The sequence below is a fragment of the Macaca fascicularis genome, chromosome 4 (assembly GCF_037993035.2).
Source record: "Macaca fascicularis isolate 582-1 chromosome 4, T2T-MFA8v1.1".
In the NCBI taxonomy this organism is placed as follows: domain Eukaryota; kingdom Metazoa; phylum Chordata; class Mammalia; order Primates; family Cercopithecidae; genus Macaca; species Macaca fascicularis.
The window spans coordinates 87143780-87215868 of NC_088378.1; the positions used below are offsets into that span (position 1 = coordinate 87143780).

Sequence of the window (72089 nt, forward strand, 5' to 3'; positions counted from 1 at the left end):
TGGTGGCAAGAGAGGCAGCGTGTGAAGGAGGAACTGTCAAACACTTATAAAACCATTAGATCTTGTGAGAACTCACTATCAGAAGAACAGCATGGGGGAACGATCCCCATGATCCAATCACCTCCCACCAAGCCCCTCCCTCAACACATGGGAATTATGGGGATTACAATCTGAGATGAGATTTGGGTGGGGTCACAAGGCCAAACCATATCAGTAGGGTAATTCTTCACTAAACTGACCTAACAAGATTCTTCTGAAGGCAGGCCAGGGTGATTAGATGTCACCTGGGACATGGTGGGGGGTGGGTACAGGTAATTTGATCAGATATGGAGGATGGAAGATTCTGGCTAAATTGACTTGAACGGATTATTGCCCAAACTGGACTCTGCTGCAAGGATGGAGACAGAAGCCCAAGGTGGGTCTAGTCAAGCAGAGGGCTCAGAGGAGCCTTACTAAAGTTTCGTCAAGGAGAAAATTTTTGTTAGTCAATACAAGATATGCCTTTTAATGTAGAACTATTGAAGAACTCCTTATGCTTTCTGCATTTGAATAAACACATTTAAAAAGAGGTTTTTGACAAGGTATTTCCTCAGTAATTTCATCCAAATTTCTGGGAAACTAAACAGTTAGTTAGCTGCACTATTTCTCTTACCATGATAAAGCATAGAAATGAAAGGAGGTGAAAAAGTGGAGACAGAGTTAGTATGGCCAACTGGCTGACGAATCTTTGAGAATATGATTCTGATGTGGATGAGGATATGCTGTCCCCAAATATGGCACCTTGGTGTTTGAGAAAACTGCAGAAGCAGAAAGGGCTCTCTCTGACCTTTTCCCACCCTTCTCCCCTGAAGCAGGCTATTAGTTCTAGAAAAGGAGTTTCTGACCTTCGCCTGAATAGGCCATAAGAACTTCATGTGAGCTCTGACGACCCAGAGAACAAACAGGCTTTGCTAAGTTCCTCCTGGCTTACTATCATTAGACCACACTTCTTTTACTCAGTCATACTTTTCCACAACGATCCATTTCTTCATCAAACTCAGAAATGAAAATACACAGGTTTCTCTGCCTTTTTGGATCTTCATTTCTGAAGGCTACTGTGTCATGCAAGACTTCTATTAAATAAGTTTGTCTGCTTTTCTCTTGTTAATCTGTATCTGTCTTTTGTTATAGAAGCCTCAGCTATGAACCTAGCAATGGATAAGAAATCTTATCTCCTCTACAGTTCTCATTGACAAGGATGACACAGGCATTAATATTAAGTTTATTAGTGACACTTTGAATATCCCCAAACATAACAGCAAAGTTCTGAGGAGGAAAACAGATGATCCACGGGTCAAGTGCAGCACACCAAATCAAAGCTCTTTCCAGCAGGCAAGTGGGAAGATAGGATGCATCACAGCAACCACACTTCCCAATGGTGCTTTGAACAAAGTTCTCATCAAGGGCTTCTTTAATTCTTTAAGTCTCTACCTGCTTCCCTCTGGGACTGCCCAGTCAAAAGCATGGGTCTGAATACATTTTACTTGTTTTTGTGTCCCAGTGCCAGCTCCATAACGGATGATCAGTAGATACTTCCTAAATGCATATGTGACATCAGTTCCCTGTGAACATTTTCTTAAGACTTTCAGTTGTTAGGTTATTTTAATTAACTCTCGTATCATGGTTGCTCAATACTTACCGGGTGCCAACCTGATGGTGCATATCACTGATCCCTCTTCCTGGATTTCTCCTGAGGTGCTGTGCCTGATTAACATCTACTCATCCTTCAGTCTCAACTAAGACCCCACTTCCTTCCAAGATCTCCCTAATCATGCTGAACCAGGTTCTTCCCTTCCAAGGTATACCTGTAGCACCCTGTGCTTCCACTTTCATCACCATGTGAAGAGACCAACAGCTCATCAAACTGCTATGGAGATACTTCAAAGTAAAGACATCTGAACTGCAGAAGATTCAGAAAGAAATCTTTGAATTTCCTTCATCTGACAGTGCTTTATGAGAGTCAGCTGCCCCTAAAGCCCCTTTGGGGAGGTGTCCATTCAGGAAGGTAGTGACCTTGCACACCAGGACAATCCAAAAAAATGGTGTGAATGAGCCCCATCAGAACCTTCCAACCTTTGAAACTCTTTCTGCCCTTCTTATTAGAGACTAATAGACTGTCTTATTAGACTGCTAGACTAATACTCTAAGAGACTCTAACTGTTCCGGGAGCTACTCCCTATATAAGGTACTCCTGCATGCCTAATACCTTTTTCTCCTACTTATCTGTTTATTGTCAGTTAATTCACAGGCCCCCAACCAGTAGGACCTGAGTTGGGAGAGGAGAAGTTTTTCCTCCCAGCACATGACACTGCTCATTACAAATTAATTTTAACATGAATATAAGCTCAGAGAGCAGAGACTGAGTTTGTCTTATATTCATTGAATCCTCTAGAAGGTTCCCTAAGCCCTTGCTTATCCTGGATGATTTTTTTACTTCATTCACACATGAACAACAAATTAATGTACTAGAGTATTTTTGAATATGGAATCCATGTACTATAGTATTTTTTTCCAAAGCTAACTATTTCTCAATTGAACTAGTTATTTGATCCTTGATAAATATACTACTTATTCTCCTTACTCAAGTCCTCACCGCACCCTCTAAATTCATTCAATATTTCTCTATCCTGCTGTGACCACTAGAAGGCTCACAGCTGTTTTCTGCCTCTGTTGGCCCCCTTGCCTGCTGGCTCTGGACTGGGTTCAGGCAATGGAAAGTACCAGCAGGTGATCAAAAGGCAGGAGGGGAGAGAGAGGTCAGAACTTACCTTTTCCCCATTTCCCCTTTCTCAGTGGAGAATCTCTTACAGCAGCTGTGTTCCTTTGTAATTTTAGAACACGTACAGGTACCCTGCTCTGCTAACTTTACTTCCTCTTCTTGTTTCTTTAGCCCAAGAGACATCAACAGGTTGTTGCTAGTCTCTGGGTGCCTCACCTCTCTGTTTGCTCTTTTAATCCTTTCTGTAAGTAGTGCCTTTATTAAAGTCTCTTCATGAAGCCATCTGAGATGGTTGTTGTTTCCTACAGGAATCCTAACAGACACAGTAGATAACTTGTTGGGTTGTTGTTGGTGTTATTTTATGTGTGTTGCAGGTGGTGAGGGCAGGAGTAGGGGGACAGGGTGGTGAAAATGTCTAGGATTTTTGCATTCTCTTAATGGTTGAGCATTGTCATTGTTTTGTTATGACAAAACAATGTGAATGGGAATGTTATTCATACTTTCAATGTCTAGATGTCTAGATTCAAACTCTAGACTGAGTTTCTCTGGATCATTTCTTACCTTAACACTTTGATCTTTGTTTCTGGCCCATCAATTCAGTTGTATCTTTTGGGAATCTATATTCCTTGATTGAATCTCCATGGCCTTTTCTCCATATTTTTAAATCTCACTCATCACCTCAATCTTTTGCCCATTTCTTCTGTGTTCTGGGAGAGTTTTGCAAATTCTTTTGTACTTCACTAACTGATTTTCTTTTATTGGCTGCTTCCATCTCTGTTTTAAATTTGGCAGTCATGATTTTCAAATTCAGGCAATCCTTAATTATTTTAGATGTTTATTCAAGTTATATAAATGCAATTCTCTCTTGAATCTTAATAAGAAGACAAATCAGTTATTTTTTCAAAACAGTCTACTGAAAATGGCTGTTCTCTGAGTTGGATCATCACTCTCATCCCCCACATTTTTTTGGTTTAAAAATACATTTATAGGCAATATGATTTTTCTGTTTACCTATTGTTCAAAGAATGCTATATGCTTGCCAGTTTTGCTTATAGTTAAGTAAAACTTGAGTTGGTTCTATCAAAATGATTGATATATTTGTACAAATTCTTTCCGAAGGGCATTAGGGGAGAAGCCTTCAGAAGATAGTCAGTTCTTGGATCCAGCATGGAGGCCATCAGAAATGACCTGGAGCTTGAGTTCCTGCCAGAAACCATGTTTTATTCCTTTTTGTATCTCTAGCACAATATCTGATAACAAAGGTTTGATGGATAAACGAATGAATGAGTTCAAAGTTCAAGAGTTTTAAAAGTAGTCACTGGAATAATTTTTCCATATTAAGAAAAATTAAACCTTTAAATATTCATCATTTTAGCACACTGTCAACTGAAAAAAATTATAGGTTTAAAGAAAAGATTAATTTAATGTTTTTAAGGTCCAAAGTGTCATTTTTATTAAAATGCCATTGTTTTCTAAGTTCTGAACCAGTATTCTTCGTCTCTGTACATAGACAGAACAAATATGCAGATGAGTCATCCAACTTGCAAAGAGGCCATGGGAGTCACAATGAGGTCAAGAAAAGAGCAAACTGGCTTAGTGAGACGGAGACCAAAGTTCCACTGCCATCTTCCAGCTGTATGACTTGCATATGCCATTTAAATGAAGTCTGGGTTTTTTTTAATCTGAAAATTTTGCCTTATCTACCTCAAAAGAAGGGGATGAAAGTGCATCTTAACCATGAAGTGCTATGTAAATCTTAGTTGTGGTTATTACTATAATCTCATGTATTGATTTTAAACAAAACGTACTTTGAGTTGAAAGGTAAAAAATATGAAAGACTCTAAGAATGGGGGTGGGGGGAACCAAAGGATCTGTGGCTGCACTGAAGGTAGAAAAAAAGGAAGTGAATTTGAACTAAAGAAGCAGAAGTTGAGAAAGTACCAAAGTCTTTGACTTTCAGAGTGACCGAACACCAGCATAGTTCACCAGAGAAGATCAGGGATGCTGTCTCTTCCTAAAGGGTACCAAAAAGAGAGTAAACAGATCATTCTATATTGATCAAGGAGTGGCAAACTGACATCCGCAGAACAAATCTGATTCCCAGATGAGCTCTATTTGTTCAACAAAGATGTCGTTGTTGTTACTTTTTTTATTGAATTTGAGTGCTTTGCGGCACCTAGTCTTTCTGCCACTCTAGGTCCCACGACTTTCTGTTGCCTTATACTCAGCCCTTTAATTATTCAAGATACCTGCAAAGCCCTAAAGGCCTTTGAGGTTATCACTTCTACTGAAGGCCAATGCCCCGCTATCTCTCCTCCTAAGTTTTCCTAAATGTGTTCTAATGGTCACTATGCCTGCAGCCTGTCCTCTCTCTACTCCATCTAGCATATGATAAGTCCTTGAGTCTAAACTTCTCAGCCCAATATATAATATCCTTTAAGAAAAGTTTTCAAACTTCCACTTTCAGTCTCATCTCCTGACTTATTTCCACACTTTTCCCTTTAAGTCCTCCAAACTTTCCATTTGCTAGAGACACCATCCTTATTTCTACTCTCAGCCTTACATGTGGTGCTTTCTATGACTTGAATGCTTTTTATTATTCAGAGCCAAGGTCAGATCTCATTCCTATGAGGCCTTTCCTAATTTTCTTCCACTACCCAAACACTCACGTTAGGAAGAATTAGTTACTCTTTTTTCTATGTCTCCACATTAATCTATCCAATTCAAGGACTTCTTTGCATGTAAATCTCTATATCCATATTTCCCTACCACATTGTAAAATCTTCAAGGCCAAGGACTGCATCATATTTATTTTTGCATCTATCTCAGGTCCTAATACAATGGTTATACTATGATTGTAACTGAGTAAGAGTTATGGTGGATACACAAATTTCAGCAGATGTCCACAAAGGTAGATAAATGAAGAAACATAGGAAGAGTGCCTGTTGTTTTCTGTTTCTTTTATGATCAGTTAATACTTTTATATAGACCTTTGATTGGGAAGTGATATTTTGTGGGGTACACTGCCTACCACAGGAATGGAGAACCAGTCTTTTTTTTTTTTTTTTTTTTTTGAGATGAAGTCTCGCTCTGTAGCCCAGTCTGGAGTGCAGTGGCATGATCTTGGCTCACTGCAAGGTCCACCTCCCGGGTTCAAGAGATTCTCCTGCCTCAGCCTCCACAGTAGCCGGGATTACAGGCACGTGCCATTGCACTTGGCTAATTTTTCATATTTTTAGTAGAGACAGAGTTTTATCATGTTGGCCAGGCTGGTCTTAAACTCCTGACCTCAGGTAATCTGCCTTCCTTGGCCTTCCAAAGTGCTAGGATTACAGACGTGAGCCACCGCACCTGGCCAGACAACCAGTCTTTCAAACATGTACCTTTGATGACACAGAGCAGTCCGGGAACGATGCTAAGTCATTGCCCCCTTCTTTTGAGGTAGATAAGGCGGATTTTTCAGATTGCTACTTGCAATCTTCTTCCATACCTAAAACTGCGAAAACTACCGGTTATAGCACAGACTGAAGGAAAATTGCCTGGCACACTCCAGGGCACACCAACTTTCAGCACATATGTGCTCAAAGCTTGGTGACCTATACCCCCAGAACACTGTGATTCTATCTTAACAATGTCAATAAGCAGGACACTTGATTTTTCACATTGCTTTAAAAAAGAAAGAGTGATAGATTTGATTTGCAAAAGAAATACTGAAAAGGAAAACAAAAACACAAACAACACACAGTTTCAAGAATGAAATGCCCTAAGAGGCATTTCATGATTTCTAGATGATACCCATTATATGTAAGTCTGTGCGATATTCCTATGTTACAGTGATCCAGCACAATACTGGTTCTTCATGACATTGGAATAAATTAGGAGATTAGGGTTAAGCAAGGTTGTACAAAAAGATTTGACCTTTGAAGTTTGGAAGTACAGTTGCATGGGGAAATAAGAGGAGTATTTGTCACATCTCTGTAACTTAAAAAAAATGGAAAGGGTTCTTTACACAACATCTGAATTTCTTAATTCAATCAGTATCATTGAGAACATATTAGGTACTGTTCTACATGCTGGGACTAGAATGATGAACAAAACACGAAGAACCCTACACTAATAGAACTTGCATTCTTGTGGATGAGGCTGACATTTTAGTGATGGATTCAGATTTCTTCTTTTTAAAATTTCAGAGTCTTGTAATTCCATAGGAAGTCAATATTTTGGTGAAAGGATTTTTACAGTATGTAAAACAAAGCTCAAACAACAGTAATAAATCATTTTAGAAGAATAAGAGGGAGACTGAGAAATATCCTGAAATGAAACTAAATAATCTCTTACACTTGCACTCTCTCCTTCCATACCTACAACTGCAAAAAGCACTAGTTAGCACAGGCAGGGAGCGAGTATCTTCTCGTTTTCACTCCTCTCAGGTGTGCTTCATGGTCACTAGGTTGGTCAACTTGCTTTCTCCTAGGAGCTGAGAGGAACTCTTCTGCCAACAAGTTGCCTGTTTCTTTGGAGTGAACAAGGCAGAATGGACCTGTCTGGGTCTGGGTCATGTTCTCTGAGACTGTGGTGTAAGCTTGGAGTAACTCTTAACCTGTGGGTTCTGGGGCATGGAGAAGGAGGTGAGCACCTCAGGAGACAGCCAAGTGGAATCAGAGAACCAGAGACCACATGAGCCAGCAGAGCACATCTGAACCAGGAAATGTGACTGCTCTCTGGTGCAATGGGTTTCAACCTTGTCAGACACAGCATTTTTGGTTTTTTTGAGATGGAATTTTGCTCTTGTTGCCAGGCTAGAATGCAATGGCGTGATCTCAGCTCACTGCAACCTCCACGCTGCCAGGTTCAAGGGATTCTCCTGCCTCAGTCTCCAGAGTAGCTGGGATTACAGGTGCATGCCAGCACATCTGGCTAATTTTTGTATTTTTAGAAGAGAAGGGGTTTCGCCACTTTGGCCAGACTGGTCTCGAACTCCTGACCTCAGGTAATCCACCAGCCTCCGCCTCCCAAAGTGCTAGGATTATAGGTGTGAGCCACTGTGCCCAGCCTGACACAGCTCCTTTTATAACAAATATTTTCGTAGTGTACCTTAAGTGAAATAAATAATATAATTTACTCCACACATTTTTTTTAAAAAGTCAGTATAATGCTGTAAATCTATAAGCTTAGGCATAGTGGTGGCTTAGTCAGATTATGCATAGAATCCCTGTGAATCCCTAGTAGTGAACGTAGACTGATAAAGATATGTTGGTCTATGGCTTAAATGCCACAGTGAAGCAATTTTCCATAATGTTTTAACTCTCAATTTACATGGTGGTTACATTATATTCCTAAAAAATTCAATGTATATTAAAACCATGAACAACAATAACAGCAAAAACCAACTTTGAATTTATATGTAAAATGTAGTTAGGCTCTGGGCCCAGAATAATAAGGAGGTTCTTCACCAATATGAATGCCCACCAAAATATTTGTAAATTGTGTGGGACACAGGACAACATATGATTGTGTGAAACTGCCCTGTGCACTGCATCAAGCCTAATATCCCAGTCCCTTATTTTAATCTCCCAGTCATGGTGACAACAGAATACCTCTCCTCCTACAAATTTCCAAAGCCCTTCGGGTGTGGAGTGCTACTGTCCCCTGGTCTACCATATGTGAGCTAGCCCAATGCTGTCCTAGAGAGGGGGTCAGATGGGGTTTTCACTTGTATTCAACCATGTGCTTAAATGAGTTGATCAAACCCATTTAAAGGGCTTGGTATGCAATTGGCATTTTATTTCAACATTTGAAATGCACAAAACTTTGATTGGAATATTCTACTTCTAGGGATTTGTCCTCTAACTCATCCAACCAATTATATATACAAACAATGGCTTAAAGACTATATATCACACTTAACAGCAAATTTCTCTGGGTAAGGAATTGAGAGATGGGAGTATGGGGTGGAGACTTTCACTTAAACTTTCTATTACACAGTCTTTCTTTATAATGAGTAAGTTTCAGTATTTATTAAAACAGTATCTTTAAATGCTATTTTTACTCAAAAATAATAAAGGGCTAAAAATTAGATGATGAAGTTGAGTACTGAACCCATGACTTGACTCAGTGACCCAATCAATTGAGTACATTAGTCCCAACATATTATGGCCACGTCACCTAACAATGTCAGATCAATGTCTTCATCCACTTGGGCTACTATAGCAAAAACCTGTAGAATTACTTGGTAATTTTAAAATAACAGAAATCTATTTCTCACAGTTCTGGAGGCTGGGAAGTTCAAGACCAAGCTGTGATTAAAGAGATGAATGCTGTGTCTTCTCATGGTGAAAGAGGCAAGGTAGCTCCCTTCAACCCATTTTATAAGAGCACTAATCCCATTCATGAGAGTGGAGCCCTTATAACCTAATCCCCTCCCAAAACTTCCCACCTCTTAGTACTATCACATTGGGGGTTAAGTTTCAACATGAATTTTGGAAGGACGCCAACATTTAGACCACGGCAATCAGTCAATTTGCAGCTTAAAGATCATCGTGCCATGAACTAAAATTGCTTTCAATATATATAATCATCCTTTACATTCATCTAGTATTCTGGCTTAAGAGACTTTAACTTGGTTATTAACACATTACATCCTCTTTTATGAGCCTTCAATACAAAAATCATTGCTGTCAAAGCTCTAAGATTCACAATGTATTTATTGTTCTTTCTTGAAATGAGAATAATAATTAAAATATTCTATGTAATTTGATACAACTAAGAAATTAGTGGACCATTAAATCAAATAAATTATTGATAATTGTTTGAATTTTTCTTGAAGCTCTACCAATGTATTTCTACCTTTAATTATCTTATTAGATATTCACAAAGACTGTATAAAGGAAGTTAGAGAGGTTAGTGTGTTATTCCCATCACACAGAATAGAAAAATGAGACCTAGAAATGGTGCATGATAGCCTGGGCCATCAGCACCAGAGCTGGGGGTAAAATCTATATCCCCAAATGTTCTCAAATCTCCACTACAGCCTGTCTAAATTAATGGTTCTTTAAACAAAACAAAACAAAAAATTCAAAAACAATCTGATTCTTTTAATTCTTCAATAAGGCCTAAGCTGTACCTGTTTCTTTAACAATGTTTTAGATACAACAAGCCAGACAAGGAATCCAAAGACCAACCACACACTCCATTGGCTTTTGCCATTTCTCATTTTTACTGGCAGCTGCATTTCAAGGAAAAGCTGGTGAACTGCCGGGAGCAGATAATGGGGGCTTCTCAAGGTATCAGTACATCCAGACCACTGTGCAAAGCAGATAATCTACGGCATCTGTTTAGAATGAGAGAGACAGCAAAGAAGTCACAGCTGAGCCCCAAGAAACCCTCAAAATGTGAGCACTTTGTTTATGAATCAGCTGCCCGCTCTATGGCTTGAGAATTAAAGAGCCTCAGCCATGCTGTGGTCCTCTCCATACGCTTAACACAGATGCAGCTACAGTGTAGCAGAAGTTGTGGGAGAAATAAAAACAGCAATCATTGATTGAGAGTCTAACTTCCAGGTACCAGGCTGGTTGTTTTATGTATATTGTTTCATTTAATCCTCATAGACCAAGAGAGATGGTCATTTCTTTTTCTTTTTCAAGTTTCTCCCTGAAGTTGAAATAAAACACCAAGAAGAGGGTTTACTCGGAAGGCCAAGTGATTAAGAAGTACCTATGTTTTAGTAGTATGTTTCTATCCTTTGCCGTATTTTAGCATTATAATACTGCTGCTTGCCCTGTTTTTTAAAAGTGAAATATTTAGACATATAATATTTATAGCCTTTTAATTGGAAAGTTGTGATGACTCGTTTGTAAGAGTTTAATCAAAGGGGAACAAAAGCTTTATTAACCTGCCTCCTCACCCCCCTTCTTTGCGTGATGTTCTTGTTTATTATCTGTTGGAACATACTCCTCATATGGTTTGAAATGAAAGGATGATCCATCTCCTCATTACCGATCCTCTGCTTGGTGATGAAAAACAAAACAAAACATATGAACAAAGGAAAATGCCTTCCTGTCATTTCTCAGCCTTCCCCGCACTGCTCAGCCGGATGTTAAAGACCTGGACTTAATGAAAGAAGGTGAGAAGGTGAACAACAACAAAAAAAGCCCTAATGAGCGTGTATTTAGTTATACGGGAAGATCACTGAGAAGTGGCAGTAATTTACTTTGTACCTAATACAACGCAGTATCTCCCAAGGTCAAAGAGGCCCATGGCCCTTCCTTCCTTACCCATTCATTGCCTACCCTGGCAACCCACTTCTCCACCTACAGCAGGTCTCGCAAAGTTTAATTTCTGACGGTGAAGTGAAAAAGAATCTCTTTTCCAACACCAACTTGTAGTTCTTGAGAAGCGCGCAGAAGTGGTGCAGGAGTTTCTTTCAGTTGCTTGCATCGCAGGTGGAGCATCTCAGGAGCAGGCGTTTCAGACCTTACGCTGTGGATGGCAGAGCCCCAGCCCAGTCTGCAGGCTTACTGACACTTACCCTTTAGACGGGGAGTGAAGAAGCAGATTCCCATCTAGCAATGCAGAGCCACTGAAAAACAAAACGCTTCAAAGGAGAGCCAATAACAGCTGTCGAAACTCTAAAGCAATGCTCCGAATTAGAATGAAATCGTGTAGTCATAATACCATTCCTAAAATGTCCTTAATCAGTGAGCGTTCCAGCCCTGTAGTGTGAGCATCACACTGAAAATACCAAAGAAAACGTGAGGACCAAACTTGGACCGAACCCCCAAAACTCTAAAAGAGAGTGATGTTGCTTTCCAAACCAGGAAATCATGACTCATCATCCCCAACAGACCACCCATTTGGGGAGTGGGAGAGAAGCACGACAAACCATGACAAAAAAAATAAAATAAAACCAAAAACATCTTGAAGTAGAGCTCCTTTTGGATCCACAGCTATCTCACCAAAGCAGACATGTTTCCTTGATGCTCCATGGCCAGTAGAACTCTTAACACTTTGGCAGGCATAAATTGAGATCTTTCTTTGAAGTTGAAATATGCAGCCTTAACTGTGCTCTCATCCTCTACATTTCACTGAGTGAATAACCTAAATTACACAGAACGGCAGTAAATTGGCTCATCATAGCCCTGTTCTAATTTTAAAAGGATAAGGATCTGAAAAACCAGGCAGCCTAGTACTGAAGGGACTAGTGAAGCCTGTTAAGGGGCTGCCAGGGCCTTTCCTCAGAAGGTAATGGATTCAAATTCAACCTGGGTTTGTGATGACCAAGAGCCATTCAGCACTTCATGTTAAATTTATGTGTACTCTCAACATAATGTTCCTAATAGGGAGGCTGACAGCTTGCATTTGTCATTCTTGCTGACTGTCTCAGGAGTACAGTGGATGGCCAACCACATGTGGAAACTAAATCATTTCCTCCCACATAAAGGTGATCCTTGCAAAATGTGAACTCCAAGGTACTGAAGAGCATCTTTCCTTCACGCCGTCTACTGTCTGATCTCTGACCCTCTTCCAGTTGCCCCACTCCAAGGGAAAAGTACAGCAGCTCTCTTGACTGTCAGTCTGATACCTTGACGAAAATTTAAAGATGCACATGAATGCCCACAAGAACGGTATTTGCCAAGCAACATAACTTTCTTGATTTGGACACAGCATTCACTTGTGGTGATAAAATGCCAGGTCATAAGTCAAATTTTGACTCCATTACTGAGCATTATCCTTGAGCTCTAAGTGGAAAGTCAGTACAATTCAGCTGCCAGTCTCCAGTTTTCCCCCAACCCTGAACAACAACAGAATAACAAACTAAACAGTTATCTCGGCTGGAGTCACTACTAGATGAGATTCTGAGTGATTGGCTCTGGCCACAGGTCACACTGGCCCATCAACGATCTTAGATTTCTGCTTGGAATTTCGTAGAATTCAGTGAAGAAACCCACCATCAATCAAAAAATATTTGGGATGACTTAGAGACACAATAATCAGATTGTTTCTCTTTATGAAAAAGCAAAAGCTGGTGTAGCTGAATTGAGATACAAGATGTCCATGGAGTACCTTTCACAGGTTGATACTGACCACCACGCAGGTATAGATAAACATGTGGGAGAGTGCTCCTTACAGACGGGGCACCACCAGGGTGTGTCAGTGTTGTTTAGCTGAGTGATGTTGAACAGCTCTGCCACTCCAACAGCACAGGCTCTCCAGCTACAGGGGAAGGTGGCAGCATCCAGGTGAAATCCTGTGGCCTGAAAGCATTCTAGGAGTCCAGCTCCCCCAGGTTTCTTGTGACTAAAGACGTCCTTATCGCAGTCAGAGGAAGCGCTGCCTTGATTCTTTCTTTTAATTACTAGCAATACTTTGAACCTGAGCTGCCAGGTGGAGGACAGACTTTGAAGTTGTCATCTGGCCTCTTGGGAAATCAGAGTCTGGGCGGTCATAAGGAGAGAACATTTTTGCAAATATTTCCTACTGCCAGGGGTGTGAGGTAAAGGGAAAATCTAACAACCACGACCCCTAAAAGAAAAAGGCAACAGATGTTGAAGCCTCCTCCCCCTCCCTGTGAACCTTGCTCTGGAGCTGTCTCTGCCATGAAGGTGGGCTAAAAATACCTGTGAGTAGAGCCTGTCCCAAGCAGCAGGGTTAAGGCTCAGCACTAATCCCACATCTACTATCTATCTCCCAGTCATTCTTCCATCTATCGATGGGTCCATCAGACCTTTATTGATAACCTTTGCTAACCACCTACCTAGTAGGACTTAATCATTTCAGCGATGGACTCTCTCAATGGAGTCAAATGGTCATTTGCTTGACGGAAATACTTCTAAAGCAGTCTAGGGGGATTTTCAAAAATTGCACTAGTGCTCTGCGGGAAGCCTTTGTACGATTTGGCCTGACGTTTCCAAAACGGGTTTACAGCTTTCCCTCCTCCAGGACCCTGAACTCAACAATCTTCCTTCTTTCCCTGGGATGAGAGGTTCGCTTTCCCGGATTCTCACCACGTAGTTCAAATATGGGGTCCAGATATATTACGGTTGCTGTTGGGGTCTGATCAGGGGCGGGAAGACCGTGGAGGTCGGTAAAACAGAGCGGTGCGGGATGATGTCTGGGAACACCCGCAAGGCGTCATAAAATGAACGCCAAGGCGGCCACAAGAGGAGGGCCGGGAACCGAACCCAGTGCCCAGCGCGGGGCCCTTGTGGCCGATGTGACGTGGCTCCGTCAAGTGGAAACCGTGCGATCCTCTCCCGACCCAACTCACGAGAGATAAAGATGTCTAAATAACCACGACCGCCGCCGCACACCCTGCCTGGCCCCAGGGACAGGGGGGAGGGGAGCGCCTCCTCGGCAGAAGCGGCGGCCCGGGCTTGTTTGGAGGTTCGCAATTCACCATGATAAATGTAAAGACCAATTAAGGTTTGATCCGTGCACACGGGAGGCAGACGGCGGCTGATAGTGGAACCAATTAACGAGCATGTCCCCTAATTCCTGCCGCGGTCGCCGAGCACACCGCGGCTCCCCAAGCGCCTGCCGCGGCTGCCCCCGAGTCCCAGAGCCCCCAGCCCGGCCCTGGAGTGGGGTGTCCTCCTCCAGCGAAAAGGTGCGAGGAGTGGGGCCCCGGGTGGCCGGGGAGGGGGCGCGCCGGGCCGGGAGGCGCGGAGCCAGCCGCCTACGGAGCCCAACTGTTTGCATCGGGGACCGGCGGGCGGGGCGCGCCCGAGTGGTCGCGCCGGGCAGGGGCGGTGGGCTCTGGAGAAGGCGCCCAGAGTGAAGCTGGGCGGCGCCCCGAGGGCAGAGGACAGGTGGCCGCGCGGCCGCAGCCAGGTAGCGAACGGCTCGGGGGCTGCGCAGCGCGGTCCCAAAGCTCAGCCCGGCCCCGGCTCGCTGCCACGGCCTTGGGCGGAGGGAGGGGGCGCGAGACCGCACCCCCAGGCCCGGCACGCCTCGGCCTCTGGGCTCCCGCTCCCCTTCCCCTTCCGGCTCAGCCCGTTGCCCCAGACGTGACCCCCGCGCAAGATGTTGGCGCTGCGCGTTGTCCGGGCGCGCGTGATTAATGGCCCCCAGGTCGTGGGCGGCGCAGGCACGAGCCCCTACATGGCCTGGCCAGGGTGTGAGGGTATCCCGGAGCACAGCGGGGTCATGGCAGCGGGGCCTCCGGGAGCGCGGCGGCGGCGGCGGAGGAGGAGGAGGAAGAGGAGAAGTAGGTGACGCGGGCCGGAGAGGTTTGTCCCCTCTGGCCCCAGGGCTGGCGTCGCGGCGGGTCCCCCGTGCCAAGCAAAGTTTGGAGCCGCGGGCGCCGCGCGCAGGTCCCTCCCCGCGCAGTTCTCTCGGCGGGGTCTGTGCCGCCGCCGCCGCCGCTGCCAGGGCAGGACAAAGGCTCATTAACACGTGATGGGACCGCGCTTCATAAATGGGACTGGAGCGAGAGGGAGCCAGAGACAGCGCGAGCGGAGGGAGAGGCAGGGACCGCGCAAGCGGGACGAGGCGACGGGCGCCCGGGCTGGTGGAGACGGGCGGCCCCACGCCGGGCCAGGCGGGGCTCCCGGGAGGACCCGGTGAAGAGCTGGGGAAGGGGCGAGGCTCGCCGGCGGTGGGAGCAGCGGGGCGCCAGTCCCGGTCGCTGTCGCGGGCGGGCGCTGGAGACTGGGACGCCGGCGCGCGGACCGACTGACTTGCTGACCGCCCGCCGGAGGCACACCCCGCTCCACCCCACCCCGCCTCGCCAGCAGCCCGGCGCCGGCGCCGCCTCCCGCACGCTACTCCCTCTGCCATCCCTTGCTTCTCCACTTCTTTTCCGCCTCCGCCTCTTCTTGCCTCCCGCGGCGCCAGCGCCTTCCCTTGGCCCGGGCGGGGGCCTCGGCTCCCTGCAGAGCTCTCCGTAGTCAGTGGGGGACATTTCGTTCTAGCGGACAACCAGTCCCTGAGCTGGGCCAGAGGTGCCAAGGGAGCTTCTGTCCCAAGGACCAGGGGATGCGAAGGGTAAGACCTGGCAGAGTTGCGTTTGGAAATACTTTTTCCGCCTCCCGCCCCCTCGGGTATGACCAGTGTGGTCCCCAAGTGTCCTTCGTGGAGTTCTCATTCCGTGTGAGCGAATCGTGCGTCGGTGTTTACTTAGCTGTATGGCCCCAGCCTGTTAACTGTGATCTGTGCTACTTCTGGAGATTTCTACCATTTACTATTTATTGAATGTGTGTGCACCTGGCTCTGTATGCACTGATGTCTGTTTGTAGAAAATGTGTAATTGTGCATGTTTGAAAAACGGGCGCTTGAGTTGTGCTGAATGCCTATAAACCATATTATCTACTAAGTCTTTCCAGGGAAATACATCGATCTCTGCTGCAAACCTAGAAACTGACTAATGTAAAATAGTAAATGTCATATAAAGAGATGTATGTCAAATAATAAACTTTTGATAAAGAAAAAGCTACAGGAACCACTGCTCTGAGGAAAAACAAATGTCCATGTAACTAATACCTAAAATTGAGTGTTGATGGAGCCATTTAACTCAGAACTAGCCGTTAGATGACTAAAGTTAATGTTGCATTTTTAAAAGACATTTCTTGTTAAGGCTTACAAATCATAAACGGATCACCTCTCAAATACAAATATGTTTGCTGTAATAGACGTGAGAAACTGTCATTTGGTCATTTGAAAGTTTAAAAGCAACATGCATGTTTCTAATTTTAATAGATTGTCTCTCAGAGATTTAAAATTGAACAGATGAGAAAAACAAAAAAAATGTTTAGTAACGTGTTAATCATTTTGCCTCCCATCTTTTTTTATTTTCCTCCAAATAAGTGCTGTTCTTGCTTTTGTTGTTGATTTCTTGATATATTAAGCCTCCTCGGGCATGTAATCCAATAAGAGATTAGAACAGATTTACTGGTTTTAAAGGTGTTGAAATATATCTCTATGGGGCCCATAACTTCTCCTCATTTTTATTACCAAGTTAATATCTTTCGAACAAAGGGGGAAATGCAATTTCTTAGAGGAAACTCAGTGGACACTGAGTATTAGTGGGGTCACCATTGACACCAATCTATTTTGCAGAATATTGAGAAGCTCAGAGCAACCAACCTTTAAGGTTCCCGTAGGACTTTATCTGATTTAAAGTGTTGCTTTTCTAATCCTACCCTACTGACAGTTTGCAAGGGAAGATAGACTGATTGATTTTTCTCTGTCCCTTCTTTCCCTGGTTCTCCTCCCCCTCCCCCGCTCTCTAACTCAGTTAAGAGCAATTTTATAAAAATAAAAGGCCATGTAGAGTTTCTTAAGTGAGACAAATTATTTTCTGATTACATCCATACATGAGCAGAAGATATGCCCCTCCAGAATTTTAAACATTGCATACTACAGGCACTTATTTGTAAGCACAATGACAGTTACCATAGTGGGGCAATAGGCTTGATGTTGGACATGGTCTTATAAAACTAATCCATTTTAGCTTATCAGGAGAACTTACTGTAAACCGACTCTTTTTGTTTCAAAGATGTCTCCCACTCCAGGCGAGGAGCGCTCTTGGCTGAGGTATGTATCAAGTGTCTGATGGGGAGAGGTCTCATTGTATTTCTAAGTGTCCATGGGGATAAAATGATGCCACAAGGTGGAAATGCTCAATTCCGGCCTTTCAAGAATAAAATGACTGTGCTTGCATACTCGTTGTTAGGAAAGCAAATTAGATATTCATGCCCCTGAATTTTAATAGCATTAATATATGTGTATGTAAAAAGAATGTTATGACTAGAACCTTAAATAAGCCATAAGTGATTATTATTTAGTGTGTAAAGTTTTAAATTCTGATGAAAAGCAGATCTCACATTGAAGTAGTGCTTGGCTTTGTTTGTTATCCACTGTTTTCTGTCTTTTTCTGTTACCCATTTCCCAGTGGACCATGTTCCTCTCTGTCTTGCCTGTGAGACTGCTCTTCTCTAATAAGCCTAGCTGCAGGATCAGTGTGTTCTTTTTGGCATTTCAAAATGGTAAAATAGTGAAATTGTTAAATGTTACCAAGATGAAACTGCTGGGAATGAAATTCTTCAAAAGAACCACTATATTTGTGGCCTATTTCAGCCTCTTCCAAAAGAAAACTCTTTGATTCGGTTTACCTATTTTCCAAAGAAGGAAGCAGCCCCATTGATTGTGTTGATAAGTGTTTAGTATGCAGTGTCAGCTTATTAATTACTAAGGTAAAGCCTGAAAAACTGTTTCAAAACAGTCATATAACACTGTTCTTTGCTTTGACTCAAAATTAACATTAACCACCGGGAAATTTAGACAGGCTCCTTGATTGTCTTGCATATTAGTGTTTGGAATTAGAATTCAAATACTTTGCTGTGTAAGAATAAACTATTATGAGATGGAACTTATAATAGCAGTTTATAGTTCACCACGCTTACCAAATGTTTCTTACCAGAAAACAGTTGGCCTAATAAGGGATTATTTCCCATAACTAGCTATCCAGGAATGCTGCAAAAACAAGAGTAACAAATTGAATTTGAAAATACCTAATGACATATAATTCACAAAATGAAAGATTTAGTTATAGCTTCTTGAATTTATAAGAATTGTGAGTGACAGTTATTGTTTCTTTTATCCCAGGAAATATTTTGGAGAAATCTGAATTGATCTATATTATAAAGTTAATCCAGTCTAATCTAAGAATATACAGTGAATTAAATGCTAATTAAAGCAATGAAAGCATGATAACAGGCAGTAACCTAAAGGACAGGCTCCATCTTACTTACCAAATTCCATGTTAGCTCAGTTGCATAAAGAACATAGATAAGACCTTTCATTCCCTGCTGCAAAGGGTGTCATGCCTCCACCAGTGTAAGTCTGTTTCTTCTATCTTTGTATTTATCATTTTCTAATTGAACTGACAAATAGTTTGAGTGAAACCAGGCTTTGGGTTTAAATGAGTTATAATTCTGCTATTGGCTCTGAAACAACCTGGACTCAACATTGTTTGAAAGACTGTGCTAGGGCCAGGTTTACATATTGCATATCTATATTTTGAGAGGCAGCCTTCTTTGCTGATTTTTCTCTTATATACTGAAGACTGGTAGAGAACTCAAAGAATAAGAGGAAATCAAAATCAGTTTATATACTTGTGTTGCCAACCTTTTAACTTCATGTTTCCTTCCCTGACTCTCCAGTTCTTTCCTAATCCTATTCTCAGAGAAATGGTAACTTTATATTATAGCTGCCTGAATGCATTTTTGGAGACTTGGGAGATTCAGCTCTTTGCCATTGAATTGCTATTTAATGCTTTGATAAGCATTTAATTCACTGCATTTTCTTAGATTAGATTGGATTGACTTTATAAATTCAGATTTTTCCAAAATGTTTCCTGGATTAAAAGAAGCAATAACTTCATGCAGAATATATGTATAATATCAAAGTATATATTGCATAATTTTGGACAAGTGGACATATAAACACACTTTTATTTACATGTATAAACATTTTTGTAGATGTAAATCATGACTGAAATAAAAAATTAAATATGTTGCCTTTACACATTTGAACATATAATTCTGATTTTAAATAAATACTACAAATTTGGGGAAACGTCTGCATTCACGCAGCTGTGCAGAGGGACACTGAAGAGTTAAAGCAGATAGATATCCACCTTGAATGGAAACAAGGCCGTTCTTGTTTTCTAGGATAGGTGGAAATCCGTGCCAGTGCCATGTGTTCTAAGAATCTTGCAAATATACCAGGATGAGCATCACCACATTTGACTATAATTTTATCATGAACACTGATGGGTTTAAGACAGTTTTTTTTAGCCAATCCTTTTAGTTGTTTATTTTTTTTTTGGAAATTAGGGCTATACAAGTTGGAGGAAAATACAGAAGGTTATTACTACATCTCAGAATGCATATTAAGATAGTTATATTTTTTATATAACATTACAGTGTTACCACAAGTGAGTTAAAACTATAGGAAATTTGTAAGGGGGGCAGGTTTGTAAGGTGGGTGATTTTTAGTGGACCCTGTCACCTCTCTTGCTACTTTTGAAATTGTTTGGTGTTAGAGCAACTTCCATCTCAAACTTCCTCACATGGATAAGAGGTATGTAGGTATGTTTAATATATATTGGTAATAAGAGGTCAAAGTCATGACATAAAGTAGTGTAATTACTTTATCAAAATATTTTTTAAAAGCTTTCCTGGGTTATATTTCTTGATTAAACAAGGTGCCTCATAATGAAAAAAAGTACATTTTTAATAATAGTTTAGAGGACAGTTAGTTGCATGTGTAAATATAGTCTTGATCTGGTTTCCATTGATATTTTCCATATATTTGAAGTATTTTCCATATAGACTAGTTAATAATGGATAACCACTAATTTAAAAGTTTCACTTGGACAGGTTAAGCTAATAACTTAATCACCATGGAATTCTTGAGATTCCCCTGTAGTTTGCATGGGTTTTTGAGGGAAGAATTGTTTACTCCCAAAACCTGAGCAAATGGGCATGGCAGAGTCATCGCAGTTGTTCTGGGAATACTATGAATTCTATTTTAGCCCCAGCTGGAGAAATGTTCACACCTGCACTTTAGGAAAGCATTCAAAGTTTTGCTTTCTTTGCTTTATTTTCTTTTGTTTTTGAATATGTAGAGACTGGTTAGATGGAAACCATTGTTTTTGAGCAAACTCTTTTTTAACCCATTGTGCTACTGCATAATATTCTATATTTTTTAATGTTTCCAAAAGTACATTTCGCATTTTTTGAATGCAAGAATTTAATTTGCGTTTTCTCTCAACACAAATGGCAAATAATTTTTCCCTAAAATACAATATTTTGCTACTTAATGTCTTATTTTTCCACTCTTATTTGAATTAATTATTTATGAAATTATGTTTTTCAAAATTTATGTTTAAATGAGAGGGTCCCCTTCTTTCCTTCACCATTTCTTTACTCATTCTTTTTTTTTCTTTTTATTTATTTTTTATCATACTTTAAGTTCTAGGGTACATGTGCATAACGTGCAGGTTTGTTACATATGTATACTTGTGCCATGTTGGTGTGCTGCACCCATCAACTCATCAGCACCCATCAACTCGTCCTTTATTCATTCTTTTAAATCATAACTTTAGAGAAGAAAATTGGAATCAATATGAGTCCCGAAAATTGAGTGAAGTTTTAAGGAGTATTACATTCAAGTTGGTGATAAATTCTAACATGCTTTTGAAAAACCAAATTCTAGTCCAGGCAAGGTAGCTCACACCTGTAATCCCAGCCCTTTGGGAGGCCGAGGCGGGTGGATCACTTGAGGTCAGGAGTTCGAGACCAGCCTGGCCAACGTGGTGAAACCCTGTGTCTACTAAAAACACAAAAATTAGCCGGGCATGGTGGCATGTCCCTGTAATCCCAGCTACTCAGGAGGTTGAAGTGGGAGAATTGCTTGAACCCAGGGGACAGAGGATGCAGTGAACCAAGATCACGTCACAGCACTCCAGCCTGGGTGACAGAGTGAGACTTTGCCTCAAAAAACAAAAAAAAAAAAGAAAAAAGAAAAAAAACCTTTTTAAAGTTTGTTTTAAATAAATTTCTACTTATACGGACACTTGTACTAGGTAATTCATAACATTGATTTCTTTGGGTCAAGAAGCTAAAAGTGATGTTTTTATTTATTTATTTTTAATTTATTTATTTTGAAATAAAGTCTCACTCTGTCGACCCAGGCTGGAATGCAGTGGCATAATCTCGGCTCACTGCAAGCGATTCTCATGCCACCATGCCTGGCTAATTTTTGTATTTTTCGTAGAGACAGAGTTTCACCATGTTGTCCAGGCTGGTCTTGAACTCCTGACCTCAAGTGATCCACCTGCCTCAGCCTCCCAAAGTGCTGGGATTACAGGCATGAGCTACCATGGCCGGGCTAAAAATGATGTTTTTGATATAGCAAGTTAACCAATATAATTGTTGGTCTTTAAAAAAAAAAAAAAAAAGATCGTTTAGGTACTAGACCATTGTCACTTGTGTTTGCTTTTAACTCAGCTATATTTAAAAATAAATCAAATTTGTTTATTCTTTATATGAGGGACTTAATGCCACTATGACCTTAGTATTTTGGTTTATTCCATGGTATTTGGCTAAATGGATCTAATTTTCAGCTCATTGAAATACATTGCTACCAGAATTTGCTAAATGTTTTCTTTAGCTTTTGTACAAGTTGTGGTGAGCAGGCAGTATGCATGTGAAAAATGAAAGCTAGACAATTTAACATATAACTAAAATAAGTGCAAGACTAGCCAAAGAATTTTGTGTCTCTGCATATGTGGGAATTTGACTTTGGAAGATACACAGCTACTTTTGGAAATGACATCTAATGTCTTATAAACAAAAAAGGAGAAATCTTTGAATTCTTATAGTCCTCAGCTAAAGTAACTAATTGTGAGTAATCTGATCCATTTTTATTGACAAAATAATTAGAGAGAGAACAGTTTGCCCAGAGTCATATATTTAAGTGCCTTGGGATTTATTTCTAAATATTTGTAACTTTTAGGTATTTTTGAATTATGTCCACTATAAGAAGTGTAAATTGCATAATTACCAGAGTCATTCTGTAAAATAATTTGCAGTAGATCTGTATTACTTGGGCCTACAGTAAAATTTTCATTTTAGTTTGTTCTTTCCTGGGTTCATCTCTTAAGGTGTAGTATTTTATGGTTTGGGGAAAAAGAAGAGCAGAAACAAGTATTTCCAGCTTAAAAGAAATAAGCTGACATGTTAATTACTTTTAGGTTTTTCTTGTTATGCTCAATAATCATGGGTTCCTTCACAATGGTGGTGAAGGAAATGGCTTAGCAATCCTATAAAGCTTTGCATAGCCTTTGTAAATAGAATTAGGAGAAAATGGTGTGGAGTTCTTAATATATATCTGTATATTATATCAGTGCACATTACATTTTGAAGCCACTTTCCTTTGCTGGACAAAATACATAAAAAAGTTTCCTGAAAAAGTCCAGAGAAGCCCTGAATTGTAGACTAAAAAAAACTGGAGAGGTTCTCCACTCTTAATTCTTGTTTTCTGGCTAAATGACATTATTCTATTCCAAATAGGAATACCTTGGTTATACAGATCTTCTGTGGGAGGTTATTTTATCTTGAGCTGGCTCCCGTAGCAATCTGTTTCAATGATCTAAAAACCTATACTTATAGACTATTCTTTCTTCTTATCTAACCTTAGTTCTTCTTAAAGGTTAAATCTACTTCCCCTTCTCATTTAGTCCTTTTCATATGTCTCCATAATCTTTCACAGTGGATCTTAAACATCAGAATGTGCTAGAATCTCCTAAAGGCCTTGCTAAGAATGGAGATGTATCCCAACCCTAGAGTTTTTGTTTCCGTAGATCTGATCTGGATCCTGAGAATCTGTGTTTCTTATAAGTTCCCAGATGCTGCTGATGCTTCTGGTTGGGAGACCACCCTTTGAGAGCCACTGACCTATAGACTAACCCCGCATGCACTTATAAACCGTTGTGTAACTTCTCAGACTGGTCTTTCAGATGTACATTATACTTTCCAGCCCATTAGTACCTGTCTTATTTACTAATTCACTATGTTCACATCACTGTTTCTGAACACTTTTCAGTTCCTGAAATCTCTTAATTCTTAATTGTATCACACAAACCCTAAGAAGGGCTCCATCCTGAATGAACACAATAGAACAGCCTCATGGTTTCAATGGCATAAAAATTCTGCACTTGCATCCAATTTGCATACATACTTCTTAATCACAACTACATTTCCAAAGCACATTTTGCATTGCTACTGAAACCTCGTTCTTCCAGTTCTGTTTGTATGTAATTATTTACATCTTGAAAGCATATTTTTCTGTTTATGTCTTGCATTGTTAGCACACACAGAAAATTTCCTAAGCATTTCAACTAAAGTAGGTGATACATAAGTACCTAGTTTTTAAAATAATGTCTGAAGGAAATCCTGTATTTACACAATAATAAAAACTTACTTAAAATTATTTTAGTGAGAGAATGATAGGAAGGAAATTGAATTATTTAGAAAGTCACGATGTCCTCAATTTGTGTGAATATTTGAACCAAGATTCATTTCTCTTGTTAAGTATTCCAGTTTAGTCCCTACAATAATAGGAGATTAATTTTCCATTCTTTTCGTCACAGAGTTAGGACCGGTGGTGATGATTTCATATTTGGAAATTGGAAAGCTGAATATTTTATAAAATAGAATGAGTTGGTTATTAATATTGATTGTGGGTTCCTGAGACCACCCCTCTTACTTTTAACATCTCTTGGTATAAACGTGTTTGTTTTAGGTAGAACTGCTTTCATTTTCTCATTCTTAATTACTTTCTTGAGGCAGAATTCCAAATGTTCAAAATTAATTTTTATCAATATATTAAATTTTCTCAATGCCTTTTCGCCTCAGAAAAGTAATTAGAAATTTAGTTTTCGTAGGCAGTAGTAATAACCCATTTTAACTCTCCATAACATATTTTCCTATTTGTATTTTAATTAATTCAGTTGTAAAATACATAAAATGTTGTAGCAGGAGGAGAAGTTGCTCAACCAAAGCAAGAACTATGTCCACCGAATAGAATAACAAATTGATTCCTGAGGGCTTATAAAAGCCACTCCATCTAGTGGTTGAATTTTCATATGACTTCTCTTGAGAAGTTGTTTTAGAAACACACTTGCAAGTGGAGAAACCCATTTGGGAACATAAATGCATAATAACGTGCATTTCAAGGAAGAAAAAAGTCCATTATAATAGTAATTTCATATACTGTCTTTAAAGGTCTATCAACAGCATATAATTAAGATTCATTCAAGGTTGTGCATGTCACAAAAGACCTCTTGATATGTCATTGTTATGCGGCTGAACTTTGCAGTTCATAATATATACTCAGGCCAAACAAGAATTGGAATAAAAAGCAAATACCTGATCTTAGCCCATAACTTCCACTTGCCATCAATATTATTTCTATGTGATACTGAAATAAGAGATCCTGGGGTAAATAATTGATGGATTTAATGTAATTTTCCCATTTGGACACTTTTCAGACGGATGTTTGTATGAGACCAAGATTCAGGTTTAATGCCCTCATGATCAGGTGGCTTTATGCCAGAAAAAACTGTCCATGGTTAAAAGCTGTTCTGTTACATTGGATCTTCCATGTTGCTGATGCATACCAACATTTACTTAGTAAACAGGTATTGAATACCTACTCTGTGCCAGGCACTGTGCCAGGCAGAGGACCTATAAGATAGTTCCCAGCTCTCAAGGTGTTCATGGTCTGAAGGGTTTAGACACAATGAAGACAACTACAGGATGGCTCAGCAATGCCCATCACCTCTCCTGGGAGAAAACCTCAAAGCATGTAGAGAAAGAGAATTTACACAGCCCAATACTATCTGATGATTAAATATATTCCCTTTATATGTTTTTATAACCTATTCTACTCTTTCAACTAGGGAAAGGAAGACAGAAGGGTGGGCTGTATTCGAGGTGGAGGGTGGAGGGAAGAACCATTTCCCTTGCTTTCTTGTCCTGACCTATGTCGCTTACATGGGTGTGAAGCATGGAGGGTCATCTGTCATAGAAAAATGTTATATCTTAGAATATAATGTCCACAATCCTAGGCACAGACTGTATGCCCAATAAAAATGTGTTAAATCAAACATTCGAAGGCCTATAACTTTATATCTGTCAGCCACATTGCTGTAGTAACGCAGTTTTACATCCACTGGGCACCAGGAGATGGTAACAGTCACTCATTTGTTGGAACAACAAATGATGCAGGGTTTATGTAATTTGTCTACCTGATTCCAGCCAGACACTTAGGAATGGGCCACAGGAAGTCTTCTTCTCCCTGGTCTAGGAAAACCACATGGCTCATGGTGGGAAGTTGAGTGATTTTGAGTGTTTGAATTTCTCCATATAGGGAATGGATGTGTGAAGCTTTCATTTACTAATAAGCATGTCTCATTCAGACGTAAAGAAGGTGTCCTCTTCATGTCCCACTGGTGTTGTGGAAAGTGTCATTACCATCTATATTCCTGACAATTGACTAATGAAGCCAAGAAATACCTTCCCTTACTTACAAAATAGTGGCAAAAATGACTTAGGTTTTATTTGCCAGTTACCGCCATGAGCACCAGTGACTGCAAACAAGGTGCTAATGCAGAGTTAGGATTTATAGCTTATAGTTAATTGGCATACTTTGTTCCTGAAGACCATGGAGCAAGGATGACTTGCAAGTGCTTTGGGCAGCCCTTTTGCTGTCAACAGATCATTCCTTCAGATTTTAGTTGTTCACTGTGTAACATTATCATGTGCACATTAGATAATGTGTACCTTCTCCCAAACCAATTCTTCTTCCCTGTCAATGAATGAAAGGGTATCTTATTAAATAGTTCTTGGAACTCAAAGTTCCAGCTCTGCCCCGTCTAGTTAGAGACCTTGGGCAAAGCATTTTTCTCTCTGAATGTGTGGAATAGAGATTGTAATAGCACCCACTTCATGTAAATATTAAGGAAAAATAATGTATTTTTTCCATGACTGGCATATAATAAAAGTTTAAATGTTTCTTAAATGAAAATATTTGGAAATTAGGATTTTCTTTATTGTGCATTTACCCAAATTATCTCAGATTTGAATCTGGAGAAATAAGACCTGGCTTTTAGTTGGACTTAATTTGTATGCTTTTGGACTCGAAGAGAAAATATGCCTTCATTGATAGATGAAGAGAGAAGAAACTGTGAAAGGTGTGCTGCATGTAGCATACTTTTCACTCTTGCTATGGACTCCTTGATACTGAACTGCAAAAGTAAGAGCCTGTTTACTAGCTTCTACACATTTTGTGGACCAGAATAATATATCACCTTCTTTTAATGACCAAATCTCATATGCAAGATAAAGACAGTTTTATAGAGTATTTTGAATATGGCCATGGCTTTTACTTAATTGAAAACGTTGCATGTTCTCTGTTAGAGGAAGGCTGCTTTAATCATTGCTTTCCAGGCGGGCACAGTGGCTCATGTCTGTAATCCCAGCACTTGTGGGAGGCCGAGGTGGGCAGATCACTTGAGGTCAGGAGTTCAAGGCCAACCTGGCCAACATTGTGAAACACTGTCTCTACTAAAAATATAAAAATTAACTAGGTGTGGTGGCATGCACCTGTAATCCCACCTTGTTGGGAGGCTGAGGCAGGTGAATCACTTGAATTCAGGAGGTGGAGGTTGCAGTGAGCCAAGATCGCACCACTGCACTCCAGCCTGGGTGACACAGCGAGACTCCATCTCAAAAAATAAAAAAATAATAATTACTTTCTTTACCCAGCATGTAGAAAAGATCTCTCTCAAGAAAAATGCCAAAGCACTCTTAATTGGAGGAAACAACTAAACAGAAGAGCAAAATTAAATAGTAAATGGAATTTGTTATACAAATCAACAAATGATTTTATTTGTATCATTAATTCAAGAGGCTTTGTTTTTTTAGCATCACCACATAGTGTCTAACCCAAGGAAATTGCAAGACATCATTTTCTTGAGCCCTGAAATTGTTTTAACTAGCCTCTAAATGTGAAATCTTTGGCATATTTCACATCAAATTTGAACAGAAGTACAGTCTAATACAGTCTTATAAGTCTCTTAATGTCTTAAGTTCATATCAATTGATACATTTTTATGAAAAATGTAACACTCATACAGTGTTAATAAAGAATAGACTAGAGAAAATGGTGCATTAAATAACTTCTATTTTATGTTACAAAATATATGAAGAACTGAAGGTATGAGAGCCAATTGAGCATTATCAATATAATGGAATTTTCTTTCATATGTAGGAAAAGGAGCTGACATTAATATAAGAAAGAAAGATTATGTATTTTGCCTGAATTATCAGGATAATTAAGTCAATCAATCATTTCACTTTGCTGTAGAAGATGAGGGAAAAGTGACCAAGCTTCTTTAATAATTCCAAAACTCTAATGATTAGGTAAGAGTTAGAAAAGACTCATTGCACATTCAACTGGAGTGGAAACATCATTCATCAAGTTATGATGTTGGCCTATGGCATCTGCTGTGTATATTGACAACATGACTTAGACATAATGCAGTTACAAGAGTCAACTGAAATTTCCCCTACTAACTTCAGAGAAATACAGTAGCACAGTATTTTCTTGATCAAATTAGTAGAAAACAGGCTTGTTCTCAGAAATGAATGGAAAATAACCAACAAATATATCCACTGGAACTTGCATTCTCTTGAACTCTTCACAAGGCTCTTTTATGAGGCCAGCCAAGCGAACAACAGAACCAACAAAGTAGAAAAACAACAGGTTAAGCAAGGGCCTGGAACTTCTGCATTTGACATCTTGGACTCCTGTCAATGTAGACACTGTGCCAGGCATTGTCTCTTTAAAGCACTTAGAAACTTAGAATATCAGAGAAGTATGGTGGGTTAAAGCAGTCTATGATATATCAGGGAGCACCAGTCCTTCCAATACTTCTGCAGTGTTTTCAGCCTAGAACACATGGAACATTTTAAACCCTTTGTGGTTATACAAATAAAAATAAAGACTCTGGATAAACATTAAAAAAAAAAAAAAAAAAAAAAAAAAAAAAAACTTTGTGCAGCAGCCATACCCGCAAAATTTCTTTGATGATACCATAGCTTGCTGGCTGATAGATATGGTTTTCTTGGAAGGAGGTAGTGGAGAGGCAGGTTTGCATATAGAGAAATAGACAAAAAGAATAGACGATATTAGTCTAAAAATGGAAGTGATATTTTTAAAATAATAGATTTAACACATTAAAATATTTTTATCTTTACTATGAAGTCATGATTTATATAGCTTACACTGTTAGAATATGTTGGCTATATTTTTTAAGGCAGAATTCTAGGAAAATTCCCTTATATGTCATTCAATCATTCTTTTACTATAACTGTAATAAAAACCAACTGCTTCTTTAATAGGTGCATCTACACATCTTGCTAGAAATTTCCAATTATGATTTTCCCAGTAGCAAACAAAAACAAAATTAATGGCAGCTACATCCCCCAAAGCCTAAGCCATATTAGTAATGAACTCTCAAAGAAAGCTGTTGATGCAAAAAATAATAAGGTGGAAATTACTATAATAATCCAAATGCAGAAATAAAGGAAAGAATTATCAAAATGCAGAAAGCAGTGTTCCTGCCATGATCCCATTAACTGTTAAAATAGCCTGTGCACAGTAGTATTTTGACATTACTGAGATCTTTGAACTACATGAATTTCATGTATTTTTAACTGTATTCTTTAATTAAATTGGCTTATATTGGACAGAAATTACTCTATTATCGTATAACCACACCATGCCCTAGCTTAGATTTTAACAAGCTAGTTTGTTTTAATGAGAGTGTTTGGTTGCATTAAAATGGGAAATTGTGATCACACTTGCGGTGATCTTAATCTAAAGTAAGTCACAGAAACATGTTTTTTGCATTACTGGAATAAGGTATGTGTTCCTTTGTCTTCACTGAAGAAGCTTTATAGCTCTTCCAAATAGTGACTAAATTTTAACTCGTCAGGGCCATGCAAGTAGGCAGACTTTCCTAGATGAGCTTTGATAGGAAATAGGGATTTAGTAGCAGGTAGTCTTAATTACTATTGGCAAAATGCCTTAATTTAAGTTTCTAAGAGTCCAGAAGACTTAAATATAAGATGCAAAATGGCTTTAATCTAGTTATTGTTAATTCTGAAATCATCACATAAAATCTAAAAACAGAATGTGGAGTCTGAGGAACTTTGATTCATCTGCAAATCCATCATATTCTAGGCAATTTACTTAACATCTGATGGCCTCCATTTCCTCATCTGTGAAATGGAGATTGTAAATAAGCACCTAATAGGGTTGCCTTGACAATTTAATGACAGAATATATGTAAAGTTTCTCAAATGGCTGTATATAATAGACATTCAATAAAGGTTCCTCATCCCTCACCCATGTCTATATATCTACTATTTGCTTCATGTTTTAAGTGCTGAGGCAAAAATAAGATTGAATAATTAAGGCAATGAACATTCTTGAGATCTGATTAGTACATATTATATTATTATAATATATTCTTACAATATAATTAGTATATAGTACATAGCAAAGAGCCATAATACTAAGTAATGATAATAATAATACCCATTGAAGACTTACTTTTGTGTCAGACACTGTTTTACATGCATTTATATTCATTTAATTTCAGATCAGTTCTGCGATTTAGGCATTATTGTCATCATCCTCATCTCCATTTTACAGATGAAATACTGAGGTTTAGAAAGACTGATTGCCCAAGTACCATCTAACACCAATCTTGGTCTGCTACTCGTAATTCCATTGACCAGGTGCTTTGACTGGTTGGAATCAGTGAAGAAAACAAGGAAGATGGTAATATCCCTGCCTTAGCTTAGAGAGACGGTGTACCAAAAAAAGTTACAAGCAAGGGACCTAGACCTGCACTGTCCAGTATGGTAGCTACTAACCACATGGTGCTATTAAGGGCTTGAAATGTGGCCCTCATCTGGGTTCAGTCCTTGCTCTACTACTTACTAGCTGTGCCTATAGCAAGTTACTTACCCTCTGTGCCTTTTTTCTGAAAATGGGGATAAATAGCACCTACTTCATAGGGTCATTGTGAAATAAGGGAATTGATATATGTAATAGGTTCAGTGTCATCAGTCCATAAGAAGCTCTCTCTATATGCTTAAAAGAGGAAAATCAGCAAGACTCAGTGGTCTACCTGATTGTAGAGGTCAAGAGAGAGGAGGTGTCATAGTAAGTCCAAGTTAGGAACTTAGGTGACTAGAAGGACTACTCGCAATACCATAAGAAATGTGAAAAACGATGTGGTTGGAGTCCATTTATTGCAGCATCATTTCTAATAGCAAAAGATGATAAACAACCTAAACCTCCATTAGTAGGAGGCTGGTCACATTCATCTAACAGATCCTTAAGGCAGCCGAATGAAGAGAGAGGTTTTATATACTAATATGAAACTGTTCACAATGTGTACTTCTAAGTGGAAAAGAAAGGTATGTATAATAATGTTAGTTACTATTTGCTAAAAAGAAAACAGAGAGTAAATGCATATATTTGTTTGAATATGCGTGGAGTATCTCTGGAAGAGGTAACAAGAAACTTATTCCTTGCCTCTGAGGAAAAAAACTAGGTGGCTGGGATATAGGGATGAGAAAGATTGACTTTTCTCTGTATATCTTTCTTTACCTTTTGAATCTTGAATCTTGTGAATCTAATACATAAAGACAATCAAAATTTCTGATGAACTAGTTTCCAGTTGGAAAGTGTAAAGGGGGAGTTCGTTAATTGAGGGAAGATGGCGTAAGGAATGGGAAGATTACTGGAAGGGCTCCCAGGAGCTACTTGGAGACGGAGGCTCAAACTCTGGTTTTCAGGCTAAATGTGTATTGCATTAATTACTTTTTCTGTCTTCTAATTTTGAGAAAAAGGCTAATGCAAATCACTGTTAAGATACCACCTAATAAAAATTCGACTGCCATTTTATTAGGTTCAGGGAACATTTCTGTGGGAACTCAGCTCTCTGCTATCATGCTATCAAGCTGGTAAACCACTTAAGAAAAAAAGATGCCATTCTGTGTTTTGAAATCTCATTCTAGTTATGGAAATAAATATATGAACTCCTGATTACATGACATGATAAGGCCTGTAATAGAGGGATGAGCTGGGGAACTAGTTATGGCCAGTGGGAGAGGCTGGTCAGGAAGGTCTCAGACATGGAAGTAGCATTGGCACAGACCTGGAAAGATAAGTTTAGTAGGCAGAGAGCTTGGAAGTGAGTATCCAGATGGAATACGGGGCAAGGTGAAGGAGGAAGGTGTGCAGGTATGATGGTATATTCAAAGAGCAGCAAGTCAGGGCCAGTAAGCTGGGTGTTTAAGTATGGGTGGGAGTTGAAAGGCAAAAGCTAGGTTTGTGGATGTCAGGATTGTGTAAGGAACAGCTCTCTCATACATTGTGACTGTCTTCTGTGTCCCTTTGATTATGGATGAAAACTTCCATATGTAAATGGAGTTGTTTAGCAAACATAAGATTGCAAAGAGCAAGAGTTGACTCCTGAGAAATAGCTGAACGGTGGGACATATAGAGCATGTTCTAGAAGAAGTGATATGAGAAAGGATATAACAGACAGACAGATGAATGGGGAACCTAAGGATACTCAAGAGTTAACATTGGAGCCAGGCTGAGGTTAGGAACTCAGGAGATATTTTAGATAAAGGAGCTGGGAGGCACTGGGCAACTGGCTTGGCTGTTGGCCTTTGGTCTTTTATTTCTGCATCCTTTATTTCTGTAGCTGCTAGCCTTTGTCCCGAGACACTGCCCTGACTTGATTGGTGTTAGCAGACTGCACCAGCACACTGGGTGCCTCTGTGTGGCTTCTACCCTGGAGCTCCTGCCTCTGGTCCAGTAGGTGATGGCTCCCATCTGCTTTGTTCTATGACAGTTGCAGCAGAGGTGTGCAGAACTGGTTCAGAAGCCCAGACTAAAAAAACCCTCAATTTTCTTAGTGATGATAGAAGTTATCCATGGGAGATTTGGGGCCCTCAGTTTGGCAGTGCCTCCTACTGCCGTCACAGGTTACAGTGGTCTTGTAAAAGGGTTACACAACCATGGAGGAGCTAAGGGAGCCTTTTGGCTTACCTGTCATATTAGTGCTGAGGGCTCTTTCTCTGTTCATCGTTTGGTATGGCATTGCCAATATTCCTGTTTGCCTCTCTGTAGCCAAAGTTGCTTATTGCATACAGCTCATTCCATGAGAGTTTAGATAATTATATAGGCAGCTTCATTTAAAATGCTAATAATCTTCCCTAAGTAGAGCATATTTCTACCACAATTGGATTGGGCAGCTCTCCAGGCTAGATACCTTGATTCAAGTTACATGATCGTTTTTTTTATCAGCATTGGAAGAATCCTTCCCCTTCCTTGGGGTAGAAAAGAGCTTCTTGTTTTTGTTCTATTTTGAAATACATATATCCAATCAACCTGCTTATTTGGAACCTTCTTCTGTGTGTCAGACATTCTACTAAATGCTGAGTAGATACTAAGATAAAGTCCCCAGTAAGATCTTCAATGAACTTACTGTCTAGTGGGTGGGAGGAAGTAGTGGAACAGATGCAAACACAAAGAAGTATTAGAAAATCTGGTCAGTACCATGATAGAACTCTGTTTGGGTATTCTGGGAGCCCAGAGAGGGTGTTCATCGCCATGGGAAGCAGGGAGCAATGGCAAGAAGTGACATCAAAGTGATGGGAAGGAGTTGACCAGGCAAGAGTGTAAGGGGCAATGGGAGCAACAGCACTGAGGTGAAGAGCAGTCAATTTGCTGTGTTTATGGAACTAAAATTCATCTGGTGTAGCCCAAGTGGCAAGGCCAGGGCTGGCAAGAAGAAGATTGGAGAGGTGGGCAGGGGCTAGATCACAGGAAACTTTTTACTAGACTTCATCCTGTAGGAGGGAGATAGAAAGCCATCCTGTTTAGGGAGACAGGATGTGGAGAGGATTAAGGACAAGAGCCTGAGGGTCAGAATTGGAAAGGAGCTCAGCTGGACGGAAACATAGAAGGCAGATGAGCTTGCATGCGTGTCTGGAAGGCCTGGGCCTGAAAGGGAAACTGCGTGAAAGTTTATATTTGGTTTGTAGGGCAAAGAGATTGAAAGAGGGGAGTCACATAATCAGCATACATTTATGAAGATCACCCCCACAGCTGTGTGGCAAGTGATCAAAAAGGAACAGGACCAGAGGAGGGCAGGAAAACTGATCAGGAAGCAGGGGCCCTAACTCTGGTGAGCAGTGATGATATCCTGGAAGTGGAGGTGGCAGAATGTGGGAAGGTGGGCCGCATTTAGCACTTTATGCCTGTTCCCAATTACTGTTCTTAAGAATCATGGCACTAGGGTATTAAATAAAATTATTTTCATTGACTCTGTGTTCTGTGCCTACCTACACTGATACTATTTATTCTTAGCATAAATATCTTTTCCTTGGGGAAGCCCCTTCAGCCCTCTAGACTGGGTATCCTCAGGGCATCCTGTATGTTCCCAGTTGTAGCTCTCCCCATGCTTTCTTTTAATTTCTGGGTCAGCTGCCTGCCTCCTCTGCTAGACCATATCCTTCATGCAGTCAAGGACTCTTTTTTTTTACAGAGTGTTGCTCTGTTGCCAGACTGGAGTGCCATGGCATGATCTCGCCTCACTGCAACCTCCGCCTCCGGGTTCAAGCGATTCTCCTGCCTCAGCCCCCTGAGTAGCTGGCATTACAGGCATGCCACCACGCCCAGCTAATTTTTTATTTTTATTGTTTGTATTTTTAGTAGAGACAGGGTTTCACCATGTTGGCCAGGATGGTCTCAATCTCTTGACCTCGTGATCTCCCCACCTCAGCCTCCCAAAGTGCTGGGATTACAGCCGTGAGCCACTGCGCCTGGCCAAGGGCAGGGACTCTTTCTTGATGCTGTCAACACTAGTGTCTAGTACAGTAGCTAGACATAATACAAGTGCATAGTGGATGTTCCATAATTTGTTAATACATGAGTAAATGAATTATTAATTCAGATATGTAGGGTCTCTGAATTAGTAAGTCATTTATTGTTAGTTCAACATGTTAAAAATTTGTTCTAAAATAATGATTGTCTCTCCCCCCACCTCATACAGTGTGATATGTTTTAGGAACAACAAATGCCAATTAACAAATGATATATTGTTTTAATGATTATTTTAATTGTTATAGATATCACTCTGTACTTTTCATTTTTTTTAAATAACTAAAGAAATGAATAGCCCACATTTTAAACCAAGATTTATAAATAGTAAAGATCAGTTCTCTGGCTGTTTATTTTGAAATAAAACCAAATTGCTTAGCTTAGAATTGAGGAGCCTTAACGTTTGGGCCTTTCCTCTTAGCTGTTCACATGGAAATCCTTGGACACTCTCCGGCCTATCTCCTGTCACCAGGCACACTTGTGTCACCAACCTGCTTATGAGGGGGGCTATCAGGAGGCCTCCTCCATTGTCCTTCTCCCCGCTGTTAAAAATCTCAGCCTTGGCCGGGCACAATGGCTCCCGCCTGTAATCCCAGCACTTTGGGAGGCCGAGACAGGTGGATCACCTGGGGTCAAGAGTTTGAGACCAGCCTGACCAATATGGTGAAACCCTGTCTCTACTAAAAGTACAAAAATCAGCCAGGCGTGGTGGTGTGCACCTGTAGCCCCAGCTACTCGAGAGGCTGAGGCAGGAGAATCGCTTGAACTGGGGAGGCGGAGGCTGCAGTCAGCCCAAATCATGCCACTGCACTCCAGCCTGGTGACAGAGCAAGACTCTGTATCAAAAAAAAAACAACTCAGTCTTCCTATACGCCTCATTGCAAGTTTGGTCTTTGTGACATTTTTCTTGTTTGATGTAGACATCCTAGAAGTTCATGTCAGCCATGGCTCAGTCCAGACCTCCCCTTCTCTGGGTGAAGGAACTTGTCTTGAGGAGCAGCTCTCCCCACATGGCCTCAGCCTTCCTCAGTTCTCACTAGCTCCCTCCTCCCCGCCCTACATGTAACACACAGATCACACAACTCACCACTTGATTCTACACTGTCTTATTCTTTGGTTGTCTTTTACATTTAGTCTCATTAGTCTGACAAGGTGAGGTCTCCAAGAGTAGTGGTCATGTAACACATCAGTGCTCTCCCCAGCCCCACCAGCACCGGGATAGCATGTGTATGTGATAGGAGAAACCAGGTGCTAAACACTTCCTAACGTGACTATGAAATGGACCTTGCCCCCGAGAAACATTTCATTTAGGCCCTGGAGGTCCTTCCTGGATTCACACACTGACTTCAGTACAGAGGGTTTAAATAATGAAAAGATCATATGTTTCTGGTGTGTGTCACACCATCCCCGAACTTTGGGGAGCTTTTCTCTGAGTGACTGACTCATTTTGCTGACTGAATCTGATGAGGACTTGACCTCCTACTGTTCAAAGACAGGAATGAGTTGCCATGACAGTACATTTGCCACATTTATAGTGTCTCTTTGTTTTTATTCTCCCTGTTTCTCATCATTCAGCTTATTTGTTTTCCCTCCTCTTAGGATTGCCCCCTGGGGGTCACTTTCTCAGTCATTTTGAGCTCAGCCTAATCAAAGACTGAGGTTATGAAGTCGATCCTAGATGGCCTTGCAGATACCACCTTCCGCACCATCACCACTGACCTCCTGTACGTGGGCTCAAATGACATTCAGTACGAAGACATCAAAGGTGACATGGCATCCAAATTAGGGTACTTCCCACAGAAATTCCCTTTAACTTCCTTTAGGGGAAGTCCCTTCCAAGAGAAGATGACTGCGGGAGACAACCCCCAGCTAGTCCCAGCAGACCAGGTGAACATTACAGAATTTTACAACAAGTCTCTCTCATCCTTCAAGGAGAATGAGGAGAACATCCAGTGTGGGGAGAACTTCATGGACATAGAGTGCTTCATGGTCCTGAACCCCAGCCAGCAGCTGGCCATTGCAGTCCTGTCCCTCACGCTGGGCACCTTCACGGTCCTGGAGAACCTCCTGGTGCTGTGTGTCATCCTCCACTCCCGCAGCCTCCGCTGCAGGCCTTCCTACCACTTCATCGGCAGCCTGGCGGTGGCAGACCTCCTGGGGAGCGTCATTTTTGTCTACAGCTTCATTGACTTCCATGTGTTCCACCGCAAAGATAGCCGCAATGTGTTTCTGTTCAAACTGGGTGGGGTCACAGCCTCCTTCACTGCCTCTGTGGGCAGCCTGTTCCTCACGGCCATCGACAGGTACATATCCATTCACAGGCCCCTGGCCTATAAGAGGATCGTCACCAGGCCCAAGGCTGTGGTGGCGTTTTGCCTGATGTGGACCATAGCCATTGTGATTGCCGTGCTGCCTCTCCTGGGCTGGAACTGTGAGAAACTGCAATCTGTTTGCTCAGACATTTTCCCACACATTGATGAAACCTACCTGATGTTCTGGATCGGGGTCACCAGCGTGCTGCTTCTGTTCATCGTGTATGCGTACATGTACATTCTCTGGAAGGCTCACAGCCACGCCGTCCGCATGATTCAGCGTGGCACCCAGAAGAGCATCATCATCCACACGTCTGAGGATGGGAAGGTACAGGTGACCCGGCCGGACCAAGCCCGCATGGACATTAGGTTAGCCAAGACCCTGGTCCTGATCCTGGTGGTGTTGATCATCTGCTGGGGCCCTCTGCTTGCAATCATGGTGTATGATGTCTTTGGGAAGATGAACAAGCTCATTAAGACAGTGTTTGCATTCTGCAGTATGCTCTGCCTGCTGAACTCCACCGTGAACCCCATCATCTATGCTCTGAGGAGTAAGGACCTGCGACACGCTTTCCGGAGCATGTTTCCCTCTTGTGAAGGCACCGCGCAGCCTCTGGATAACAGCATGGGGGACTCGGACTGCCTGCACAAACACGCAAACAACGCAGCCAGTGTTCACAGGGCCGCAGAAAGCTGCATCAAGAGCACGGTCAAGATTGCCAAGGTAACCATGTCTGTGTCCACAGACACGTCTGCCGAGGCTCTGTGAGCCTGATGCCTCCCTGGCAGCACAGGAAAAGAATTTTTTTTTTTTTTAAGCTCAAAATCTGGAAGAGTCTGTTGTCTTCTCGGTTATATTTTTTTAAGTTTACCACGCTCAGTGAAAAGGTGATTGCCACCGTGATCACTTACCAGTTTGCTAATGTTTCCATAGTTTAGGTACTCAAACTCCATTCTCCAGGGGTTACAGTGAAGAAAGCCTGTTGCTTAAGTGACTGAACGATCCTTCAAAGTCTCAATGAAATAGGAGGGAAACCGTTGGCTACACAATTGGAAGTCTAAGTACCCACTGAAAAATGCCATCAAATGAGTAATGCCTTTGTAACCACAACTTTCATTATAATGTGAAATGTAACTGTCCGTAGTATCAGAGATGTCCATTTTTACAACAGTTATAGTACTAAAGTAGAGATATTTTGTAAAATGTATTATGTCCCGTGAGATGTGTTACCAGTGTTTATTATGTGCTATTAATATTTGTTTAGTTCAGCAAAACTGAAAGGTAGACTTTTATGAGAACAATGGACAAGTAGTGGATATATGTCAACGAGAGCACTTTTTTTCTATATTATTACCCATGATATAACATTAGAAATAAACCTTAATATTTCTTCAAATATCTCTATTTAATTTTGACACTGAAGTGACCATAAAGATTTATTTTTCTGTTACCTCAACAAGAAGAATTTGAAGACTTCAAAATATTGAGCAGAATTCATTCATACTTAAAAATTTATTAGCCCTGCATTTTCATAGGAAGACACATTATCTTCTGGACTATAGCTGTTCTAATGGATTATAATCAGAACGGAAGAGGGAAAACATATTGACTTTTTTGAGCGACATCTCTGACTTTCTTTAGTCTTTAGCTATTACTGGATCTCTTAAGACAGCATGTGTTAATCTTAATGTATATTGTTATCACTGTGCAGTTGCTGTTTACTTGAATAGTATTGTGTTCCTATATTCCAGGTTTAAGTAGATTTCATGCCTGGGTGGCCAAACAACAGTCTTCATTTTTTTTTTTAATTGCAAAGAAGTATTGTCTGGATCAGTAAAATTATACTGTGTGTGAGTGTGAATATAAATGTGTGTATGTGTGTTTCTCTCCTGTAACTGTTACAGTAATGTCATAAAGTGAGAAAACTGTGACCAAGTATAAACTGTTACCACTTGCTGCACTCTTGCACATGGATTCAGTTTCTAAAGTTGAGTTCTTCCTGTAATCTTATTGATAAAAATACTGACTCTAACCATTCAAAAATTTCACCCCATCCCTCCTTAAGAGATTGGATCAAGTATTACTAAATTGACCTTTAGGAATTACATAAGACCAGTGTTTAGCAAGAAATAATGACAGACATGCAAGTAAGGGCTGTATTTATAGTGTTATTGCCGGGAAAGGAGAGTACTTTGGTTTCTGAGCACCAAATATTGAGCAAGATATCAGTCACTAAAAGGAAGAAGTTCTTAAAAAAAAAAATAAATAACATTTTTCAATTGTGTGTGTAGGTAGTATGCACTATATACATCATGTTAAAGTAGGACTATCACACCCAGCCCATGTGGCTAGAAAGGCTGAATCCGACAGTGGATGAGACACGAAACGGCAGTGAAGAGCCAACACACTTGGGATTGAGGTCTAGATATGCTGCATCCATGCTTTGCCCACATGCCCTTGGTGACAGCCGAGCACCCAGCTCTGTCTTGGTAGGTTTGGGCTAAGGAACAGACCTCTCCTTTGCTCGTGGTCAGCATGATACACTAAAGCATGCAGATAAACACAGCTCCTTTCTTACACCCTGGTCTCATACTCCTTAATGGCGCCATGGGTGCTCATTGTTGGGCCTTTTTCCAGTAAGGAATGATATTGCTGAAGAATCTACTTAACCCTGACAAATTGTATTTATAATCTCTTCTTATACAGATAAAACATGACTCCTACAAGGCCCCAAGGTCTACATAGTCTGAAGTGAAGTAGAGAGCTGGCATCTATTTGGTGATTTCTGGCTCTCGAGATACCCAAGCAGCATGATGGGACAGTTCCCCTTCTTGCAGTTCATGCTCTAAGGCAGGATGTGGCTTGTGAGATACTTTGCATTGTCTGTCTGCACACCTTGAATCTGCCTGCTGGTTCCGTTACTTTACCTCTCTGTCATATGCAGATGAAGGCTCAGGGTGCTAGAGGATTAGTAAGATCTCTTTCTAAAGAAAGGAGAGATTATTTACAAGAAGGACTCACCAGGGTCTAGTTTCCATTTAAGAATTGCCAGTCTTTTGTCCGGCATCATCCTGAATATTAATCCACATGTTTCAGAGCTCACCAGGCAGTACCAATGCTCTTTTCACAGCATGAAGAGCTAGTAGAGATGAAATTCTTGTTATGGTAGAAAAATTTCAGGATTCATTTTTGAAACTGCATTTGTGCGTATGCAATGTAGATTTTATAGTGTGTTGTGCTTTCAAGATCTAAATCATATATAATAAATTAAGGGACAATGGGGCTGACAGCACTAAAGTTGGTGCTTATTGATAGTCTAAGAAATATCTGTGAAGTATCATCACGTATGTTACACAACCTTCATTTAAAAAGGTTTAAAACTAGTTAGATTCACTCTGACACTTTTCATATCATTTCTTAACCCAAGTGACGAAAATGTTGTCCCCAATGAATATACTTATTAGAATTACTATTTGTTAATATCACTCATTATTTAGCCCCATAATTAACTCCATTAATGTAATCATCATTTAAATTTAAGTGAGTTTTATAAGGTCTGATATCAGAGGTATCTTACTTTCCTCTGAGGATGATGTACTTACCCTGACCATGCATTGTACCATCACACATGTCTTCAGAAAGGGCCAAATTCCCAACCTGCTCTTTTTTTTTTTCTCAGAGTCATGATGAATCAGTCCTAGAATGTTTCATCTGGGCAAGTAGGGCTGCCTCCAAGAAGAACCTCTGATTTATTTTGTATGAAATATATGTGAAAGAATATGGATCTGGGAGATGCTGTAGACATCTGTCCTACACTTGAGATGATTTCCAAGCCTCTCTGGCTCTTCGAGTTAAGTCTATCTGGTATTAAATGCCAAGGACCTTTTGCTGCCCAAACCCACTCTGCAGGAAATAGGCCCAATCACCAGATGAGAATTAGGCCCTGAATGAGTAGCGCTCTAGTTACTGTCCTGTTGATTAATATCTGCCATTTCATGTCCATAAAAGAGACCACCCATATCATGCGCACAATTAGATTTCTCACACTCTAACTGTATATTTGTATGATATTTTGAAATCTCCTAAATGCTGGGCAATGGCTATTAACAATTAATTGTCTTGCACTGGCCTTCTGATGAAATGTTAACAATGCCTATTGTAATATAGAAAAAAACATTCTATCTACTGATTTGGGCTGAATGTATGTAAATAGGTTTCTAAAAAGTCAGATGTTTGAGCAGTGGCCTACAAATCAGTAATTTTCAGATGGGAGAGATTCTTTACATTGCCATGGCATCTTAAAAGCTGTCTTCATGTAAATTGACTGTACTAGGCCTACTGGGGATCAGAGTTCCCAAGAAAGGAAACCTTTTCTTGTATCTGGATTCAAATTTATTTCCAATGTTTCAAGTGGAAAACATGACTCTTTATTGTCTGTAACTCTAACATTATTACTTTTCCTCTTAGAAGAATATTGTATTGTTAGATGTTTGTTGAGCTGGTAATGTCGTTGCAACCGCTGCAAAATCTTCGTTAGTAATCTGTATAATACTTTGTATACAAGTACTGGTAAGATTGTTATTAAATGTAGCTTCAGTCGTTAAATTACTATAGCAAAGTAGTACTTCTTCTGTAATATTTACAATGTATTAAGCCCACAGTATATTTTATTTCAATGATGTAATTAAACTGTTACTTATTCAAAGAGAAAACATCTCATCATGTCTATTGTCCAAAGTTACCTGGAATCAAATAAAAATTCTAGATTACCATGAAGAACATAAAATGCCTTTGAACTCTGCCTTATTTCACAGTCTGATGGCAAAATACTAAGGATTTGATTTCTAAAAGATTGCCGAACTAATTTGTTCCTCAAAAAGCACTTAGAACTTTACTTGAAAAGTGGGGACATATTGGATTAATCTACTTATTTTTAACATAGGAAAAACACACAAAAAGCTATTTTTTACACAATAAAGCAGAAAAGGCTACCACACCTTTAAAAAGCATTATTTCATTAAAGATTTAAATGATTCTGCAGTAAATTAAAGCAAACATACCATTCATAATGTGTAAATTAAATTGAGACTTAACAGACATAGTACAATATAAACTGAAAAAATGTATGAGCATTGTATATTTTGAACCCCAGAAAAGAGATAAGTGCTTTTCAACACAGTTTGTAAAAACTCATAATTTCAATTTGAACAATAAGAGAAAATACCTTTAAAATTTATAATGAAGAAAGCATTACCATGAAGTTTAAATATTACTGTCTGTAATAAAGTATGTTTGCAGTCAATTTTGAAAGATTTTATATTTTTCAAGTAATTAAATATTTGAAAATAGATTATATTGAAATATTGAGAGTAGATTATCTTTGCTTCTTAATGACTATAGTCAAAAATTGATCGTTCTGTCTCTTTTAGTAAACACTGGCTAGGTGCATGCTGAATGCGTCCTATCAAAAAGCAAATGATAGGTATTCTTAGCTCTTAAATTTCATACTGAGACTTGATGAGGGAAAGATACTTATTTCAGTATCTTCATAGAGTATCTTATGACTCAAAAACTAATCCACAATCAATATGTGTTGCTATCTATATTGAAATACACATTTGGGATAATGTAGAAACAAAATCAATTAAGACATGCAGAAACTCCAGTTTGCCTCATGGATGGTTCCAACTGGAAAATTTCTGTAGTCATCTCTAGAATATTCTGTAAGTTTTTCCTGGATTGAAGGTGATACATGTAAAGTTCTTGACTCCATATTGGATTTTAGAAAATGAACTGTACACGTCATCATCGTTCCTTGACTCCCCTGGAATGCTGATAGAAGAAATTTGGAGGTTATATATCTGTTTAGCTTAGGAGGTGAAACATATAATGGGTGGGTCTCTGAACATCTCAGAAATGCTGGTCATTTGTACTGTCTTAACCACTTCAAAAGTTTCTGGGTAACAGTAAATAACAAATACCTGGGCTTATAGACTACATACCTCACTGTGACATATCCAAAAAAAAAAAGGGAAATGACCAAAAGAAATTGACAAATGGGAAGAGTAATTAAAATATTACAGTTGCAATCTTAGCTTAAGAGAAAAATCAGACACTGGGACTTCCCAGTATTAACTGCAGCACCTCCTTCATTACTTTGAACTTGCTCAAATATTTCTGGAGCAAACAAATAATTGTTCTCTTAATACTAAGAAATAGATGACTAATGCAGCACTTCGTGTGTTTATTTTAATAATAATAGAATACATCTTTGGGTAAGCCTGATCTATTTGAAAATGTTCATATGTTCCTTACTGAGTACACAATCTTTTTGGCTAATATCAGAATCATGGCAAATGTCAAAGATACCCAGTTTTGACCCAGGCAGCCACCGTGTTGGAAAGAACACTGGAGGAGGAATTACCAGCTGTGTAGATTTAGACCCACTTGTAGCGGAAATGTAGAAGTGCGTGCTCACTTTCTAGCGGTTTAGACTCAAACAAGCCACAACCCCTGATTCGATTTTCTCATCTGTAAAAATGCCAGCTCTGAAAATAGCAGTAACATCAGATGGTATAAAGTGTTCTGAAGAGCTTTGAAACCTACAAAAGGCTACAACAATGTAAAGTGTTAGAATTAATCTGTGTTGGAGTACTTCATTTTGGCTTAGTTATTCAGTTAATAATGTCTATACCAGTTGTTTAGCTAGTGATCAGGACAAAGACACTCTATTTTATTGTGCCTACTGAATGTCAGGCATTGTGCCAGCACCTAACATATATTATTTAACCCTCACAGCATCCCTGTGATGTCTCTTATTAACTTCATGTTATAAGCAAAAAGAAAACTCTGTGAGGTAAAGACAAGATAACTATGGTTGGAACCCAGGACTTCCTCATTCCAAGGCCCAAATTATTTTTATTAAGCAGTGCCTCCTTGTATTCAATTTTCTTTCAGTTAAAGCCTTATATTACACAAGTATTTATTGAAAATTTCCCATGTGCTAACAAATTTACAGATGAAAACCACCACCTCTACCTACCAGAATGCCTAGTAAAAATAGTGTTTAAAATTCTAACATCTTATTCTATATATGTAGGCTCAAAGAGGCCAAGTATCTTGCCCAAGTTTACGTGGGTAGTTAGTAAGTTGCTCTTGAATGCAAACCAGGTCTTTTGTCTCTAAACTCTGGATCTTTCCATCACACCACATTGCCAAGGAGCATGGGTGTGATGAAGTACATGTTTCTATTTCCTTTCCTTCACTTTCCAGACAGCAGCAATTCAAAAACTTTGTCAAATATATTCTGGATGTCAAAATAAATTAAATTTGTGTTCTTTGTTACTTGGCCTCATATGAATCATCACACACCTTGGATAGCTGAAAGAGTGGCTGAGGGGAAGTTAGATTTATTTTATCTCCAGAGCCGGGCACTAAAATAATTCCTGGTCCCACCTACAGTAGCTAGTTTTCTAGCCTATTGGCTGCTTTCTTGTTTTGATTTTAGCTCATTTATTTAAAAAAAATTGCCTTTTATTTTTAACTTGTACATAGAATATGTCATTGAGGAAATAATACTCTGATAGCCAGTGAAATGTAAGTTGTGAAAACTGTAAAACACAATTTAGCAAGTATTTGCTGAGAACCTACCTCATACTTGGCATTGATAACAATGGTTGGTATTTATCTCAGTATGAGATGAACCATCTCATTTAATCTTCTCAGCCACTCTGTGAGGTATTAATATTCCAGTTTGACAGACAGTATCCTGGTGAAGATCACACAGCTAGTAAGTGGTATAGCTCAGATTGGCTCTTAGCTATTAGATTACTGAGTTGAGACCCATAAGCCAATTTCCCTATAAGTCAACTGTGCTGTGCATATATCCTGTTCAACTCAAGCAACATTTATTATCTACCATGGTGAATCATCAAATTACTTAAGATCTAATGAAAGTAGGTGAGCACTTAAAAAGATAATTACAACACAATGCAATCAATGCTAAAATGGAGGAGGCTAGGGGAAACTAGAAAGGGCACAAATACCTGACTTAGGAAGAAGAGGTGATGCTTGAATAGAGCACTGAAGACAAAGTGGGATCTAGCTATGAAAAGAAGAAAGGGAAAAATGGGGATAAAGGAAGCTACAAGGAGATAAATTATGGTGAGTTGGGGGTAAGAGGTGAGAGATGTAAGACAGTGTGATACGTCCAGTGAATGACATATAGTCTCATGTGTCTAGGACATGGTACCTGAAGGAGAGTAATAAGGATGAGGGTGGGGGGTCAGATAACCAAAGGTCATAGATGCTAAGGTGATTAATTTTTCTTGATGCCCCTGCGTTGTGGTTTACAGAGGTATGAGCAGATTCATAATATTAGTCAAAACGGTCAAAGTTTAGATAGCTTTTCTCCTAGTTCTGCTAGTTCAGTGAGATTTCTTTACAAAGCATTGTATACATCTGTAAAAGTATCACTTCCTGCTTGCCCAGAAGAGCATCCAGGTGGGGATTGGGACTCTGTATCTTGTTTCCACATTAGCTGGCTGCATATTTTCCCACTTGATGACATCACCATCATTGCGAGAAAGTGGATTATTCACTTGGAACAGAGGAACATCAATTAACTCCCCACACATAGCAGAGTCATCAGTCACAAAGTGTTCTTGGTCATTATTCACCTGGGCTGGGGCAAACCCTCTGATCTCAAGATGACAGGGACCATATTGAACGCTAGCCCTTGGGATTTCCAACCCTCTGCCCTCCTGCCCTCTCTGTAAATAAGATTATTGCTGCTGCTACTGCTTGGTTTGCCTGAAGGGATACAGAAATCCTTCAGGGAACAAACAGATAAGGGCTAAGAGGAGAATCTTTTTAAACTGTCCAAAGCAACCCAACCCTACACCTGACCCAAGTGTACTTACTTCATTCATATTGAGTAACACAGACTGCTTTTCAATTAGACTTTTGAGTTTATAAAGGAAGGAAAAAACTGAAGACATCTTTGGGTTACACTGCAAGGAGGGGAGTAAAGCTTTAAAATATTCTGGCGTTAACCCTTTTCCAAATCAATGGCACATTTCACAGTTTTTATAAAGATTTTACCATACACATTTCACACAATTTTTTGGTGTAAATTTTATGTCTTTTTAAGGAAGAGGGAGCTTTGCCATATATTTTTGAACACATTATATTACAAGCACTCACAAGCCTAATAACAATTTTTCTGGTTTGTGCTTCATTAACAATCTCTGATTATTCTACAAAAGGACACAGACCCTTTAACCATTCAGTTCAGTCTCTGATGGCTTGTCACGTTAAATCCCAATCTTTCTAACCTGGGTGGCTATGAGCAATTTGTCTTACCCAGTAATCCAGTGTGAATACTTTCAAGTGTTTGTACCCTCCTACTGATTGGAGAAAACCTTAGAAAACATCCTCCAGTTCTTAGGAGAGGGAAAACCCCTATGTATTTCAACATTATTTGCCTAAATTAGATAGATCCAAATATTCCTTGGAATGATCCAGAATAGGCCACACTCACTGCAAAATGCCATTATCTCCCAGGGGGGCTCTCTCTCGAGAGATGAGTGTGATGGACACGTCATCATCGTTGCAGCAAATATGCTTCAACAAAAATCTTGGTGCAGTTGCCCCTCCCAGAGAGCCCTCCAAGAAGATGGGGCCCCATGTGAATTGACTTCCTCCTTAGCCTCGTTTCTCACAACCATTACAATGTGCAAGTGGAGGGAAAACAACAGAGTTCCTACATGAAGGTAGGACTGTTGGTAGTATTTTCTTTAGTGATGATTCTGATCAGTCCCAAAGCCTGAGAATTCTTTGTTCTAATCACATTATGTCCAAGTGGATGAAAATAGGAAAAGAAATACTGATTCTTAGAAACTGATTATGAAGTAAATTCTTTAACAAGGTGGCCTAAGGAGATGCCTGAAGTAAAGAAGCTTCTTGAGGCTTTGTGTGCATGCTAGTAGACTACCCTTGGTGTTTAGGAACCAGAAACAAACAATACTATGGTTAAAATGTGGTGTCCACCAACAGAGTCAGCTTCCATGACTCTCCATTTCTAATTTTTCCTCCCCTGTCTTGTGGGATAGGTTACTTTGCCTATAGAATTTTTCATTTAGACCAGAAGAATCAGAATACACTCATTTTTATTTATAAATGAACATATGCCTAAACAGCCAAAAGAGCCTCCAGGTCTGCCTCTAAGGATGATTAGGCATGTGTGAGGGAAGTTGTCATTAACCAAAATAGGACTTCTCATCTCAGATGCAAAGACGAGAATGAATACCAAAGCCAAGAAAGAGCTGTAAACCAAAAGACTTGGCAACAAGGCTCAATGCCCTTGTTCTGGTTACTATCATCTCTGACTTTAGATAATACAAAGCAATCTTTTTTTTTTTTTTTTTTTTTTTTTTGAATACAAAGCAATCTTAAAAGCAAGTTCTTTCCTTCGTGTCCAGGGCTAGAATACTCCAAGTGTACCTAATGGATGTCAGGTAGTGAGCCAAGAGAAAGTCAAACAGTAGGCAAAAGCAGATTTACTATGTTTTAAACATTTTTAAAAAAAATCTGGCTTATTTTTTATGGCACTATATGTTTGTGCTGGAATTCTGAAGCCGTCTGCACAAACGACAGCAAAGACAGAGCAATCATCTGGAAAATGGGAGCTAAAAACACAAGCTTTTGTCTAGGAGTAGAAGATAAAAGATGAGGCATAAACAGCAGAAAAAGATGAAATTTATAAATGAAAATGAGCTTATTCTGATTCTTTGGGTCTAAATGAAAATTCTGTAGGCAAGTGATTAAAGTATTTGCAAAGATACAAGATTTAGAAACTTAAAACAAAAACAAATACATAGGCCTTTCTTACCCAAATATACATAAAAACAATAACAAATAGATTTAACATTAAAAAAGCAAAAGCTTCTAAACCAGACTATATGAACTGGTCTCCTTGCTTTTCTCCCATATGCGAAGACTGAGTGTTCAAGCAGTGTAGAAACCTAATTAGGTGTGGCCCATTGAAAATTTTATGTTCAATTTACAATAAGCATTTCTCAGCTTTGAAAGTGGAAACAGCCAGGCTGTTTATAATATTTCCGTGGGAGAATGAGTCCCTTCATCTACCAGATAGTCAATGAAAAGCATCTTGGCAGATTTAGCTATACAGGTGTTTTAAGACAACTTGATATATTGAAATTCAAATTCGTAAAAAAGATAAATGGTGAGGGAATTATTTCTTCACATAAATACTTTGCACCTGCAAAAGAGCTCATTGCACAGTGAGCCTTGAGTTGTCAACTCCTCTGGTCGATTAAAATGTCACTAAATGTTCATAAATCCATTTTACAAGAACTTTTTCTGAAACTGCTCTATTGTTCAAAGTGAGATGCTCCTATACTTTAAAACATTTTCACCTATCTTACCCTGTAATCCTACACAAGTGCTTCTTGCATATTTTTGTATTCTGTAACCCAGAACTCTTGGATAGGCATGGCAACCTGAACATGCTCAGCACTTCAGGGCATAGGAGCCCCTCTGCAGATGTGAAATTGTGTTAGGGATATAGGCAAACCTCAGCTATTCACAGTAACAGTGGATGGGAATTAAGTGTGTAATGAAATCCATAAATAATCCCTAGATCCCCGAATCCTTGATAGTCAAGTATGAAACATTCTGTCCTCATCAAAGATTTTGTCACTGATATTAACAAGTGGGAGAGAAGGTTGATTAAAGTCTGATGGCTTCTCTCGCTGACCTCTGTCTACAGACAGAAATAACAGGCAGGCAAGTGGTCAGAGAACAGCACAAGGCCTGGGAGCAGAGGCATCCTGCAGACTGCGTAATTAGTTCCTAAATAACAAGGAGAAGATCATAAACAAGGCAAAGAATGCTGAGCAGATTTTACTGCCATTCAGCAATGGTTTTGTCCACGTCTGTTGCAGGCCCAGAAGACTAAGCACCTCAGCCTCCTATAGTGTGTTGCATCCTGTCCCAAGGCTCTCCAAAATGGCCATGATCACCAGCTACTTCCTCAGGCAATGGCTCCCTAAAGCTGCAGAGACTCAGTGAAGCTACTGTGCCGAAGCAGAAAGGATGCTAAGCCTGAGTTGAAACCCTGATTTAGTAGCTCAGTTTGATGTTGGCTGTACTTCTTCCCTAACCCATGTATGAGGCCCCATTAAATCGTTCTCCTGGTTGCTTCAAAGGGAAAATAGGCTGGCATTGTGACTAGACAGGATAACTTCTTTGGCCATACTTTAGGTCTGTAAGGTACAGTATTAATGAAAGTTCACTTTGAGATGGAGTCTTGCTCTGTCTCCAGGCTGGAGTGCAGTGGTGCGATCTCAGCTCACTGCAACCTCCACCTCCCAGGTTCAAGCGATTCTCCTGCCTCAGCCTCCTGAGTAGCTGGGATTACAGGTGTGCACCACCACATCCAGCTAATTTTTATATTTTTAGTAGAGACAGCATTTCACCATGTTGGTCAGGCTGGTCTCGAACTCCTGATCTGGTGATCCACCCACCTCAGCCTCCGAAAGTGCTGGGATTACAGGCGTGAGCCACCGCGCCCAGCCTAATGAAAGGTTTTAATGGCAGGATTTGGACAATGAGATAGCAGTGGAAGTAATGTTAGATGGGCTGATTCTTCCCAGGAACCCCCAATAGGGTCCAACTCTATTATTGGATTTCACCCCAGCAGTTTGTTTGCATTCCTCCTTACCTTCCTCTTAGAGCACTGACAGCCAGAAGGGTTTGAGAGGAAAAGTGACAAACCTTTGCTATATAGCTGAATTGCTGGGAGAATTCTTTTAAAAATATGATTCTGTCTTCTATGATCAAATTCAGTGCCACCTTGCTCTCTCCAAAGCCTCCTGGAGCCTCAGTAGCAGTCAATCTATGTGCATAGAATTCATACACAACGTCAAACCCTGCAATATATATTTTTTCCCAAAGGTTACATATATGCAAAGAATTGAAGGCACTGAAAATTAAAAAAAAAAAAAAAAAAAAATAGTTGATTCCTAGTGGATTTAGAAATATACTTGAAACTTCTCCATGTTACTGATACGTCTATTTCAGTCCTGATTTGAAATCTAATTTTGGGAATCAGTGCAACATAAATTGAAAAATCTAACTTGTATATTTGACTAATCAAATTAATAGGATTGTACAATAATTCTCAACTCTCAGATATTGTGTTATGATATTTTGGTAAAATTGCTTATTGCTGCATTGTCCTTGACAGGGTAAAGCACTGTGCAAAGACCAGATTGCTTTACTCTATTCTTTGATGATAGTTGGCATTAATTCAACCAGAATTTATTTATTGATTTATGTGTATAATTCCTTGATTTTAAATATCAATTATGCTTCTTGCCAACTTTCACTTCTTGCTCCAATGATGATTATTTTTACCAAATCCTATGGGATATGAAATCACTTGTAAGGGTGTTAGAATAGAGAAGTGTAGGTGACAGGATGCTTTCTACTGTAAAACAACATTGATCTGTGCCTTTTATGCCTTATAGGACTAGTTTGCAAGGCATAAAATGCACAGATCGCAAGGGCTCATCACATAAGTTGTGATTTATCCAATTAGAAATTAATTCAGATTAACAAGATCTTTTGTTAGTCAGCTAACACCCTCATGGTACATTGAACATATTAGTCATTTATACTTTAGTGTAAATTCTTTTAAATGATAGCTTCAATTATGTGTATTTTTTTGACAAGCACTTTAACTTCACTCACCACGTGCTGGACACTGCTCCAAATGCTTCCTAAATTAGCATGAGCTAATCTTGTAATATTAATCAGAGTGTCTACCTGCTGTACTCAGGACAGTTCTTCCCAGTTTAAAGTTCTTCCCTAACTTAAAACAAAAAGACACAGCATGCATAGAAAATATTATTTCCATATTACATGAGAATAAACCACCAAAGCTGCATATGGCTGGAAACCACTGGCCTCAGGCCCTATCTAGCCACTCTAAGGACTGAGGAAAATAACTCAACCCTCCCAAAGCTGTTTTTTCACACATTGGTTTAGAATGTCTGACTTAGGAAACTGAGCTTTAATTTGGCAATTATATAGAATAGGGAATACTGGAGCATGATGCATGTCTTGAGGGGAGTTGGAAGGCATTGAACAATGTAGAGCAAGAAGCCCACGGATTTTTCTAACCTGTCTGAAACCTCTTCTAACCTCACGTGAAACAACAGGATTTTTCTTCATCAGTTCTTAGGGTGCCATTAGGCAGATTTAAAGTTGATATGGTTCTGGTATTTAGGGAAGAGATACTGTAATCCATGTTGCTATATACATCTTCTGTGTTTAAATAATATCTGCTCTGTAGATCCTGATGTATTGTCAACAGTAATTCTCCTGTGCACATCTTGATCTCATTTCTGAGAATGTCTATGGGCTGCTTTCAACACCTCAATCTAATGTCCTTTAAGTTTCCAGTTCTGTCAATCAATGAAATAAGTGCTTATTTGGCTTCTTTTTTCTTTCTTTCTTTTTTTTTTTTTCATTTTTCTTTTTTTTTCAGACAGTCTCACTCACTCACCCATGCTGGAGTACAGCGGCACCATCTCGGCTCACTGTAACCTCCGCCTCCCAGGATCAAGAGATTCTCGTGCCTCAACCTCCTGAGTAGCTGGGATTACAGGTGTGTTTCACCACACCTGGCTAATTTTTGTATTTTTGTTAAAGACGAGGTTATACCATGTTGGCCAGGCTGGTCTTGAACTCCCAACTTCAGGTGATCTGCCTGCCTCAGCCTTCCAAAGTACTGAGATTACTGAGATTACAGGTGTGAGCCACTGTGCCCAGGCTTTTTCTTTCTTTCTCTCTCTTTCTTTCTTTTTTTATTTTATTTTATTTTTTTGACAGGATTTGGCTCTGTCACTCAAGCTGGCACGCAGTGGAGTGATCTCAGTTTACTGCAACCTCCATCCCCTGGACTCAAGTGATCCTCCCACCTCAGGCTCCCATATAGCTGAGACTTAAGGCATGTGCTACCACACAGCTAATTTTTGTATTTTTTTGTAGAGACAGCGTTTTTGAAATGTTGCCCAGGCTGGTCTCGAACGCCTGGGCTCAAGTAGTCCGTCTACTTCGGCCTCTCAAAGTGCTGGGATTACAGGCATGAGCCACCAAGCCCAGCTAGGAATTTCGGTCTCTAAATAAAATATTATAGTAAGTCATTTTTCCAAACAAAAATGGTTAAAGGTGATTTTGATGGGCTGCAACGGAAGAAGTTCTATATTCTTTCAAAACTAGTAATAATATTGTTGTTCATATACATGTCATTTTTTTCTACTTTTTTCCCAATAATTTGTTACTTTCACTCAATTGAGTGTATTTGTTCTCTGATCTCCATGGTTCTTATTGTAGGCATGTTCTTCTGTTTCCTAGTAATAGCTGGTGTCATGTCAGAACCTTTCATTTCTGATTTAATTGATGTAATGCTTTGACCCAAGAAGCCAAAAGTCATTTACAAAGAAATTGCTTTGTAAAAACCCATCAGGCAATAGCCACTACCTGCCATTTACAGCCTAGATACTGCTATTTACAAATGTAGATACTAGAATCACCTGAGAATTCCTTAGTTTTAAAGTCATGTACAAACACATAGCAGATCTGGGAATTAAAACATTTTAGCCACTGTAATATCCTCCAAAAGCAATGCAGTGATGATGGGTTTGGAAAGCAACTGGAGACCAAGGGGGAGGGAAATAACAATGGAAATACCCAAACTATTAAGTCAATGCATTGAAAATTTCCTCAGTCTCGCTGCATAACATCTGAATTTGCAGAATAAGTGCGGTTAAGTGCAAAGTTTAGAAAACAGAGGCTCTTCCACCTGTGGGAGGTTAGACTACAAAAAGCTGCTGCATTCCTTTGTCCATAAATCCAGAGAGACTAAGAGGCAGTTAAGTTTACAGGGGTTTAGCTGATTAAGAGCATAAGCTCTGGAGCCTGAGTGCCTGGGTTCAAAACCCAGTTCCACCACTTTGTGACCTTGAGCAAGTTATTGAGTTTCTCTCTACCTCCAGTTTTCTCTATTTGTACCTATCTCATAGTATAGTTTTGAGAGTTCATAAGAAATACACACAAATAGCAATGTAAGTCAACCACTTGAAGAATAAAAACTGGCCAGGCATGGTGGCTCACACCCATAATCCCAACACTTTGGGAGGCCGAGGCAGGCGGATCATGAGGTCAAGAGATCGAGACCATCCAGGCCAACATGGTGAAACCCCATCTCTACTAAAAATACAACAGATTAGCTGGGCCTGGTGGTGTGCACCTGTAGTCCCAGCTATGTGGGAGACTGAGTCAGGAGAAACACTTGAACCCGGGAGGAGGAGGTTGCAGTGAGCCAAGATCATGCCACTGCACTCCAGCCTGGCGACAGAGTGAGACTCCATCTCGAAAAATAAAATAAAATAAAATAAAAACCAATTATTCTCATCTTTTCTTATTATCATGAACATCTGTTCTCCAAATAACCCATTTTCTAGAGTAAAAGATATGTTGAAGTAGGTGCCTTCCACTTTGATGACTTCTACCTGTATCATCAAGTATTCCTCAGCTCTGTGGCAACCCATCCCTACCCTTGTTGCCTGCACACGTGGTCTGCCTTGGGCAGATACAAAGGTTGGGGTACTGGACCTATTGAATTTTTCCTCATTGTGGCAAAGTTTCATCAGGAGCACTTTCATTGTGGTTTGGTTCTTAAAAAGCTCCAGGAATGCTTCTGAATTGACATTATAATATTTGCCATCTCATACTGGTTCCAATATTTTGGCCACACACACAAAAGGTTTTCATTTGTCAATCACTTCCTTGTTCTTTAAAGAACTATTGGGAATCTACTTTAGGACCACATTCTAATGCTGCCAAACAGCCCACCCCTGGGCTTTAAAATAACTTGGAATCCAACCCACCCCTCCACTCCACCCACAAATCAAAATGCCTGCAGTCTCCAGTGCAGAACACTAAGAGGGGGCCTTCTTATATTTGATATCAAGCATTTTCTTTCACTACACACATATAGAAGTATAAAAGAGCACTACACCCTTATTAAAGGAATCCATCTTCCTTTTCCTTTCACCCTTCTCCCAGTACAATGCTGTGTCATCAAATGCTGCTTCTGTTAACCCTGCCATTAAGGGAAAGAGATGTATTATTTTTTATGTTTGTTTGTTGTTTTTGAGACAGAGTCCGTCTGCAACACCCAGGCTGGAGTGCAATGGCATGATCCTGGCTCACTGCAACCTCCACTTCCTGGTTCAGGCTCCCGAGTAGCTGGGACTACAGGCACATGCTGCCACACCCGGCTAATTTTTGTATTTTTAGTAGAGACGGGGTTTCACCATATTGGCCTGGCTGGTTTTGAACTCCTGACCTCAAGTGATCTGGCCGCCTCGGCCTCCCAAAGTGCTGGGATTATAGGCATGAGCCACTGTGCCCTGTCAAGAGATGTATTCTTTGCGTCCAAATGCATTCCTCCTTTTCCTTTATAGATAATGATTATGTCTAGTCAAAAGCACTATTAATACTATTCTGCAGGCAGAGTGTGGGTTGATCTGGTTATCCAAGGATGATGAATAAAAAGATGTCTGTAGGAAAACTTCCTCCAAACAACAACTTCCTCCTTACAAACAAACTTTGGGAGTGAAAGTTACCTCTAGACTAGCTTCAGCCTCAAAGATGCTGCCTTTACCTGTAATAGTTGTTAAACTTCAGTGAGGTCAGCTGCTTTCCTCTTTTTTGAGATGGGCAGTCTCAGAGAGTGAAGAACACAGCAACAGGCTACCTATCTCTCAACACGCTGTGACGTAGTGCTGTCGTTTGCACTGGCCTGAACTGGACCTGTGGCAGCCCTGGGCAGTTTAATCATTTGGCATCCCTTGGAATGGATCTTCATGAATGATTTTTTCAAGATACGTTTAAGATAAAAGGTGAGTATTACTCTGAAGGAGACTCAAAGAGAAAAACCACCAGTAGTATTGTTAGAGGCGTTTAAACTAGAACGACTCCATCTTGAACTGGGGCTGAGTGAAATTAGGCTGATACCTGATGGGCTGTATTTCCAGGAGATTAGGCATTCTTAGTCAAAGGATGAGATAGGAAGTCAGCACAAGATACAGGTCACAAAGACCCTGCAGATAAAACAGGATAAACAAAACCTGCCAAAACCCACAAAAATACAAGATGGCAATGAAAGTGACTTCTAGTCATTCTCATTGTTCATTATACTATAATTATAATGCATTTACATACTAAAAGACACTCCCATAAGCACCATGACCCTTTGCAAATGCCATGGCAACGTCCTGAAGTTATCCTACATCGTCTAAAAAGGGGAGGAACCCTCAGTTCCAGGAAATCCCTGTTCCTTTCCTAGAAAACTCACGAACATGCCACCTCTTGTTTAGCATATAATCAAGAAATAACCATAAATATACTCAATTGAGCAGCCAGTGCCACTGCTCTGACTATGGACTATCCAGTCTCTTGTTTCTTTACTTCTCTAATAAACTTGCTTTTATTTTACTGTATGGACTTGCCCTGTTAAATATAGTGAACTCCATGTTTCTCTTCAAAGAATCAGTTTGTTAGTATGTTCAGCTCTCTTATTCTTTGTTCTCCATTTTAAAGTTTAACTTCCTGGTTCTCTTTGCCCTGTTGCTTCTAGTTTCAGTAAACAACTTTCCCACCAGTTCTAATCAATAGTTCACATCTGTTCCCTGGTCACCTGCTCCGTACTGAGTTGCCCCTGGTCACCTGCTCTGACCTGAATCATCCTGAGTCACCTGTTCCATAACCGTCCTTCCTGCCAAACTACTCACCCCGCCACTCTGGCTCGTACCCCTGCTCTCTTTAAAATAGCCAATCAGAATTAGCTCAAACTGTGCAGTCCAACCCTAGCCAACAGGGGAATGACAGAGCAGTAGGGGCTACCTGTGTCAGGAATAAGAACACCTTCCCCTCCCTTGTTCAGGGATGGTTTTGCCATTACTCCATCTGTGAGTTACACCCTTCTATAGAAGTAAAAATTGCCTTGCTGAGAAAATTAAATTTATGTTCGAGTGCTATTGCTTTTGCAGCACCAAAAATTTATTTATAACAGCCCTGAATTCTTTCTTGTGCAAGATCTGAGAACCTCCTCTTGGAATCTGGATCGGGACCCCTTTCTAGTAACAGTATTGTCCCAATTTGTATGCCCCATCACAAAATAAAAGCCCTGCAGTTAACTGGACCTACTTTCTTTTTCTTTTTCTTTCCTTTTTTTTTTTTTTTTTTTTTTTGAGACAGAATTTTGCTCTGTCACCAGGCTGGAGAGCAGTGGCACAATCTTGGCTCACTGCAATCTCCACCTCCCGGGTTCAAGCGATTCTCCTGCCTCAGCCTCCTGAGTAGCTGGGATTACAGGCACACACCACCACACACAGCTGATTTTTGTATTTTGAATAGAGACAAGGTTTCACAATGTTGGCCAGGATGGTCTTGATCTCTTGACCTCGTGATCCACCCACCTTGGCCTCCCAAAGTACTGGAATTACAGGTGTAAGCCACCACACCTGGCCTGGACCTACTTTCTTTAAAAGTAGTGATATACCACTGAGCTACAATCCATGGGCTGTATTCTTGGTAATGTTAGCCTGGGTGTATGGCTGACCCTCACTTCCACTCCTGATTAGGAAGCCTCGCCTAGCAGTTGGGTGACTCTGGAGCCCCGTGCTAGAGACAGCAGGCCTATATTCAATTTCCACAGAGGGTAATGAAGAGGGGAAACCAAACAGACTATAATTAGCTATTGGTTTCTTTCTTAAGATTTTATCAAGATTCCATTTAAGAAACAGAGTCTTTTTAAACCTAAATTAGTCCTCAGCGAAACCTATGAAAATCTGAAGGCACAGTAAGAATATCTGGAGCCTAGTAATTCTCAGCGGTTCCATTCCAGGTTCTGTTAGGGTGTTTTCAACTACAATGAAGAGCTCTTTCCATTAAATTGAACAGTAAAAGCTTCACACAGTGTTTCTTAAGCATTCGCTTGCATTGGAATCATCTTGAGTATTTGTTAAAACACAGATTGTGAATCCCCAAACCCAGAGTTTTCAATTCAGTAGCTCTGGGATAGGAACTGAGAATTAGCATTTGTAACAAAGTTCCTAGGTGCTGCTCATCAAGATAATGTATCTCTCTACCATTTTAGGTAACATCCCTCACAATTGTAATTAAGTAAGATGATAATTGGTCATTTAATATTTGTCTTCTCCTTCAGAATGTAAGTTTCTTGAGGGCAGGAATTGAGTCCATCTTGTTCACTACAATAGCCCCAGTTCCTTCTATGGTGTCTCAAATATTTATTTGCTAAATGAATAAATGCCGTAATGTTTATTACTTTGCTGTCTGCTTACATCTCTCTTAAAATCGTATTTTTCTTAATAAGAATAGCAGTTACAATAATAAGAACTAATGATCATTAAGCACTTAAAACATACTAGAAATTATGCAAGTTTTGACAGCCATAGTCTCATTTAGTATCATAACAATCTTCTGAAGATTTTGTAGTACTGTTTCCTATTTTACAGTTGAAGAAACTGAGATCCAGGGAAATGAAGTAACTTGAGACAGGTCCCATTACTGGTAGGTTACAGATCCAAGATTTAACCCAGGCAGTCTGACTCCAGGTTCTTAAGTACTGTATTACTGTGCTTCCTGTATACATCCTAGTGAAAATTACTATATGTTGTCCATGATCTGCCCCTGTTTACTTCTCAACTCTTTCCTTCACACTTACACCCAGTGGCCCAGCCATACCATGGTGTTGTACCATGCGGTTTTTACTTTTAATGTTTTTTCCCTCATTTTTGGTCTAGAAAACGTCTATTCCTCTTTTGAGACTCAAACATCTTGTAACTGCCTAACAGTTTCTCCTTGCCCACTGCCTAGACAGAGTTGATGTTCTCAAGACAGGGCAATTGCAATAGAGAAAGAGTTTAATTCACACAGAGCCAGCTGTATGGGAGACCAAAGTTTTATCATGACTCAAATCAGTCTCCTTGAAAATTCAGGCATTGAGGTTTTTAAGGATAATTGGGTGGGTAGCAGGTCAGGAAGAGGGGAGTGCTGATTGGTTGGGTCAGAGATGAAATCATAGGGAGTTGAAGCTGTCCTCTTGTGTTGAGTCAGTTCCTGGGTGGGGGCCACTGGACTAGATGAACCAGTTTATCAATCTGGGTGGTGCCAGCTGATCTATCAAGTGCAGAGTCTGAAAAATATCTTGAGCATCAATCTTAGGTTTTATAATAACGACATTATCCATAGGAGGAATTGTGGAGGTTCAGAACCTTGTGGTTTCAGGCTGCATAACTCCTAAACCGTAATTGCTAATCTTGTGGCTAATTTGTTAGTCCTGCAAGGCAGTCTAGTCCCTAGCCAAGAAGGGGGTTTGTTTTGGAAAAGGGCTGTTATCATCTTTGTTTCAAAGTTTAACTATAAACTAAGTTTAACTATAAACAAAGTTAGTTTGGCCTATGCCAAGGAACAAACAAAGACAGGTTGAAGGTTAGAAGCAAGATGGAGTTGGTTATGTCAGATCTCTTTCACTGTTGTAATTTTCTCAGTTACACTTTTTGCAAACGCAGTTTCAACCTTAAACTCTATAAAGCTTTTTCTGACTGCCTTCTGCCCGACCCCATTAGATAGGCTTGATCACTTCCTTGTCTATACCCTCCCTGTGCCCTATTTATCTATAACATTTTATTGCTTTTTATTGCACTATTGTTGGTCTGTTCTAGACCTTGTTCCACAAAGTCAGGGACTGGGTAGGTCTTAATTGATTTTTGTATCTTCAGAATGTAATACAGATCTTCCTAGTGGGCATTAATAAATATTGCATACAATTTCCTTTTATAATTTTTATATAAAATAAAAACATGCTTCTTTCTGATATATAACTTCTTATCACACTAAAACTTACCCCTTTTAGCATTTTAAATTTTAATCTTTATTGTTTTTGTATCTAGAGGTTCTATTTAGTTTTTTCAAAATCTACAGAGTCTCAAATTTATTACGTTCAGATTTGGGTAGCTAATTTTCACTTATTTGTATGTCTTGATTCTCCTTCATGGTGATTCATTTCCTTGTGCGGTTTGTAATTTTTTAATTTGTGAACTCATCTTCTGCAGGGCTTATGTTCCCCTAGAGATCTTGATTGCTCTGGATGTGGGAGAGAAAAGAAACAATTTTGAGTCCTTTCAGACTTGTTTCCACTGGGGATGTCAAGTCATTGAACAGTGTAAAACCAGCGGAGGAGACATTCAGACCATAGCAACAGGTTAAAGATTAAATATCTACTAAAGAATTCTATGCCATCATAGAAATTGAGCATCTTTTCTTTGCTGATCCATATTCTTATACTCTAAGCTTTCCATGGGGTAAAACCATGTCCAAATGCAGCATACTCTGAGATAGCTGGGTGCCATGTAACAATAACAAAGCCCATTTATGAAAAGAAGTTACGTTGTCCACATAGAATGAGCCCCTCAACATATCTAGTCCAGGGACCATGGGTATCCTAAAAGAGCAAGAGTGAGAATCAAATCCCAAATAAGGGAATTCACGAAGCTCACCTTCTTTCCACTACTTAAAATCTTTTCTGTTATTGAATCCCTTTGGTTCTTGAAATGTTTGGTTTTGTGTATTGGCTTTTTTAAAATTTAGGCTTTTAAAAAAATTTAATATGTTGTCTCCAACTGTTTTCCTTAATTCTGACTATAATCCATTTGGGCACAGGTTCTGGAAATTTTTCATCACCTCTAAACCCTCAAGTGAGAATAAGAAGCATTCTGTTAGCTGGACCCCAATGAGCTCCATCCCCAGTCTTCCTTATATGAAGGGAGATCAAACCCTTTACATCCTTTAACGCCAATGGCATACTGACAGAATGGATATTGTGAAGGTATGTACAATTTCTACACCAAAGATGTTATCTTCACACTAGATACAGGGAAATTCTACTTGGCACCCCCTGCCCCACCCCTGCTGTGCAAAACAAAACAAAACAAAAAACAAAACAAAACAAAAACTAAAGCCAATCAAAAGTCTGACTAGCTTCAGATTTCATACAATTGGGGAAAAATGAATATATTTACAAATGGAAATCAGAAGCATAAGCTCTCCTGAGTATTAGCTTCAAAACATCTTGCTAATTAGGCAGCCTTTGTCATCTCCTTACCTTAAGTCAGTGTATGCAAGAGCAATCTATGTAGAAGCACTTGTTTTTATGGGAATTTTGTTAGTAGTGAAAGATGTTTGTGTCAAAATGGAATATTTAAGGTTATCTTCTCATTGAATATGACACTTGTCACAGCATGATTGCCAGCAACAAGGAAGAGTTAATGCAAATAGCTTAATATTACCATGTCTGTGATGTCTTCCATTAGTGTCACAGTGTGTTGGGTTAAATATACTACTAGCCTGTTATATCTCTATTGTCCCTTCATCCTCATGGGTTGCTGCACCCAAAAGAACAAAAGGGTCACCCAGCTGTGATGTGAGTAAATGTAGGGATTGGAAACTATTCTTTTAACCTGTTATTATTTTTTGACCAGTAAAAAGCACTCAAAAAGCTTAGATTAAGCAACTGGCAATTCAACTGTTGACAAAGCACAGTGTTCAGGGAGCAGAGGTGGCTTAGAGGATTCTACCGTGCAGTCATAATCTTCCTGATGTTCTCACATAGCCCCGTTAGACAGAAGCTGTTAAAGACACCAGTTTGGGACATAAAGGTTGTTTTCTTTCCTTTTGCCTCCTATCCAGGCTCCTATCCTTCTGATAATTTGGCTTCTTCTTTGGGGGCTCTCTGACTTTGGTCAGTAAGTGCAGTCTGAGAATCTGAAATATGTGTGGGGAGAGAAGTGGAAGGTCAGAGACCATGACAATCTCATCCAGCAGGAGTCCACTTCAGTGCATCTACTGGGGGCAGTGAAGGATGTTGATGAATGTTAGCATGGCTGCTCCTGAAACCAAATGCTTTCATTGGGATGTAATATTGCTTTTTTTCCGTGACTCTGCAGGGTTTCTGTGGCATTGGGCTTTGTTTGAAAATTCAAAGAATTCTCCAATGGCAAGCTTGGCTGTTCTAAAAAATAATCAATTAAAAATCCAAGTGCTTTAGACACTGTGAAAGCAAGTCACAAATGTTCCTAGTTTGCATTTGAAAAAAAAGAAGAGAGAGTGAATGTTTTTTAGTACCAAGGACAGCGACAGCTGTCACCTAATGGGGTGAATTCCTCTCACAAAGAAACTCTAAGCAGTGGAAAATGCCAAGGTCTAACACTGTGTTAGCAGGTTAAACCAAAATATAATATGTTCTAAATATTTTATTGTATGATCGGTTTGATTTGATTGCTTTGTAGGGGCTGCAGAGACGTGGAGACAAAGGTGATTGCCTTTCTTTAGGTGCTCTAGTCTTATCAGTTATGTTAGAATTTCCACAATTTGATCCTACTGACTTCCCAGAAAGGTTTTCCCAAAGTGTAAAATGTTTTGTTTTTACTTATGCATTGGGTATATCATCCTCATCTAGCTGTCTCATTCATCACTGCACCAGCTTTATCAACACCTGGAAGTAATATTATGCACACTGTACAGCCGTATTTCTGTAGTCTTCTCTGGATGTGAATGGTGAGAAACATTCTTTCTGACAAATCTCTTCAGAAAATAAGCATGGAACATATCACCTTTGCCTGGAAGGTGAAAGAGGTTGGGAAGAGGGTCCTTAGCTGTATGTTCCAGTCAAGCTTTGCTCCTACCATGGGAGGTGAGGATGCTGCAGAACCCTGGGAAAATCATGGCCCTTTCCTTGAGCAGAAAATGTGGCTCTAGCCCCAGAAAGCAGTCCCTCACCACACACTGCACCAGCTCTGCTTTCTCACAAGGCAGACAGGGAAGCCAACAGCAATCATAAGAGCTGACGTTTATTGAGTATTTAGGATGTGCCAGGCACTCTAGTGTTTTGAGCATATTAACCCATTTAATCCTCACAACAACCTTTCTATAGATGGAGCAACTGAGGCATAGAGAAGTTCAGACGTGCATCCAAGGTTACAGAGCTGGTAACAGCAAAAGGCATTTGAATCCAAGCAGTCTGTTCTAGCTGTTACTCTTCAAATCTTACTGCATATGCATTGAACGTCATCATCAACGTGGAACATAGAGGTGCTAAAAGGAAAGGTCATGAATTAATCTCGTATTATGAAAATACACATCAAGTACTAGATACATTAATAAATAACAGCATCTAAGAAAAACAATAAAGACACTTGACCAACAGAATGAGTCAGGTAAAATAATATTGTCATTGCTGTTGTGTGTGTATATGTATGTTTGAAAGAGAAAGATATGGTTCAGTTCTTGTCACATTTGTTTTCCAGTATAGTCTCAGCTTTCCTTTACAATGAACCCTTAAGTAACAGAGACGACAGCTGACATTCAGTCAGTTTTATACTCATTGGGAGAACTTTCCCCTTTCCTTTCACTTCATTTTGCATATTTATTTGCATATATCTTCATAAGCAATGAATATGTGCCTTTTCCTTAGACCTAGTTATTTTCTTTTTTGTGACACGGGTCTTGCTCTGTTGCCCAGACTGGAGCACAGTGACACAATCATGGCTCACTGCAACCTTGACCTTCAAAGCTCAAGCTATCTTCCCACCTCAGCCTCCTAAGTAGCTGCAAGTACAGGCACACACCACCATGCATGGCTAATTTTTTTTTTGTAGAGACAGGATTTTGCCACCTTGCCCAGGCTGGTCTCAAACTCCTGAGCTAAAGCAATCCACTTGCCATAGCTTCCCAAAGTGCTGGGATTACAGGTGTCAACCACCGTGCCCAACCAATGACCGAGTATTATTTTTATCTATGTTGATTCTCTATCATTGAATCCCTATCTTTTAAAGGGCTGCTTCCTTATTTCTCCCACAGCTTACCTCTTGGTGGTTGCTTCTTCTAGGCGTCATTTTAGTCACTGTCAGAAGATTCCTTTTCAGCTGTGTTGAACATTTGAACTCAGGTTTCAGAGCCAAAGGTTTTTGGATATTAGTTTTAGTGTCTCTACCATTGAATTATTGGGTTGTGCCACCCCCAATCATCTGAGGATAAATTACTTGAAATGGAAGAGGGAGAGACAAAGTTCAGATTAGGACTGCTCCCTCAGACTGGGGAGAAAAATGTGTTGAAGTGGAGGCCACCAAATGACCCAAGAGACTCAAAGGAGATTCAGTGGAGGTGAACAGGGTGGAGGAAAGTTCCTGCTGATGAGAGAAGCTTAATGCATCCTCCACCTCGGTAATACACACCAAGGAGCCAGTCCAACCCCTTTGACTACATGGGGTTCCAGGACCTACAAACATCAGTACTGTATTTGGTTTGGAAGTAAGAAGCCAACACCATCAGGGAAGCAGGAGTGACTACATCACTTGTGGGGCCTGGTGCAAAATGAAAATGCAGGGATTTCTGTTTTAAAAATTGTTAAGAATTTCAAGATCACAACAACAGAGCATTACAACAAGCTTGGGACCCTTCTAAAGCACAGGCCCTGTGAGACTGCACAGGTCGCAGGACCATGAAGATGGGTTTGCTGGGAAGTTCCTATGCAAACAGAGGGATCTGTCTCTGCTGAAAAGTCCTTTATTTCACAATTAATAATTGGGTTTTTCCTGTGAGCCCAATAAGGGAGAATGCACATGGTGATGATAGAAACTCTGTTGAAGAACTTGAGATAAAATATCAATTTTACAAGCAACTGTCAGAACACACACAAAAAATCATGTGATAAAGTTGTATGAGCAGTTAATAATCTTTCTAGCAGCAGAAAGCTATCATCTCTGTCTGAGTGTGTGTGTTTGGAGATAACTCCAAATTGAAAGATACCTCCCTTGAGGACACTGGGTTAAATTCCAGGAAAGAAAGAAAGAAAAAAAAGGCAAGCAAAATTTTGAGATATTAGATGAAAAGAGGAGTTGCTAGAGAAATGGGCAAGAAAGGGTGTGTATGTCCTGGTAACAGGTGCATGTGAGTTATATTAGAGAGGGAACAAGAAAAAAGAGAATTATAAAAAATGCAGCTATGTAAACCAATGTAAAATTAGTATAGGTTAAGGTATCAAAACAAATGTTTAACTGCAAAATGAAATTCTTAGGAAGAAAAATGTTTGGTCTGCTGAGTGTATAGAAGCAGGGGTTGTGGGAAGGATGGGCTGGAAAGACTCTGATTAATCAGCTTGGAAATCCTCAAATTAGTAACTAATGAAAAACAAATTTGCTTTTTTCTCTCCTCATTAATTTGTATTATGTGAAGGAAATTACATTGACAATAAACAGTTAAGAACTGAACATTTTGTTAAAACAGAGGATACAACTGTATTATTAAATAAGTACACAGCAGTTCCTCTCAATTAGTTACTGTTTATAAAAGGCAGTGAGACTCCTGGATGCAGAGGGCTCTGTAACTCTGTATATATTACTATAGTTCTGATTGTGGTTAAAATGACCACGAATGAAAATAACACATGCTACACAGGAATATGTGTATGGGAAAGCCACCGTGTCCATTTAAAAAGGTGATAAAGATGATTGTTTCCTGGCTGAAAGGAAAGTCTCCCCTGAGAGAATGACATATGAACATGCTAGTTCTGCACAATGCATCTCTATGGGCTGTGCTCTGGGGTCAGTTAGGGCCAAAAGAGGTCAGAGAGAACTGGTTCACAGCTATTCTTTACAGTGTTACCTCCTGCTCAGCACCTGAATGAAACTGACAGAGATTCTGATAAATGCACCAGGAGGACAGGAAATCTGGTTAGTGTCACTGGGCTGCTGGTCACCTGGGGAGACCAGAAAGGGAAACCACTGTAGACTCCTAGAATCTAGGCTTTGAAAGGCCCTGAAAAGAATCTGGAGTTCCCCTGGAAGGGTTCTCTAATAATAAAGCTATTATTATTATATCTACTATATCTCTAATAATAAAGCACCCAGAGGATCAGGATGAGTGGGGTGTAGAAAAAAGATGTAGGCAGATGGGAGAGTCTTCAGGAGCAAATGGACACAAAGGTAATTTTGCCTTCGAAGAAAGGTTTAATTTTGGAACTGTGCTCTCTCACTCTCTCATGTGCACTCTCTCTCTCTCTCTCTCTCTCGGTCTGTTTCTCTCTCTCTCTCTCGCTCGCTCGCTCTGTGTGTGCATGTGTGTGCATAGTGAGTGTAGTATGAACTTATGGTTTTGGCAAGAACTTGCCTTCTTTGGAAACTAGGCCTAAGGACAACATGAGAGGAGATTTGGCCTGTTGGTTTCATGGGGATAAAAGGAAACAAACAAATGAAAACATAAAGTTGAACGTAGGCAGAAATAAGCTCGAGGCATTTGTAGAGCAAGGAGTTCAGCAGTCGTCAGCAGTCAAGATAAGGAACCGATAATCAGGACTTTTAAAAGGCCAAACAATTGTATGCCAATAGCTGCAGGATTACAAGGCAACGTTAAATTATTGACTCACACGGTTGTCACCCAAACCCTTTTCGTTTGCATTTGGGTAAAAGGACTCCTTTTGAGCTGGCCTCAGCCCATGCTGTTTTGCATCAGGAAACATGGTTGCAATGATCAAGGATGGTTTCATTTTGGATTAACACTGGCAGGGCTCTGAGCACAGCAGTTGACACTGTTGGGGCTTTTATCCATAGCAGGTAGCTGAGTGAGCAGGCTGACCACTCGCAGGTGGCCATTCCCCAGGGATCTGCACCTCCTTGGGCCAGCCTTGGGGTGTTCTCCAGGCATTAATAAAGAGTCAAAACAAGAAACATAAATGTATCCCTGCTGCAATCTAATGCTCAAGGTGAAAATGTAAAAGAGGAGGCTATGAAAAATGAAGTTGAGATTGGGAAGTCAGGTAACAAAGTGACAGAAAGAAAACTAAAAGATGGATATGGGCTATACAACCAGTTACTCTCTAGATCTCTTCTACTCTGAGATTCATCATTCCATAATTTCCTAAGGAATATAGAGGAAAATATACAAGTGTTTAAAAAGCAAAAAATGTAAGAAAAGTCAGAAATGTCTCATTGATAACCCCACTGAAACAGGCTGACTGGCTTCCTGTTGCGATCTGGTCTAGAGGAGAAGAACAAAAGCCCCTTACTGAAGCTCTAGCTTACCTAACTTTCAGCCAATCAGCAACAAAAGACCCTAGGAACTGTAAAACACAAATTCCTGCTTCAGGAGTGTAGGGACTTTCCTGAAGCCCCACATGCATAGTTGGGACTCAAACTCAATCTATAAAGACATTTTCAAGATAGGGAGGATTTGTACATGTAAGAGGAAGAAAATGGAGCTAGGAAGAGAAAGGGTGGTGGGTCACTCAAGTAGAAGGCAGTCAGCCAGAGCATGAAGGAAGAAAAGGAGCTTTGAAAATGAGGGTCTGAATCCTCTGGGTCAACAGAATATGAAAAGAGCATGAGTGGAGAGATAGTGGACTGAATATTTGTGTTCCCCCCAATTTTATATGTTGAAACCCTAATGCCCAGTGTAATGATGTTTAGAGATGGTGCATTTGGAATGTAGTTAGGTCATGAAGGTGGAACCCTTAGGATGGGCTTAGTGCTGTTATAATAAGAGACACTAGAAAACCAGATGGTTTCTTTCTCTTTCCACCAAGTGAGCATACAATGAGAAGATAGCCATCTATATTCCGGAAAGAGGACCTTCACCAGAACCTGACCATTCTGGACTCCTGATCTTAAACTTCCCAGCCTCCAGAACTATGAGAAATAATTTCCTGTTCTTTAAGCCATCCAGTCTTTGGCATTTTTGCTGCAGCAGCCTGAGCAAACTAAGACAGATAGATACTGCAGATCTGGCCTGTTTAGCCAATTATTACTGGACTTGCACAAATTACACACTCTGGGAAAGAGAATTTCTACTACAGACACACATACACTAATTCATTAATTCACTTTCTCTCTCTCTCTCTCTCTCATACACACACACACACACACACACACACACACACACACACACCACTCTCATATACATATACCACACAAAGAGACCTGCTCTCACCAAAAACTTTTAAAATAAAAGCTATGCTTTGTCAGGCTGGGTGTGGTGGCTCACACCTGTAATCCCAGCACTTTGGGAGGCCAAGGTGGGAGGATCACAAGGTCAGGAGATCAAGACCAACATGACGAAAGCCTGTCTCTACCAAAAATACAAAAATTAGCCATGCATGGCAGCACATGCCTGTAGTCCCAGCTCCTCAGGAGGCTGAGGAAGAAGAATTGCTTGAACCCGGGAGGCAGAGTCTGCAGTGAGCCAAGATTGTGCCGCTATACTCCAGCCTGGGTGAGACAGCGAGACTGTATCTCACAAAAAAAAAAAAAAAAAAAAATGTTGTGCTTTGTCAACCAGCAGAAGATAGAAAATTAGATTTCTGGCTCTCTGGGTTTCCTTCGTGTAAAGACATTGGTGTCAAAACCTCCCACTGGTATAAATGCCCCCTCACCCCTTCACTCTTGTCCTTCAGCACAATTAAAGTCCTCAGACACTACCTCAGGAAATAAAGGAAGACTTGTCTTTCTCCTGCACCCCAGGGAGTGCGAAGCCAGTCTTGACCTGACATAAAGGAGAGGATCCAGTTCTTGAGACCTGACTAAACTAGGTGCCCTCTCTCTAGTAAACACTCTCTATGTGCCCACATCAAGACATACTAGAACTTTCACCAGAGGGAAGTTTATTGGTGTTGCAACTGTAGGGCTGTTTAAGTATTTGTGCCACTCACAAATATGGCTGAGATAGGCTAGAAGACTCTTTGGCAGATTTGAGTCTAGAGATCTAGAAAAAACCAATGGAGGCAGTCTACGGAAATATAATAAAGGCTATTCTGAGAATAAGGTGCCATCTGGCAGGAAAGGCAAGGCAGGGAATGGAAAGGAGCTGTGAAGCAGAAGATCTAGATTCGAAATCTGCTCTTTCAGTTCGGTATTTGTGTTGCCTTGAGCCAATAACTTGCTTCTTTTATGCTTCAGTTTCCTCATTGATATCAAAAGATTAATAATGCCTGAAGAGTTGCCTGAGGCTTGGAAGGAAGAACATCTGGCACACAGTAGGTGCTCAATAATTATTATGGAGACAAGGGAGCAGCCAATAGAAGATGAAGGAACTGCATCTTCCTTCATGGGAAGGGAAAGGTGTCTTCAGTAGAATTCTGCTAGCTGAATCATGAAAACTAGAGGAAAAAAAGATAATGTCCACACAATTTAGGTTGGGTAAACACGAATTTGATGTAGATGATAATAGAAAAAAGTCAATGAAGTGCCCAGAGGAGTGGAAAAACATGCCCACAGATTGCCATAGCAGCAGGAACTAATGTATGATTGGAGGTTCTGAGAACTCTGACTATATTGGTTTTAAATAATTTGTACGTTGTTAAATTATTTGCAAATGGCTGAGACAACAGAAGTGTTTTGGTGCTTGCATTCATGTGCGTTTGGCAATCTTTCCAAAACTTCCTGAAGAAGGGCAGATGCAGTCAGGGAGGACTAAAGAGGAAAGGAGCAGTTATCAGATGTGTGGCTCCTAAGACACAAAAAGACAATGTAGCCATGAGCCATGGCAAGACAGGGAATAGAGTCACATTGACTTGCATTGAGGAATTGATCTTGGTTGTGAGCCTTAAAGAACTTGGGAGACAATTAATCACCACATACTATTTAATATGCATAGAAAACTTGGAACAAAATAATTCAGCAGTGGAAACTGGCCAGTTACCTGGAGAATCATGAAGTGAGGCATGCTTCTTATTCAAAAAGCAGCTGATGTTATTCTCCAAAAGCCAGGCACAGGCAAGCAGAGGCAATTAAATTTTTCTATGCCCTCTGGAGACTGCTGCAAACTCTTTGGCTAACTTATTCCTGTAATTTGCTGAAAGCATTGCTAATATATTTCATTTATAACTGACTCTATACATCATAGCTCCAACAGGGGGCATTGCTTAAAACTCACACAGATAGACAGGCACACAAACACATACCGGGTTGCATACACACATGTATACCTTAGGTATGCTAGAAATGCATTTTGGAAAGATAGGGAAGGGATTTAGAATACACAGAGGAGAAGAAACAAGGAACTTTCTCTTTTTTTCTTACCTCATATCTCTTCTTTCCCATTTAAGTGGACTTTCCATCGTTCCCCTCATGTAACTTAGTGGAGTGTCTTGGTGAAGTGTGGAGGTGTCTAGAGGATCTTCCTCCTTGAATTATTGCCAGGCTTAGGGCTTGTGCCTGATCCTGGTGACTGGCCTACTCACACCAATATAGAAATTCTTCTAGCAAGAGAAATGCAGTCAACATCTGCCACCACTGCCAGAAGTCACCACTTCTCAGACCCACCCTGACCCCTTTATGTTATGTTGATTGTTTGTCTCCCTAGCTAGAAGATAAATAAACTCCATTATGGCAGGAATCTTTGCTTTATTTACTGATGTATTCAAGCACCTATAGAGTCCCTGGCACATAGTAGGTGTTTAATAAATACTAGTTGAATAAATGAAAGTGCCTAATTAGTGCCAGGCACAGTTCAAAGAGCATTGTATTTATTTAAGCCTCAGTGTAACTTGTACTTGTATTATTCTGATTTTACAGACCAAGAAACTGAGGCATAGAGAGCCTAACTAACTAGCCTGACGTTACTCAACTCCTGAGTAATTGACCCAGAATTCAAACCCATGCAATGTGATTCCACAGCCCACAATGAGCTACCTCTCAGGTGGCCCACCTAGAAGCCCACGCCTGAAGGGAAAGTGTTCTCTTCAAAAGAAGGGAGTATATTTTCTGGCTTGCTCCATAATAAAATGATCTTAGACATTCACAGAGATTCTGTTACTGCAAAGGGATTTTAATAATGCTTTCAGTGTCTTGTAGCTAGGATGAAGATTGAATATGCTAATAACTGTAAATAGCAATTCCATTTACTAAGCATATTAGTGAGTCTCTAAATTCAACAGGTATTAAAATATGCTAATATGGTTACTGAAGAAATTGTTGACCCCAAAGGATTCAATCTGGAACAGCAAACCAATTATCTCAACCAAAAGTTGCCTGCAATTGCCCTGGTTGCTTTTTGATATGTTGATGACTTAAAATGTGAACCATCCATTTATTAATTTCTGCTTGTTAAACTTGAAAAACCTATGCCATACTTTTTTAATTGCATCAATTAAAATGAGAGGCACATACATATCATGGATGTCGTTGTATGCTTGTAATTAATCAGATACTGAGAAAAAAGGCCACTAAGATATTAATATAATAAAGCACATCAGTAAATAAGTGAATATCGTGGATTTTTAAGGCTAGTATTGTAAAACAATAAATATATTCACAAACGTGATCACCTAACAGTTCAGGTCATGTTTAAGGGGAAGAAACCCCAAATTAGCTCTTGCTTCTTTTTTCCTATTATAGTATAAGTTATTTCATTTTTCACTTATTAAATAGTTTATACTCTGGGTTGCATTTTATTGCCCCAACAACGATACGGCACCAACACTGCAATATAAGCAATCCAAATGTATACTTTTGAGTCTGACTTCCTTTGCTCAACATGATTGCAAGATTCATCTGCATTGTTATGTTGTTGTTTATGTTTATGTTATTATGCTGTTATGTTCCTTTTATTCATCCATTTTGAGGTATAGTATTCCATTGTGTGACTATACCATCTATTTATCATTTTATGTTTGATGTTCATTTGTGTTGTTTCTATCTTGGAGCATTATGAATATACTCCTATAGCCATTTTTGTACATGTTATTAAGCATACATTTGTATATATTTCCATTGTAAATGTACTCAGGAGAGGAATTTCTGGGTCACAGGTTATTCATATGATTTGCTGTAGTTGATGCTGCCTATGCTCCAGAAACAGTCCCAAGGCAAAGATTTGAATGTCAATAGTTTGTTTAGGCACTGATTCCAGGATGCACTGGAAGTCGAAATGGAGACATAGAAAATGAAAGAAAGCCCTTAAATAATGTATTGTCCAACAAGTTACCACTGTGAGTAACTGGAGCTGAATAGAACATATCTCAGTTATTGCAGCTGAGAGGTGAAGAAACTAAGGTATTCCTCTACCAAACTCCCATCAATCAATGTCTGGGAAACGCACTAGGAGGGTGAGAGGGCATATTCTTCAGCATTTCTAGCTTGCCTGCTGGATGATGTGCTCCACAGCCAACACAAACCTCTCAGGCAGAAAGCCAGAGGTGAGGGTTACAGGTAGCCTTTAGCAGGTAGAGCTAGTACTGCAAAGTCAGGGGCTGATAGCATCTACTATAGTAGCTGAGCTCCAAAAAAGAAAGAAAGGAAGATCCCCTGGGGCAAAAATGAAGAAAGAAATTTGAGACAGAGCAGTAATCAGGAGATGATACCACTGCTCAAATGAGCTTCAGATCAGATGGGCTCTGAAGGCCAGGGGCTGGGAACAAGCTTGGGCTTGTGTGAAGTTGGAAATGAATTCCTTGTGTGAAATCTTGAGCCTGAAGAACTGCCTTGTTCATAAAATGAGGGCTAAAACACTTCGTCCAACAGAAACAAACAGAAGGTTGCTGTTTGTCCAAGGCTTTAGTTGAAGAGGGAGGCCGGTTGTCTATAAGAAATTAAGGTCTCCAGGCCTGTGCCACATGTGGATATGGGTCCTGAACTAATACCATCTCTATGGCATAGGAATATTAAGCCAAAAATTAGCATGAGAAATTGATGAACCTTCTTGGACCCCTGGCAGAAGTGAGTCTGAAATCACTCTATCACTATCAGACAGATTCCTGTTGCAGGCAACTGAGACTCAACCCCACTAGGAAACTCTGGGAGGCAGTACTGAACATACCTCAGTGTTGCCCCAACGGAGGGATGAGGGGCTGGGGTATTTACCTATTAACACCCATCAGTCAATGATTGAGGCCCTCTTCTAGGGGATATTAACTTCCCACCTCTTTTGGTCTGTCCCATGTGCCGGACAAGCTAGTTCTGGCACCTAAAGGAAGTCCTCAAACAAAGTTATGAATGGTTTTTTTCTTTTGGAAATTGTTGGGCTAGAGTGTGTGAAAGTGGCGAATGCTGAGAAGATACAGGCAGGACACCAACAATGTCTCCTATACGACCAAACCGTCTACATTTTCACCAACTAGGTAAAAGGTTCCATTGCTTCATAATTTTGTCAAAAATTGATACTGCTCCCTTTAAAACTTTTTAAAAATATTCTCGGCCGGGTGCGGTGGCTCACACCTGTAATCTCAGCACTTTGGGAGGCCAAGGCAGGTGGATCACAAAGTCAGGAGTTCAAGACCAGCCTGGCCGAGATGATGAAACCCTGTCTCTAC

The 72089-nt window shown here is 40.1% G+C and overlaps 1 protein-coding gene across 5 annotated transcripts; it reads left to right on the top strand.

The window, feature by feature from the left end:
* The first annotated feature begins 14188 nt into the window (after window positions 1–14188).
* Window positions 14189–41402, top strand: CNR1 (cannabinoid receptor 1). 5 transcript variants are annotated; one of them, XM_005552388.4, is made up of 3 exons: window positions 15198–15742; window positions 17253–17290; window positions 35903–41402. In XM_005552388.4, the coding sequence occupies exon 3, from the start codon at window positions 35966–35968 to the stop codon at window positions 37382–37384; it is 1419 nt and encodes a 472-aa protein (XP_005552445.1). In that variant the 5' UTR covers window positions 15198–15742; window positions 17253–17290; window positions 35903–35965; the 3' UTR covers window positions 37385–41402. The 5 variants fall into 5 exon arrangements, with proteins under 5 accessions (XP_005552447.1, XP_073895124.1, XP_065399819.1 ...); XM_005552390.4 differs by lacking the exons at window positions 15198–15742; window positions 17253–17290 and adding an exon at window positions 14189–14363; XM_074039023.1 differs by lacking the exons at window positions 15198–15742; window positions 17253–17290 and adding an exon at window positions 14448–14587.
* Window positions 41403–72089: the final 30687 nt, after the last annotated feature.

Excerpts from the sequence above, each read along its gene's own strand:
- CNR1 (XM_005552390.4), top strand. The coding sequence starts at position 35,966 with ATGAAGTCGATCCTAGATGGCCTTGCAGATACCACCTTCCGCACCATC.